Source organism: Dysidea avara, chromosome 2 (genome assembly GCF_963678975.1).
Source record: "Dysidea avara chromosome 2, odDysAvar1.4, whole genome shotgun sequence".
In the NCBI taxonomy this organism is placed as follows: domain Eukaryota; kingdom Metazoa; phylum Porifera; class Demospongiae; order Dictyoceratida; family Dysideidae; genus Dysidea; species Dysidea avara.
Window position 1 is genome coordinate 25,532,652 of NC_089273.1, and position 72,089 is coordinate 25,604,740.

General features: G+C 36.7%; 4 protein-coding genes and 1 long non-coding RNA gene across 5 annotated transcripts; all 5 read left to right on the forward strand.

The window, feature by feature from the left end:
* The first annotated feature begins 20,246 nt into the window (after positions 1-20,246).
* Positions 20,247-21,411, forward strand: LOC136247951 (probable outer membrane protein PmpF). Its single transcript, XM_066039770.1, has 2 exons — positions 20,247-20,521; positions 20,583-21,411. Exons 1-2 carry the CDS (start codon positions 20,247-20,249, stop codon positions 21,409-21,411), a joined length of 1,104 nt encoding a protein of 367 aa, XP_065895842.1.
* Positions 21,412-24,130, forward strand: LOC136247952 (uncharacterized). Its single transcript, XM_066039771.1, has 2 exons — positions 21,412-24,075; positions 24,119-24,130. Exons 1-2 carry the CDS (start codon positions 21,412-21,414, stop codon positions 24,128-24,130), a joined length of 2,676 nt encoding a protein of 891 aa, XP_065895843.1.
* Positions 24,131-36,853: 12,723 nt separating this feature from the next.
* On the forward strand, positions 36,854-37,744 carry LOC136247953 (putative carbonic anhydrase 3). Its single transcript, XM_066039772.1, has one exon. It carries the CDS (start codon positions 36,854-36,856, stop codon positions 37,742-37,744), a length of 891 nt encoding a protein of 296 aa, XP_065895844.1.
* Positions 37,745-56,422: 18,678 nt separating this feature from the next.
* Positions 56,423-62,839, forward strand: LOC136247954 (probable H/ACA ribonucleoprotein complex subunit 1-like protein). Its single transcript, XM_066039773.1, has 3 exons — positions 56,423-56,491; positions 59,557-59,910; positions 62,813-62,839. The coding sequence occupies exons 1-3, from the start codon at positions 56,423-56,425 to the stop codon at positions 62,837-62,839; spliced, it is 450 nt and encodes a 149-aa protein (XP_065895845.1).
* Positions 62,840-64,614: 1,775 nt separating this feature from the next.
* LOC136243944 (uncharacterized) lies at positions 64,615-64,965 on the forward strand. The gene is made up of 3 exons (XR_010695030.1): positions 64,615-64,676; positions 64,723-64,816; positions 64,867-64,965. It is a non-coding gene; the product is annotated as an uncharacterized lncRNA (long non-coding RNA).
* The last annotated feature ends 7,124 nt before the right edge of the window (positions 64,966-72,089 follow it).

The following is a 72,089-nucleotide window of genomic DNA, read 5'->3' on the forward strand; positions in this document are numbered from 1 at the left end:
GAAGCCTTGGACTTGGTGTTGATATGCTAGACATCCCATTACACAATTTTTGGCTTCCATCTCATCAAATATTGTACATTGTCACAATGTTACTGAAATGCATTGATAACTGTTTACAGTGTGACACAGTGAAGCTCCATTGTTAATGGAATGGTTTGTATAGTACACAATGCAAAATATATAATTAAATGTCTAATTATTTTGAAGGTAAAATAATAATAAAACTATTAAGATTTTAATACTGTTTCCCAAAAATTACAAATTTTTATAATATTATAGTGCTTTAGATTTTGTACATAGACTGGCTGCTAAGAGTGGCAAGGATTACATATAATGCATTTCATTTCATTTTCTATTCATATATATTTGAATGTATAGTTATATGTTAATAATTATGTGTATTATGAGCAATACATAATAAAATGATGGTTTAACTTTTGACTGTAAATTGTGCAATAAAGGCCTGGCAAGGAAATTTGATTAATTGATTCTAAATCACTTTTACCTCATTGCCTCAAATTTTATTATTACTAGTGTTGATGCCATGTGCCATAAGCGTTAATGGTAAGGGGATTGACTACATTTTTCTGTAGTACAAAATGTCTCTTACTGTTCATGGCTTTAGCTATAGCCTTTTAGTAAGATAGCCTATTCAGCTGTTTTCTAATAGCTACAGTATAGATTATTCAATAAATATCCTGTTGACAATGCAAAAGGAAGTGACAAGACAACCTGCAAGATGTGAAAAAGGTGTGGCCCTTTCAAAGAAGTTAGTGTTAACCATAGTTGAAATTAAATATGCAAGAAATGTGGCAGTATCTCCATGCCAATAATTATTACAGTTTATTGCTATTTCAGCCATTTCTTGGCTGCCACTTTTAAATTTTATATAACTCTGACATTGTGAAGGGTCTTCACCTCTTTTCATTGATGGTTTTGAATATTTGATATACCCAAGTACTGTGAAACCTCAGTTATCTGAAGGGACCAGGAGTGGTCTAGAAGTCTGAAAAGTTCATATCTCTGAAACTATGTATAAACAACTTTTAAATAGCACATTTGTAAAAATATTAGTATTTCAACTACCCTAATAAAACAGTCACTACTCTGATAGAACAGTCATTTCTGTAGTTCAGTTAACCAAGGATCCATATTAGTGGGTCCAGATAACTGACGTTCCACGGTAAATGCTAAAAACATGTACATGTCTTTATTGTCTAATGCTACAAACTGTAGTTTCTGTACATGATTTACCAGTGTTTCAAATTTTCTGTTACTTAGTCTACTGTAACATTTAGCATTCATTGTGTATAATGTTGTTATTGATACATTATAGTCCTTCAAACACCAGAGATGATGCTAGTCATGATTACTACCAGGAATCTTTCATGGAGGTGATGGATAGGATAGAAGACTGAAGTCAATAACAATATTATTATAGTAACTTTCATATAACATATGGAAACAATTTTGCGACATCAGTGAATGTTCTATTAGAGTATGTAAATACAGTCTTCATGGATTTCGTTGATATACATAACACATTCAGAATGTTTGTGTGTATAGACACTTTGTAAAGTGCTATATACATCATATGGACCAATGAATTTGCTTTAATCAAGACACACGGTAGTGTGTCGTGCGGCCCAAGAAGCCGGCGCGTAACACACGTGAGTATATTGACAGGAAGAAAGAAAACGCAATTTTCGCACCTCCGTAGCTCTGTGCTTTCTTGATGAAACAAGACAATTTTTCCTGTGGACATGCCCTCCAACCGCAGCGCTCCACATTCCAAATTTGAGGGAAATCGCTTTGCGCGTTCCCGAGATATGCGACTTCAAAAATTAGCTCAGTTTCTTCGGGTTTTTTTTCTTATTTTTCTTTTTCTTGTCGCACACTTACAAAAACTGTTATAAAACGCGAACGCCACATCCGATTGCCTTGAAATTTGGCAAACAGAAGGGGGATATAAAGGCGCATCTCGGTACCACCTTTGGCTGGAATACAATAAACAGGCAAAGAGTTATGAGCGATTATTCACGAAAAATAACACCAATATGTTGTCACGCCTACAGGGTAATCCGCGTATGGGTAGAAGCTGAAAATCGGTGGGTGAATAGGTTAACTATTGAACCTCAAACCTTTTGTAGTTTGAAAGAAATCGAGCTAAAAAACAGGAAGATACAACGAAAAAACCAACTGTGTAACAATTACGCAATCGAGATTAGCTAATAAAAAACGACTGCTTGCCACGCCTACCAGATAAATCGCTTGGGGTAATGCTTTGAAAATCGTTGTATAGATGGAGTAATCATCTTACTAGAAAGGCTCATCAATGGTGTAGAAGAATCAGACTTAAAGCCACGGAGTTATAACACGAAATCCAACTTGATGCAGCAGGTGCGAGATCGAGATACTCTAATAGAGCAGTCATCCTAATAGAGCAGTCACCCTGAAGAGAATTCAAGAGATCAGCTAGAAACAAGAAACCTGTATAGAGATCAGCTACACACAAGTCACCCTGTAGAGAGATCAGCTAGAAGAAGTTACTTTGTAGAGAGTTCATGCAACTATGGAAAGAGATAGTTCAGCTAGAAGAAATCACCTTGTAGAGTTCAGCTACAAAGAAACCACCATGTAGAGAGTTCAGCTACAAACAAATCGCCCTGTGGAGAGATCAATAGAAGAAGTTTACCTTGCAGAGAGTTCAGCTGCAAAGAAACCATCATGTAGAGAATTCAGCTACAAACAAATCTCCCTGTAGAGAGATCAGCTAGAAGAAGTTTCCTTGTAGAGAGTTCAGCTTCAAACAAATCAAACTGTAGAAAGATCAGCTAGAAGAGGTCACCTTGTAGAGAGTTCAGTTACAAAGAAACCACCATGTAGAGAGCTCAGCTACAAACTAGTGACCTTGTAGAGATATCAGCTAGAAGAAGTTACCTTGTAGAGAGTTCACCTACAAAGAAACCATTCTTTAAAGAGCTCAGCTGCAAACAAATCACCTGTACAGAATTCAGCTACAAACAAATCACCCTGTAGAAAGATCAGCTAGAAGAAGTTAACTTGTAGAGAGTTCAGCTACAAAGAAACCATCATTTAGAGAGTTCAGCTTCAAACAAATCACCTGTAGAGAGTTCAGCAACAAACAAATCTCCCTGTAGAGAGATCAGCTAGAAGAAGTTACCTTGTAGAGAGTTCAGCTACAAACAAATCACCCTGTAGAGAGGTCAGCTAGAAGAAATTACCTTGTAGATAGTTCAGCTACAAAGAAACCACCATGTAGAGAGTTCAGCTGCAAAGAAATCACCCTGTAGAAACTTCAGCCACAAAAAAATTGCCCTGCAGAAAGATCAGTTAGAAGAAGTTACCTTTTAGAGAGTTCAGCTACAAAGAAACCATTCTGTAAAGAGCTCAGCTGCAAACAAATCACCTGTACAGAATTCAGCTACAAACAAACCACCCTGTAGAGAGATCAGCTAGAAGAAGTTACCTTGTAGATCGTTCAGCTACAAACGAATCACCCTGTAGAGAGATCAGCTAGAAGAAGTTACCTTGTAGAGAGTTCAGTTACAAAGAAACCACCATGTAGAGAATTCAGCTACAAACTAGTGACCCTGTAAAGACATCAGCTAGAAGAAGTTACCTTGTAGAGAGTTCAGTTACAAAGAAACCACCATGTAGAGAATTCAGCTACAAACTAGTGACCCTGTAAAGACATCAGCTAGAAGAAGTTACCTTGTAGAGAGTTCAGCTACAAAGAAACCATTCTGTAAATAGCTCAGCTGCAAACAAATCACCGATACAGAATTCAGCTACAAACAAATCACCCTGTAGAGAGATCAGCTAGAAGAAGTTAACTTGTAGAGAGTGCAGCTACAAACAAATCACCCTATTGAAAGATCAGCTAGAAGAAGTCACCTTCTAGAAAGTTCAGTTACAAAGAAACCACCATGTAGAGAGTTCAGCTACAAACTAGTGACCTTGTAGAGACATCAGCTAGAAAAGTTACCTTGTAGAGAGTTCAGCTACAAAGAAACCATTTTGAAAAGAGCTCAGCTGCAAACAAATCACCTGTACAGAATTCAGCTACAAACAAATCACCCTGTAGAAAGATCAGCTAGAAGAAATTACCTTGTAGATAGTTCAGCTACAAACAAATCACCCTGTAGAAAGATCAGTTAGAAGAAGTTACTTTGTAGAGAGTTCAGCTACAAAGAAACCATTTTGTAAAGAGCTCAGCTGCAAACAAATCACCTGTACAGAATTCAGCTATGAACAAATCACCCTGTAGAGAGATGAGCTAGAAGAAATTACCTTGTAGATAGTTCAGCTACAAACAAATCTCCCTGTAGAGAGATCAGCTATATAGAAGAAATTACCTTGTAGAGAGTTCAGCTACAAAGAAACCATTATGTAAAGAGCTCAGCTGCAAACAAATCACCTGTACAGAATTCAGCTACAAACAAATCACCCTGTAGAGAGATCAGCTAGAAGATATTACCTTGTAGATAGTTCAGCTACAAACAAATCACCCTGTAGAAAGATCAGTTAGAAGAAGTTACCTTGTAGAGAGTTCAGCTACAAAGAAACCATTTTGAAAAGAGCTCAGCTGCAAACAAATCACCTGTACAGAATTCAGCTACGAACAAATCATCCAGTAGAGAGATCAGCTAGAAGAAATTACCTTGCAGAGAGTTCAGCTACAAAGAAACCACCATGAAGTTCAGCTGCAAAGAAATCACCCTGTAGAAAATTCTGCCAGAAACAAATTGCCGTGTAGAAAGATCAGTTAGAAGAAGTTACCTTTTAGAGAGTTCAGCTACAAAGAAACCATTCTGTAAAGAGCTCAGCTGCAAACAAATCACCTGTACAGAATTCAGCTACAAACACATCACCCTGTAGAGAGACCAGCTAGAAGAAGTTACCTTGTAGATCGCTTGGTCCTTTATCATTGACTTGTGCAGTCTGACTGTATTGCTAATTAATTCCCTGTAAATCTAATAGGCTAGTAAATTGGTACCTTTCTAAATAGTCCGGCATTGTAGAAGAGAAAAAAGGCAGCTAAATTACTAGCCAATTAGAGTTACAGGGAATTAACTAGGAATGCAGCAAGACTGTACGAGTCAATAATAAAGTACCAATTTTTATAAATTATAGTGCGTTATTTGCCAGTATTTCTTGGTCTCACCCAGATATTAGCTCCTTTAGTTGTCGTGTTGCTTTTAGTTTGATGGGGACGTCATTTTTGTACAGCCAAACTGTTTTTGCATGGGGTATATTGCTGTATTACAAATCAGATATCACTCTGACTTTTCTAGGCACGTGGTGCACAACTGATCAACAAGACCATTCTATGGGGATACACTCTAAGACAACAAGATAGCAGCAATTTAAACATTAAAGTAATACGGTCTTTATAAAGAGGTGGTCTTTATAAAGAGGTGACCACCAATTGAATTTACCAAAGTACTGTTCCATTCCACCATTCCATTCCAGTCCACCATTCCATTCCATTCCACCATCCCAGTCCACCATTCCATTCCACTGAATCCAGACGCCCTATATTGACACCTTGCATTTTTCATATTGACAGAATAGGTATTACTCTGAAGCAGCTTGTTAATATCTTGTGAGCATACCATTGTTATGTCACTTGATGTCAGCAGCTTGATATTATTACAATTTGATGACTAATATTATATTATTTCGTCCTTTTGTTACATCATTGTTAGTACAAATCATGGGTAGGCACCAGCCTATTATGCTTTTAATTTTAGTCTAATATGCTATGCTGCAGTGCTCAAAAATTTTGCCTATTATGCTCATAATTATGCTCAAAATTTTTGCCACAGTTCCAATGTTTTGTTACTTTCTACGGATAATGATAAACTTTGGCTTATTAGAAACTGACTAAATGTAAAAAGTACTTATTGTGCATTAAGAAATTGGCTGCATTGTAAACTATAATAACAGTGATGTCAGATAACTACTTAATGACATATCAGTGGCATCAACTGTTCTATTATTGTAAATCAACCTTTTTCTGTGGCATGCATTTTTACTTACAGTATGACAATTATTCTGCCTATCATGCTAGCATTATGCTTGATGCTTTCAGGCACCTATTATGCTCAAAATTATGCCAGCATAATAGGCTGGTGCCTAATCATGGGTACTTAATGTGTTTAGGCACCTGGACCAAGTGAATGAGTTGTGCACTGCAAGGGCTAAAAGTGGTCAATATTTTTCATGAAATAAGTCAGCCAGGTTTCTATAAAATTGTGTGTGGGTACATCAAACAAGGAAGATTTCCATTAAGGGAGATGTTATTTGTTCAAAGATTTGGATGCTCTCAACGAACACCACTAGCTACTGCAAGATTAGTCAACCAGCCACTACAAGACTCCTGAACTTTTTCTCTATAATTTTGCTTTGTAATTGATAGCAATTCTGTGCAGAAGCAGCTACAAACAAAACTAATAAGACTCATTGGCATAATTAAGAAGATAACAAGAACTTCTATACCTTATATTTACAAACTTATAAAAACTCATTAGTATATTTTTGAATATGTAAGTTTGAATTGGGGTCCATATAATATTCAAATATAGAAAGAATCCACCAAAATAGTTTCACAGACATCTGAAGACTATAACTCACTAACATTCATAATATGATAGCAGTGTACATGACAGTAGTGGAGCTACGTGGATTATTTAAGCTATAAAACCCAAAATATAGGGCACACACAGTTAAGTTGTTCAAATATTATTTTACAAACTGACACTAGGAAACAAACTTTTACAAAAAGAGTTGTCAACCCATGAAATAATGTACCCAAAGAATTAACTAGTTGAAAACTAGAAATGTTAGACTCTTTAATCACACATTTGTAAGGTAGAACTGATCAACAAGTACTAGGAAAAAATAGAAGTTTAAATAAAGGGATTATAGAAACAAAAGTAGGAAGGTCGCCTACAACTAAAGATATAGCTAGTGGCAGAGTAAGTAAAAGTGCTACTTATCTAGGCAAGTGCCTGAGGAGCTACACAGCCTACATTATGGAGTGGTCACATGATGATACTGAGGAGCATTTATGTATCATTATATAATTAATAACAACCTTGATGAATGGAGGGCCCACATGGTACAGTATAAGAATAAACAGTCAGTCTTGTAAATGCACATAATGCATCTAGGTGCTAAAGCAACCTTATCTAATGCTCTCTGTAATGAAATAGACTCCTTCAAACACTAGTTTAAATAAAAATTTGTGGGAGAGAGTTGCATCAAAGGTATGTAGAAAATTTACCAACGTGTTTTTGAGTTGGAGACATTGAGAAACTTTAGTTGGTGGAAATCCTAGATGGATGTCCTGGAAAGAGCACGAATGAAATCACTTGCATATAATTTACACAGTATTGATCCAAATTATTATTTTTGTGGAGTTTTTGGGTTGTAATTGATTAATTCTCCAGCTTAATGACTACAAAAATAAAATGTTCTTTTGAATGAAGAGGCTTGAGATGACTGGGAAAAAGTGATTTACCAAAAATTAAAGTTGACCAAACTGACCAAATTATGTTGGGTCTTGATAGGAATGTAGGATTCAAGGCAGTCAGACTCACAAGGTTTCCACTTAGTTGTCACCAGTGTCATTTGCTTTCTTTGTGGACACATTACACTGATTAATAATTTGCTGGAATTGAGATCCAATTGGATTGGTATCTAAATAACACATCAAAATCAGCAGAAACAATCAGCATAAAATATTAACAACCGATAGCTCCTGCAGTAACAAAATTGGCATTGTCATGTATTGTAAGAGAATCATCCTTACTTGATATATCAGGAGATGACATTACTGAGACAATCAGTAACTAAACTCACAATCGATCTGTTAATAATTTCCATCTACTTGTGTGACAAGTTTTATCACTTAGAGATGTCCCTAATAAATTGTAAGCAATAGTAAGCTGCAAAATTGTAAGCAATAGTAAGCTGCAAGCTTTGAGTTAAGAAAGTGTTCCATTTTATGGTTCCATGGTTTAGACCCTGACTCTTTTCTGTAGTTTACACCCCACCTATAAGTTACTCTATTAGAGCATTCAGTTACAACTAACAAGTTACTCTATTAAAGCATCCAGTTACACCTAACAAGTTACTCTATTAAAGCATTCAGTTACACCTAATAAGTTACTCTATTAAAGCATTCAGTTTCAAACAACTCGTCCTGTAGTGAGTTCAGCCATCAGAAAGTCACTCTGTAGAACATTCAACCATGTGATTTTTATTTAGTCACACTGTTGTATGCATAACACCCTGTACATTAAGTCACCCTAATAATAAGTATAATTATAAATACATGATAATTATTTTATTTTTTATTCAGTTTCAAATATACAATAAATGCATTGTTGTACACAAAAAGTAGTCTTTTCCTGTTCGACGATTTCTGTAGTAAAGAAAACATAACAAGTCAAAGCCAGCCGTAGGCCAGTTTTGAAATTATGAAAAGAAGTGGTATCTATACCAAAACAGCCAAGCTGTGAAATAAGGGTGCAGCCATCCAAAATGCTAAGGTGAAAAAAAGTGGTGAAATCAAAGGTGGCAGCTAAGAAATGGCTGCAATGATGTGGAAGATAATCATTTTAATGATGATGGTGATCAGGTACTGATCCAGAAATACAAGGCTGACCCAGATTTCAATTCAAGTTGAGTCTTGATTGTCTTGGCCAGCAGAAGTGTTTACATTGGGAAAAGAGCTGACAGTGTTATCGTCTAGCTCTTACGTACATGAAGTCACATTGCGCAAGTGAAGCGCACATTATATGAGTATAATACTAGATCTCTTGTGCTCCTATATCATATGCCTTTGTAATCCGACCCAGTACAGGGTGATCATGACTTAACCATAGTGGTTATATAAAACAAATACAGTACACTTGTAATACTTGTGCAAACACTACACATTCCTCTATTGTATGTAATATGTATGAGATGATAGTTTAGGTTTGCTCCATATAATGTAACTCCTACTGATCACATTTGCCCACAGGAATAGATGTAACAATTGTAGCGTAAAATTGGAAGCATAATTGGGAAGGAAAAAGCATAAAATTGAGCATAATGAGTAAATTTAAAAGCATAATAGACTGAAGCATACTTTTGATCTAATTTGAATTGGTATATAGCTAGCTGTAGTATGGTTGGCTAAGTAGAAATTAGCTGCTGTTAGGAATCAGTCTATATATTTTGCTATTTTTTCATGTTTATATTTTTCAACAATTCTTTTCACCTATGCTCATTGTTTTGCCATATTTTGCTTAGAATTGATTAACATTACACAAGTAGGTCTATAATGTGTTCAATATGCTTTTGTAGTGATGTTTTATCATGCAGTACAGTAGAACTGTGTATTAGGGATCATGGAGGTTTGCACATTCTCACAAAAGATATTTACCATAAACCAGCCTCACATTACTCCCACGGCACCTTGGCAGGCATAACCAAGCCCGCAAGGGTGCCTTTGATGCAATATAAAAACTAATGCTTTCAATATTGATATAATAATATTACTAGCTGAATTTTCTGCTGCTAGGGAAGTCGTAATGTGCTACCATGAATTGACACCTTGCACTGTCAAAAGCATGGGACACAAAGGAGGATATCATGATGTATGCACTGTACATACTGCTGTATGCCAAAAGCCATCATAATTTATTATATATATACTTATACTTATAAACTGGTGCACCCTCTTTCCAATCTCTGGATTTTCCCCTGCTGCAGGTGTAGACAACCTCCCTTGTTCCATTACTTTTTATTTATTAAATTCTTATAATTCTTCCTTGTTTTTTTGCTTGGATTCTGACTGGTAAACTCATGCTAGAGAAAAAATGGCACTATTATAGCACTATAACTTTAATACGCATGCACCACACATTAATTACTGAAAAGTGATTACTTTACAGTATGACCTCCACTGGTTTGTATCATATAAATATTATGGTATAGAACTGCAGCCAATATTTTACTTTCTACTTTAGAAGTGGTATAATAACTAACAGTTACGGCACCGTTCCATGGGTACATTTATCCTCCCAGATAACGTTTGTAAATGGGAAACACTTGGGGAGGATTTCATGAGATGACTGTTCTATTAGAGTATTTTGATCTTGCATGAAATATTTAACTGTCTATATAGGTGACCAGGCCTGCGAAAACAGGGCATGTGGGCACAAATTACATCCCATCACTCCACAGGTCATATCTCAGTGCTGGAAAAGTATATGTCCATTCTGTAACTTGCATCATGATGCCAATTAAATGCTTACTAAGAGCTGAAAAATGCAATACCATAGCATAATGGTACAAAACATTATGAATGATGAAACTGTGAAAAAGTAGGCAAAAATCATGTGCCCACATGCCCTATTATCACAGGCACGGTCACATATGGGAGTGAGAACACTTTTACTTCCTCTTCTCCCATTTTTGAGCCCATCACTGAATTTCTCTGGTTGAGAAACATTAAACCAATACTATCTATGTATGTGTGTTCAAGTACGTATTTGTGTACTATTATTATGTGTATGCATTATAGTATAGCTATAGGGCAGTGAGTATAGGGTTAAGAGTGAGAAGAGGGTGCACTTGCTGTCTGTGTAGTGTGCACCCTCCCCTGTGTTAATATACTACTCGACATTTAATCCCTAATTCATTTTGTAGCCATACATGCATGTAGGATTTAAATGTCCACTAGTGTATATCCGGCTGTAGATCATAATCTGCAGGGTGGGCGATTTCCCAATTTTTCTTTGTAATATTTATGCAATTTGCAACTGCATGCTCTATTACAGTATATAATGATGTTGCTTTGCAAAATTCTAAAGGAGGCACTCTGTTTTTACCTAAAATACATGGTCATGGGACATATGAAGAGACACTTTGAGAATATACTACAATCATATGGGATAAAAACTTTTAACATAACACTCCTGACAAGTATAGAGATCTTTTGTTTTACTATAGGGTAAAAGTTGTCTGCTGCATAGTAATTTTTGATGCATTGCAATAAAAATTACTTAATGTCAGTGCTGTTATTTGGTTTTTCTCAATTTTATAGGTTTTGCTTTTCTATGTATTTTACATTGGCATGACTTCGTGATTGCTCCTACACTGACGAAAGTAGTTAGCAGGTTTCTATACATATCAAACAAAGGAGAGCCATTTCAGCACTATAAAAGGAGAGCCATTTTTATACTCATTATAAACTACTAGTATAATAGTATTAGGTCTAGTATTAAATTATGGACATGTATAAAAAACAGACAAAAAAAGTTGTTAGCTAGTAGGTCAGAGGCCTTTTAGTCTTTCCATATCCTGATGTTGACCAGAAATGGTCTAAATTATTTGAGGAGGAGGACGGGAAACTGCACTCTCATTTGGAGTGGCCTTAGACTCACTCGGACTCACTGCTTGACTGCCTGATCACAGTCGCAAGGCTAGAAGCCAAACGAATTAGCACCATTTTACGCCACAATAACAAACTCAACAGTGGGATGTGCCTTTTAGAGTTAGTGTAGGCCCTCTGCGCCTTGTCTTTTCTTTTATCTTCAATCAGGCTGCTCGTATTCTTCTTCATCCAACGAAACCATATCAAGGCGTTAATTTTTCGCATCAACACTTACTTTCAGCAGCATAGCTATTTAGACGCCACAGAATTATTTCAGAGCTGAAGCGCTTCAGTCCTGGCGCCGGGCTACTATATGAGGTGCACTAGCTAGATATCTGCAACTTCACGATTCAGTGGGATCTCGTTCGCGATAGATTCGGACAATGCCCCTCAAATAAAGATGTAGGTGGACTAATAGCGATAGATTACGGAGACCCCACCCTTTAACAATCTTAGCTAACTTACCCCTTATTGGTCTAGCCAGCTGCAAACCCCTTGGCTGACCCGAGATATACTCTAATACAACAGTCATGCATGATAGGACAGTTACAAGTTACATTATTCTGGTAGACATATTTTTTATAAGAAAAAGAAGCAAGCACAATATAAAAGTATTATTGTTCTAAAGAAGACAGGTTCCCCTCAGCAACAGCAAGGTCGACAGCTGGAGGCACACAGGGATGCTTGGATCTGGAACGCGATCCCCTAATGCACATTATTCAGCAAGGAGAACTCCAAACTACAGCAAAGCCAGCCCATAACCACAGAATATGGGGAACTCCACTTCTCAATGAGAAAATGGGCAAGATTTTTATAAGTGATGGTATCTGCCTTCTCCATACCTACAGATATGGAAATACAAGTGGACTAATACAAGTTACATTGTAGCGAGCTGTGCCACAACAAAAAAACTAAACAAACTAGTATTTTAAAAAATTGTTAATTTAAAATTGAAGTAGGGATCTATGCAATAAAAAGTTGTAAAACAAGAGATAAATGATGGCATTACAGCATAGCTCAGTGGGAAAGTTCCTACTTTGGCACATTAGTTATTATTATTTTGTTCAATGCCAAAGTAGGGACTTCCCACCAAGTTATGCTGTAATACCATCAGTTTCACTACTTTTTATTGCATAGATCCCTACTTCATTTTTAACTAACAATTTAAAAAAAATACTGGTGTTTATGGATGTACAGACATAAGCTCTTAAAAATACAAATACAAATTCCACTGTCTCTGTACAAAAACATTAAATATGAAGGGCTTCAAGTTCACTTTAACTATTTAAAGTATTGATAGGCATTCAAAATTTTCAATGATTACCTGTGACCAGTGTTGGGGGTAAAGCGTTACTTAAGTAACGAGTTGCATAATATTGTGGTTATAATGAAATATGCTAGTGGCATAGCTCAAGTTATTTTACTTACAAATGCAACATGTTACCTAAGTGATGAAGTTACTGTAACAAATATAATATTATTTCTACAAGTAACGAAGTTACTAATCTCGTTATTAATTCACTGAGTATGATGTCTATCCACAATGAAGTAACGAAGCCCATCTCGAATAAATGAATGAAGCTTATTTACCAGTTTCTTTCTCTTGAATACAATATAACCAATTCCAACTATGCAATCATGTCACATGATAAGGTGGTAGTTGCACACGTGACAGTCAACGGTTGTGGACACAAAGTAAATAAATATGTAATACTTATTGTTTTTATGGGTAATATATGTAGGCTAATACTTTTAGTTGCAAGTAATAGTAATATTATGTAATGAGTTAATTTTAAAAAGTAATTGCCCCAACACTGCCTGTGACTATCCATAACGTTCACTTTTGTATACATACAAAGCTCTAATAATAATGATAATAATAGAGTGGTCAACTAATGAACTTCATCAGCTAGATGCTAAATTTAGGAAGCTATTGTCAATGAATGGTGCTCACCATATCAAGAGATGTTGATCATTTGACCTCTCAAGAAACCTGGGTGGCATGGGATTTGTCTGCTTATTTGATGTTGTTAAGTGTGAAAGACGATCTTTATTCTTTATCAAGTTATTTACATTGTATTACAGAGTCTCTTCTTCAATGTGCTAAGAACATTTTAAGGATCTCAATTTTGCACACAGTAGACAATTTTGTTGCTGAAATTCATCAACAAAGTCTTCTCCATTGCAGAGATAAAGCTTTACATGGTGAATTATTGGATAGTGGTGGTGAGTTTACTCTTGGTTTTTGATGGTTGATGTATGGTCGACTTAAGATACAGACTGAAGCCCAGCACAGGATCAGAATTTAGCAGTAAGAGTAGTACACAATTGTATTTATGGGATCTCTGTGCCTTTGAACTGTAGGATGTGTGGTATGGTACCTGAGTATGTGGACCATTTACTGAGCATAGCTGTACTCCACTGGCGGCTACTATGCACAAACGGAGGCACGACAGATTTGCAAGTATTGTCCATTGGAGCCTTTTAAAATATTTTTAGTCAATCTGTGCCGTGTAATTACTGGGATCACATTCCAACTGCTGTTGTGGAAAATCCTGATGTAAAAGTATCGTGGGACTTCAATATATTGATCACTTTTTAGCTGCTCGTCAACCAGATATTGTCATGGTAGACAAACATCAGAAGATGGTGCAGATCACTGATGTTGCAGTCCCTTCGGATTACAATGTTTCTATGAAGGAAAATTAAAAGATTGAGAAATATAAGACTTTTCCATTGAACTCTCATCTCTGTGGAAAATGAAGTGTGAAGTTATTCCACTAGTTATTGGAGGCTTAAGGGTTGTGTAACAGATATGTTGGAAGTGTACTTACAGAGACTCACTATTAATAAGTTTTGTAGTTTAGAATTATTACAGTGAACAGCTGTTTTAGGTTCTAGCTACATTTTTAAATTACATAGATACAGCTTACAAATCTTGTTGATTTGAGTTAGTGTTGATTTAAGCTATTTTTGTACCAGTACATGTACGTATGTTGCTTTTGTACCAGTACACATGTCACTGTGTTTTCCACCATAATTATAATAATAATAATATCATGCCTATACTGGGAGTCCTGAAACTGTTTTCTATAATATTGCCTTGTGCGATTGATAGTAATGCAATCTTCAATTCTGTGCACAAGACTCAGAAGCAGCAGCAAGCAAAGATAATAAGACTCATTGGCATAACTAAGAGGAACCTTCTACAGATAGCTGTGCATACACAGTCACTACATTTCCAATGCAGGAGTTTGGATTGGGGTCCACATTCAGTCCACAATGCTTGGCAGTACTATACATAATTATGGCTGCATCTTAGGCTGTATAGCTCTGCTCAATATAACCTTTGTCATATATATATATACAAGTACTTTAGTGGCATTAAGAGTTTATAATAATCATTATGAACTCTTGGTGGCATGCAATTATTGTTGGCTGGACGGTCATATGTGACTTTCAGCTATTATTTTGGTTATTGTTGCTGAACTGATATGCTAAGCTGTAGTTGTGATCTTAGCTTTGGTAGTGCTACTTGGGCCAGGAAATTTTGTCATTGTACATACTGGGGTTGCTTACTCTGTAAACATGTACAGTTAAACACCTTATAAAGTAAGGACTTAAACAGGTTCAATCTCAGCTGACATATTAATATCAATAGATATTCTTTGGTTTTATAATAAAGAGAGTGTATTGATCTTAGTGGCCTTTCAGCTCCACCCAGATTTTAAGCCATGTAGAAGTGAAGCTTGGCTCTACTCAAGTTAGCCAACTGAGAGTATCTTTCAGTGCCCTATATGATTCCTTAGCTAATCCTTTTGATGGCATACTGTTCCGTGATTCTATCTTCTGAAAAACACAGTCTTCTAATCACCAGGCATCTTTACCTGATCACACTTATTCTAACAAATTATAGATCCCATGTAAAATAGGCAGAGTCCTTCATGTGCTCTGCATGAAGTGATGCAAAACATATACCCACAGCACTGGCAACACATGGATGTTAAACTGATATAATTAGTGTTACATTTCACAATGTTTCTATTCCAGCTGTCAAGGTACAACAAGTTGTGGCCTTAATTATGATAGCTAGACGTCAAAACATAGTTTCATGTAGCCTTAGGTGCTTTCACCAACACGAAGCCTTTGGGTTGCTAAGTTCCATACAACTTTGTGTTTTGTAGTCTAATTATTATGGTGTAGACACTCATATGTATTCTCATTCACATGACTACACATGTATTAAAACAATAGATTAGTTCATGTCATAATTATAATATTATTTGTGACTGGATTTGCAAAAAGGGGGTCTTCCACACACATCCTATTTACAAACTTTGGCAACTCATAACTTCAGATTGGAAAAGGCTGTTTACTTGCAATAGTGAGCTTAGCGGATGGGGATATTTTCAGGTTACTATATTTCTTGATCAGCAAGTTATGGTCTTCCAAGTTCATAGAATTGGATGTGTGTGGAAGACCCCTTTTGTCACATTTTAGTTTAGCTCACTTAAAAGAGTTCAATGGTCAACATTACCATAAGAGATCCTTATAGTGTGTGAGTTCTATTTAGACACACTCAGCATCATAAAATTGTTATATACTTAAGAAGTATAATACTAGAATTCTTCAGTGGGTAAGCAACTATATAATACCAATAAGTACTCAAGAGTTGATTATTTCATCATTGTTCACTGATGAATCCTAGCAATGCATGTCTTAGTTGTTGGATTTGTGTGACTAAAATTTAATTAGGAATCCGCAAGATATGCAATTGTAGCTAGGTGTCTTTCCAGAACAGAAACCCTTGCAAATATCACAGAAGTCATGCGCAAGGTCAGAATTGATTTAGCTATACAGACAACTGTTTAGTATATACAGAACACTTACAACACTTCCAGAAGCACTTAGCTAACTGCTCTTTGTTAGCGAATTATTAAAGTTTGTACAACTGCTGTAGCAAAACTTTAATAAAGTCAGAGTTGAGTATGGAGCACAAGGGACTAATTATATATATATATATATATATATTACACACATCAAACTTCTGGTGACCAATACAGACTGAGTTTGTTGATAACAAAAATAAATCAACATGTTATTTACTACCTTGTACAGCTATAAAATTATAATAAAATCAAGTGAAATGTAGCTACCATAACTTTGTTTACCATTGCTTTCATAAAGCATTCCTTTCATCATACTGAAGAAGATAAACAACATTACATAAAAGTTTACAAATTTATCTTATAAAGTAGCCAAAGTAAACTGACTAAATGATTGATCGATTCATTGGTCAGTTGATATTGATTGATTGATTGATTGACTGACTGACTGACTGACTGATTGATTGATTGATTGATTGACTGATTGATTGATTGATTGAATGATTGAATGATTGATTGATTGATTGATTGATTGATTGATTGATTGATTGATTGATTGATTGAATGATTGATTGATTGATTGATTGATTGATTGATTGATTGATTGATTGAAACATAGACTTGTAGATGATAGATACTGTAGCTGAACAGAATAGGAATAGTTACTTAAAAGTAGCTAGTTACTCATTACTTTCATTTCAAGTGACTAGTTACATTATGTCAATTTCTCTTTACAAGATCGCAAAGCTCAATAGTTGCCTTTATTTGTTTATTCTACTGGCTTATCTATATAGATTATGATCTTTACAAAGTGCAAATGTTGCTTCTAAGCAACACGAGTTTTGAATTTTCTTTGCCGTCATTTGTTCAGCTGCTCAATGGAATGCAAACATAAAGCTTATCATGCATTGTTACGACCTGTTTTGGAGTGTGCCTGTCAAGTATGGAATCCTCACACCCAACAGAGCCGGTATTAAGCAGTTAGAATATGTTCAACTTCATGGGTTTGTGGTGCTCAGTTTAATTGTTCTACCTTTCATTGGACACCATCCTCAACTCAATGTTGCTCTGACTTACATTGTCCTTCCCTCCTATCTCGTTACCGTCCTATCTGTCTATGACATTTTGAGCCACCATCATTGCTTAGATTTTGGAGAATATTTTACTCTGTCTTCTGCCCCTACCAGATCACATTCACTTACTATCTGTTGTAAGTAAACATCACTTAATTGTTATAGATATTCTTTTTTTTTTGTAAATGGTGTGTTCTTTTGAAATTGTATAACTTATTCTGTAGCTTCTTTGTCTAACCGTAATGAATTTAAGTCTCAGCTGTGTTTGTACTTGCATAATTAATCTATGTGACTATTTAATTTTTGTACTTAACTATGTTTTGTGTATGTATAGATGTTACTTTTATAGGCCTAACCCTTTTGTATTCACCTTGGCATTGTTGTGACTAAACTAATAATAATAATTAATAATTCAATACTTAAGTCTAAATATTTCTCCACTTTCTCATTCTGTTTGGTCAATACGTTCCTATCCATAACACAGGTTACATGGAACACTAATGTGCAAGCCAAACCCCTTGGCTTTTTGGTCAATCTCTAATTCAATTTACACTTACCTTGCTGCTCTACAAGTTGCAGAAATTGGTGTCCACCAGCTTTCGAAGACTGTTGTTCTACGTACTGCTAATATCTTAAGAAGACACATTAGTCTCCCTAGTTCAAGTGGAACTCGAGAGCTAATATATATGCATTTTTGTAATTAATCCCCTTAATGTATGGTGCTAATGAATGAATAATAATAATAATAATAATCTATGTATTCATCGGGTGGCACATTTGAGCTCATCAATATACTCAACAATTTCCAGTTAGCCTGATGGTGTACCTATCATACTAATAGAGTTGTTACACTTAGACCATTAAGTTGAGTATCAAAACTATCTGGCAGCAGTGTAGCTATCATAATCAATTTGGGTGGGTCATCATCAGAATCTGCCTCAAGGGGATCAGAAAAAATGTATGGCAAACTGAATCACTATGTGATTAATAATAATGATAATAATAAAGAACTATCTGAGATCAGGAATGTACTAACCATGTTGAGAACACCTTGTGCTGATAAAATGTCTTACTGAAAATCAATACAATTTACCTATTCCATTGTTTGTGCACGCAGTAGCTGATCTAGGATTTTTAAAAGGGGGCTTCTGAACGTTGGTACATATAGCTGAATAAGGCATCTGATGACATTTCTCCAGAACATTTTGAGATTTTAGAAGCTCTGAGATCGGATTTTAGGCTACTTTTAGTTAGCAATTACAATAAATCCAATGCTTTAAACTGTATTGTGACTATAAACTCTAGCTTCGATCGCTCTATTAGAGTAGTTACTTGACTGCTCTATTAGAGTTTCTCGATCGTTTTTAATGCAGTGGGAGATGAAAAGTGAAGTGTTGGCGGCGGCCCATAGTTGGGGTAGTTACTTCCGAAAAGTAACTAGAGGAGAGAATAAACGTCTTAATGATTAAGACAAAATGTACATTACAAGCATATAGGGGCCTAGACACAGGGGTACCATGTGCTGATGTATCAGTACAGGAGCCCTGGCAAGACTTACATTAACTAATTAAATTACAATACACCAAAAAAAAAAAAATCTATATATCTATATGTAATACTTAAAGTTTACCTAAGGTGGTCTAAAAGATCCCAGTCTGGGGAGGCTCTAGAAGTTACTAGTTACACGTTACTTTTATTTCATGTAAATTAGTTACAGTTACAGTTACTTTTCAAAAGGTAACTAAGTACTCTAGTTACTAGTTACTTTCGTAGTATAAATTATGACTAGTTTTTTGCTTTTTAACATGAATTTTGCTCAGATATGCATCATAAGAGGTACAATACATATGTGCACTTAAAAGAACAATTCTGTGGCTATTTCTGGTCAGTTGTAATCATTGCTACATCTGTTACTCGAGCTGAATCATAGAGAGTAGTACACAGAATCTGTCTACTTAATGTGGCTGTAGCATATATGGCACAAAAATTGAAGTGCTCTTGCTTTTAATGCATAATTAGTTATAGTTACAATGTAACCATTGTAATTAGTTACTATTGTAACTTAGTTACTTTTCAGACAATTACTCCTAGTTACAAGTTACTAGTTACAAATAATTAAAGTACGTAACTAGTTATATTACTAGTTACTTTAAAAGTAATCCGTTATGTAACTTAGTTACAAAAGTAACTAGTTACCCCCAACTCTGAGTGTTGCTGAGGGTTTAATAGCTATAAGTGGTGTTAGTTAAGTGCAATTGCATACATGCTACTGGAATACAGTGGTACAGATTGTCAGTACAACAATAATGAAGCTAGTTTTTGTATTTAGACTGCCACTGAGCTAAATTTAAAAGGGAGTTTCTGTCGAAACGACAGAAACCCATCTAAATCCGCCACTGTTGTGTTTCTGTCTGTTAATTTCCAATAATATAGTTTATTGGGGGAGAGGTTCATACTAGAGACCTTTGTTATGGTACATGAGCAAATCAAACCATAGGGATGGTTTTCACTGGCTGAGTGCAGTTTCTGGTTATCACTGACTATAAATACATAGTGTATCCATTGTGTTGTAGCCTCACATTTGAGTTCACCATGTTGGTAACAAGGATTATAAGTGTTGGTATATTAATCCTGCTCATAAGCAATATTGAGGGGCTTACTAATATTTCAAGTAAAATTGCTAGTAGTTCAGGCAATCAAACTGACAAGAATCAAGTTCCCTGTTGCATACTTGGTAATCACCATTTCAATTCAATTGTTCAAGTACTCTCTAATGTTACTAGCAATGCTATTGTTACTTTGGTAAGTGATGCTGTGCTGTCTTCAATCATGATATTACAAAATCTTGAAAATATTACAATAACTGGACAAGGGAATCCCACGGTGAATTGCAATGGTGTCGGAGGAATAAAGTTTGACTCTTGTAGTCATGTAACTATTAAAGGTGTCAGTTTCAAGAGATGCGGTCGTAGGTCAGCCTATCCAGGAATTGAGTTTTACCATTCATCCAATGTTATATTTGACTCATGTTCTTTTTGTTACTCAATAAGACGAGCTGTTGTACTGTCAAAAGTGTCAGGAAAAGTGTACATCAACAATTGCCAGTTTGTACACATGCAACAAATACTACAACAAGCATGGAGCAGCTATTTACTATACATCTAGCCCTGAACAAGGTACTCAGGTACAGGTGGTCATTAACAATTGCAATTTTGCTCTGAATGGACCCACTAGAAGTGTTGTTCACATTGGTGACTCAAATAATGTAACTGATGGTCCAAGATGCATATCTTTACTGCAAAATTCTACATTTATCCAAAATCGTGGAGTACCCATTTACGTTTTACACACCAGTCTAATTCTCAATAACAGTGTATCATTCAAGGATAATAAAGCTACTGCTGGTGGAGGTATTTATAGCAATAACTCTATTATAAAATTTAATGACAAATGCAATGTGAGCTTCTATAATAATTCAGTTAGAACTAATGGTGGAGCCATCTATCAAATTATTTCCAAGATATTCTTCAAAATGAATGCAGCAGTAACATTTAGAATCAACTCAGCAGTCCAGTCAGGTGGTGCCATATTTTCTGCAGCAATTTCATCCATCTCATTTGAAGATGAGTCAATAGCAACATTTAATGGAAATAGTGCTGCTGAGAGTAGAGGAGGAGCAGTATACTCTAGACACAATAGTTGTACATCATTTGATGATTACTCAAGAGTAACATTTTATAATAACAGAGCCCTAGGAGGTTCGGGTGGTGCTGTAGGATGTACAATCAATTCATGTGTCTTGTTTGGCGGAAACTCAAAGGTTTCATTTAATAACAATAAGGCAAAATGGGGAGGAGCTGTAGTTGGAACTTTTAATTCAAATATTTCATTTGATGGATTTTCTAAAGCAGAATTTGGTGAGAACAAGGCAGCTCACACAGGAGGAGCTGTACAATGCAATGCTAATTCTAGTATTTTATTTGGTGGACATTAAATGGTAACATTTGATGGTAATGTAGCTAAACTAAGAGGAGGAGGTGTGGGATTTGGAGACAATTACAATGATGATGCTATTGCCGGTTCCTTCATGTCATGTTATGGGAACACAAGACTGACATTCAATAATAATACTGCTGAACTTGGTGGAGCTATAAGGACTAGTGCAAATGGTCTGGTCTCCTTTAATGAAAATTCATTAATAACTTTTAATGGCAACAATGCTATCAGTGGAGGAGCTTTACATGCATATAATTCAAGTATATTATTTCAAGGAAACATTACGGCTTCATTTAACAGTAACACTGCCAGTTATGGTGGAGTCGTATACTCTAGTGTGGGTACTAAAATCTCATTTGATGAAACTACAACAGTAAAATTTAATAGAAACATGGCAAAACAAGGAGGTGCTTTGTATACTCGTAATTCTACCATATCATTCAATGGTTTCTCACTGGTAACATTTGTTTATAATATTGCTGAAGTAACAGGTGGAGCTGTAGACTGTACTGAAAATTCTTACATCTTTTTTCAAGGAAATTCAATGGTATTATTTAACAACAACAGAGCGATATATTCTTCAGGGGGGGCTGTTACCTCTAAGTCTAAATCTCACATCTTTTTGCATAAAAACACAACAGCGGCATTCACTAACAATAGAGCTAAACATGGTGGAGCTGTTTCTATTGTCCAATCCAGTATAAGCTTTGCAACTCACTCCTTTTCAAATTTTGCAAACAATACAGCTAAAGGAAATGGTGGAGCCATACATCTCAGTGACAACTTCACAGCAACATTTTATGATGGTTCAGATATTAAATTTAGTAATAACACTGCCACTGGGCATGGTGGAGCTATTTATGGTGAACTTACAGATGGGTTTGATAAGCAAATAACACTAAATACAACTGGCATTTACTTTAATAGTAACACTGCTCTTGTAGGTGATTTAATTTATATCCATATTCCATCATCTTGTGACGAAGTTTGTTTAAATAAAAGCATTGTAAGTTATGTGAAATCTTCAGCATATGAGCAATATCGCAAATACATTAATACTCCTCCCAGTAAACTAGTATTGCATAATCCAGCTACATGTATAGACAATGACACTAGTTGTGGTACATATCTTGTGAACAACATAATGCTTGGTCAAGAAATCATGATTGATGCCTGTGTACTGGATTATTTTAATCAACCAGCTGATGCAACACAATTCTTGATAAACAGTAATGATCAGGGTCATCACATTAATGGATCATCAACTAAGGTGCTAATGTCCTGTGACATTCTACAAGGAATCAGTGTAATCGGAAATCAAGTTACAAGCACATCAAATTTTTCCATGACTCTTAATTCTCATAATGGTAATCAGTATGACTTGAAGACAATTTCAGTGCAACTAATAATTGAACTATCACCATGTCACCCTGGTTTCTATTATGATGACACAACACAAAGGTGTGTATGCTACGATAATAATGATTTTATAACTTGTTCTGATAGTAAATCATTTATCAGGAGAGGTTATTGGTTTGGAGAAGTTAATGACAAACCAACAATGACAGTTTGTCCCAACAATTACTGTAACTTTACCTGTTGTGAAACCACTAATGGATTTCATGAACTTTCACCTGCAAGAATGAATCAGTGTATTTCACAAAGATCTGGTACTGCTTGTGGTAGTTGTGAAGAAGGCTATACGCTCTCATTTGATTCTGTAGAATGTGTAAGTATTGAAATGTGTACAACTGAACAGACAGTACTGGTAGTCACATTATCAATGATATACTGGATAGTCATAGTTATACTAGTGTTTGTGATGACATACTACCATGTTGGGATTGGTTATTTGTATGCTATTACATACTATTACAGTATACTGGATATATTACTGAGCAAAAATTTATACCAATTGAAAGAATTATTTACAACTGTTATCAATATTTCAAGTCTTGTGAAAATCACTCCACAATTTCTAGGACAGCTTTGCTTAGTAAAGAACATGAGTGGAATTGACCAACAGTTCATTCATTATATGCACCCATTTGCTGTCTCAATCATTGTAGTAATAATTTGTCAGTTAGCAAGAATATCTCACAAGTTTTCGTCATTTATCAGTAGAGGTATTATCCGCACTGTGTGCTTTCTTTTGTTGTTATCATACACATCTGTGGCCACAACTTCATTGCTGCTCTTGAGATCACTGAGATTTGATAATGTAGATAAGGTTTACACTTACCTATCACCTGACATAGAATACTGTCATGGACGTCATCTACCATATTTTATTATAGCAGTGTTATGTACACTAGTGATTGTGATTGGTCTACCACTTTTACTCCTGCTTGAACCATTCCTTAATCAGAAAATCAACTTTGCCAAGATGAAGCCACTGTTAGATCAATTCCAAGGATGTTACAAAGACAACTATCGATGCTTTGCAGCTTATTACATGATTTGTCGACTGTTGATCATTGTGATAATCATTGCGAATCCATCCAATAGTTATCTCTCCCAACTTTTACTAATCTTTTCAAGTGTAGTTTTGGCTTTCATACCAATAACACTAAAACCTTATAAGCATAAAATATTGTATATCTTTGATGGGTTGATTTTACAATTAGTAGTGTTGGCTACACTGATACCACTTGCAGACAAAGTTAGCAAACAATTATCAACAGTTACTATTGTTACCATAATAGTCCTACCATTGATCTTCTTTGTTGCTCTGGAACTGATAGTACACAAAGAAACCATTAAGACTATTGCTAAAAAGTTAATTGCTATTTTTAAGACCAAGCCACTCGCTACTACAGATGATAACAATGGGACATCGCTGAGTGAAATTGGTATTATCATTGATGACAATACAAGGAAGAATGCCATTATCTGTGAAATGTAAGCATGTATATACTAATTGTCAGTGTTAACTATTCATATACATTTGAGTGTAGTTATAATGTTAACATAAATGTCATGAGCAATGCTAATAAAATGATGGTTTGACTTTTGACTGTAAATTGTGCAATTAAGGCCAAGGAAATTTTATTAATTGTTTCTCAACCCTGTGCATGCATATCACTTTTCACCCCACTGTAGGAATGCGGCGATTATGCCGGCATAACTTCTAGCATAATAGGTATGTGTGGGAATCAGGCATTATGCTAGTATTTTGAGGTGATTATAAAACTTTTACAGTAGGAAAATCTGCAGGTTGCACAATTCCGTTAAAAAATCGATATACTCTAATAGAGCAGTCACCGAATATTATTTACTCTACAGTCATATTGAATTGAAATACTGTAATACAGTAACCAGCTAAAAAATTCAAGACTATTTGGAGCTTAAACATCAAGGAAAATGGGCGTTATTAGGCATAATTTTGGGAATAATGGGCAATTCTCAAAAGCATAATAGGTGATTTTTTGAGCACTGCTCAAAAGCATAATGCTCAATTTTTGGAGCATAATAGCCTCGTGCCTACCCCACTGTCTCTAATGATTACTGCTGCTGGTGCCGTGTGCCATGTGTTTTAATGGTAAGAGGATTGACTATATCATTCTGTAGTACAAAAAGTCTCTTACTGCTTTAGCTTATAGAACGCTTTAGCTATAACAGTTTAGTGAGATAGCCTGTTTAGCTGTTTTGTCATAGCTACAGTGTAGATTGTACATCCTGTTGACAATACAAAAGGAAGTGACAAGACAAACTGCAAGGTATGAAAAAGGTGTGACCCTTTCAATGAAGTTAGCATTAAATAGTTAACATCAAAGGTGGTGCCTATACATGAAACATGACGGTATCTCCATGTCAATATTACAATTTATGACTATTGCTGCCATTTCTTTGCTGCCACCTTTGATTTCACAACTTTCATATAATTCTGACTGTTTGAAGGGTACTCACCTGTTTTCACAGTTTGGCTGTGTAATCTTATAGGCTGTATATATATATTCACTACACCAATAATATAAATCACTCATGCGATATTTTGAATAGTAATAATGGTAAAGTTATATAATAACTATAGTAATAATGCTATGAACAGTTATGTACTACTAATAGTTAAACATGTCTGTATTGTCTAATAGCACAAACAATAGTTACTGCATGTGATTCATCCATGTTACAAATTTTCTATTAATAATAGCAGTTAGCTTCCATCGTATATAATGTTGTTGTTGATACATTATAGTCCTTCAAGCACCAGCGATGATGCCAATCACTACCGAGAATCTTTCATGGAGGTGATGGATCAGATAGAAGACTGATGTCAAATCATAGTAATAAATAAGAAATCAAGACACACGGTAGTGTGTCGTGCGGCCCAAGAAGCCGGCGCGTAACACCCGTGAGTATATTGACAGGAAGAAAGAAAACGCAATTTTCGCACCTCCGTAGCTCTGTGCTTCCTTGATGAAACAAGACGATTTTTGCTGTGGACATTCCCCCCAACTGCAGCACTCTACATTCCAAATTTGAGCGAAATCGCTTCGCGCGTTCCCGAGATATGCGACTTCAAAAATTGGCTCAGTTTCTTCGTTTTTTTTTCTTCTTATTTTTCTTTTTCTTGTCGCACACTTACAAAAACTGCTATAAAACTCGAACGCCATATCCGATTGCCTTGAAATTTGGCACACAGAAGGGGGATATAAAGGCGCATCTCGGTACCAACCTTGGCTGGAATAAGATAAACAGGCAAAGAGTTATGAGCGATTATTCACGAAAAATAACACCAATATGTTGTCACGCCTACAGGGTAAACCGCGTATGGGAAGAAGCTGAAAATCGGTGGGTGAATAGGTTAACTATTGAACCTCAAACCTTTTGTGGTTTGAAAGAAATCGAGTTAAAAAACAGGAAGATATAACGAAAAAACCAACAGTGTGTAACAATTACGCAATCGAGATCAGCTAATAAAAAAACGACTGCTTGCCACGCCTACCAGATAAACCGCTTGGGGTAATGCTTTGAAAATCGTTATACAGATGGAGTAATCATCTTAGAAAGGCTCATCAATGGTGTAGAAGAATCAGACTTAAAGCAACGGAGTTATAACACGAAATCCAACTTGGTGCAGCAAGTGCGAGATCGAGATACTCTAATAGAGCAGTCATCCTAATAGAGCAGTCACCCTGAAGAGAATTCAAGAGATCAGCTAGAAATAAGAAACCTGTATAGAGATCAGCTACACACAAGTCACCCTGTAGTGAGATCAGCTAGAAGAAGTTACCTTGTAGGGAGTTCATGCAACTATGGAAAGAAATAGTTCAGCTAGAAAAAAATCACCTTGTAGAGTTCAGCTACAAAGAAACCACCATGTAGAGAGTTCAGCTACAAACAAATCGCCCTGTGGAGAGATCAATAGAAGAAGTTACCTTGCAGAGAGTTCAGCTACAAAGAAACCATCATGTAGAGAGTTCAGCTACAAAGAAATCTCCCTGTAGAGAGATTAGCTAGAAGAAGTTACCTTGTAGAGAGTTCAGCTACAAAGAAACCATCATGTAGAGAGTTCAGCTACAAACAAATCTCCCTGTAGAGAGATCAGCTAGAAGAAGTTACCTTGTAGAGAGTTCAGCTTCAAACAAATCACCCTGTAGAAAGATCAGCAAGAAGAGGTCATCTTGTAGAGAGTTCAGTTACAAAGAAACCACCATGTAGAGAGCTCAGCTACAATTATGGAACCAACTAGATTATCATATTATCCAAGCTCCATCTCTTGATTTATTTAACAATTATATAAATTTGTAAATAAGTAGCTAACTACATATGTACGAATATACTCATGATTGAGTTTGTACATTAACAAATATATATATATATATAAACTAGTGACCTTGTAGAGACATCAGCTAGAAGAAGTTACCTTGTAGAGAGTTCAGCTACAAAGAAACCATTCTTTAAAGAGCTCAGCTGCAAACAAATCACCTGTACAGAATTCAGATACAAATAAATCACCCTGTAGAAAGATGAGCTAGAAAAAGTTACCTTGTAGAGAGTTAAGTTACAAAGAAACCACCATGTAGAGAATTCAGCTACAAACTAGTGACCCTGTAAAGACATCAGCTAGAAGATATTACCTTGAGAGAGTTCAGCTACAAAGAAACCATTATTTAAAGAGCTCAGCTGCAAACAAATCACCTATACAGAATTCAGCTACAAACAAATCACCATGTAGAGAGATCAGCTAGAAGAAGTTATCTTGTAGATAGTTCAGCTACAAAGAAACCATCATTTAGAGAGTTCAGCTTCAAACAAATCACCTGTAGAGAGTTCAGCTACAAACAAATCTCCCTGTAGAGAGATCAGCTGGAAGAAGTCACCTTGTAGAGAGTTCAGCTACAAACAAATCACCCTGTAGAAAGATCAGCTAGAAGAAGTCACCTTGTAGAAAGTTCAGTTACAAAGAAACCACCATGTAGAGAGTTCAGCTACAAACTAGTGACCTTGTAGAGACATCAGCTAGAAAAGTTACCTTGTAGAGAGTTCAGCTACAAAGAAACCATTCTGTTTAGAGCTCAGCTGCAAACAAATCACCTGTACAGAATTCAGTTACAAACAAATCACCCTGTAGAGAGGTCAGCTAGAAGAAATTACCTTGTACATAGTTCAGCTACAAAGAAACCACCAAGAAGAGAGTTCAGCTGCAAAGAAATCACCCTGTAGAAAATTCAGCCACAAACAAATTGCCCTGTAGAAAGATCAGTTAGAAGAAGTTACCTTTTAGAGAGTTCAGCTACAAAGAAACCATTCTTTAAAGAGCTCAACTGCAAACAAATCATCTGTACAGAATTCAGCTACAAACAAATCACCCTGTAGAGAGATCAGCTAGAAGAAGTTAACTTGTAGAGAGTTCAGCTACAAAGAAACCATCATTTAGAAAGTTCAGCTTCAAACAAATCACCTGTAGAGAGTTCAGCTACAAACAAATCTCCCTGTAGAGAGATCAGTTAGAAGAAGTCACCTTGTAGAAAGTTCAGTTACAAAGAAACCACCATGTAGAGAGTTCAGCTACAAACTAGTCACCTTGTAGAGACATCAGCTAGAAAAGTTATCTTGTAGAGAGTTCAGCTACAAAGAAACCATTCTGTAAAGAGCTCAGCTGCAAACAAATCACCTGTACAGAATTCAGCTACAAACAAATCACCCTGTAGAGAGATCAGCTAGAAGAAATTACCTTGTAGATAGTTCAGCTACAAACAAATCACCCTGTAGAAAGATCAGTTAGAAGAAGTTACTTTGTAGAGAGTTCAGCTACAAAGAAACCATTTTGTAAAGAGCTCAGCTGCAAACAAATCACCTGTACAGAATTCAACTACAAACAAATCACCCTGTAGAGAGATCAGCTAGAAGAAATTACCTTGTAGATAGTTCAGCTACAAACAAATCACCCTGTAGAAAGATCAGTTAGAAGAAGTTACTTTGCAGAGAGTTCAGCTACAAAGAAACCATTTTGTAAAGAGCTCAGCTGCAAACAAATCACCTGTACAGAATTTAGCTACGAACAAATCAACCTGTAGAGAGATCAGCTAGAAGAAGTTACCTTGTAGATAGTTCAGCTACAAACAAATCTCCCTGTAGAGAGATCAGCTAGAAGAAATTACCTTGTAGAGAGTTCAGCTACAAAGAAACCATCATGTAGAGAGTTCAGCTGCAAAGAAATCACCACTGCCCAAATTTCAAGGCAATAGCTCTTTCCAATCTGAAGTTATCAATTGTCAAAGTTGGCAAATTGGATATGTGGAAGGCCCCTTTTCGCAAATCCGGTCACATATGTATTATATGTGACCGGATTTACGAAAAAGGGTCTTCCACACACATCCAATTCTATGAACTTGAATGACCATACCTTTATGCTCAAAGAAGATACTAACCTGAAATTTTGTTCATGTATTAACCTATGTTGTTACTCATCACTGTCCAAATTTCAAGGCAATACTATTTTCCTATCTGACATTATGAACTGCCAAAGTTCGCAAATTGGATGTGTGTGGAAGACCCTTTTTCGCAAATCCGGTCACATATATATAATTTGTACATTTCCTGATAAAATATTTAAAGTACATCTACTTCATCTTTTCTTCTTCCTGTAGTAAAGAAAAAAAACATAGGTTAAAAAAGTCCCAAAGCTGGCCATAGGCCGGCTTTGGGGTATACAAATACAAAAAGAAATGAAATCTAATCCAAAACAGCCAAGCTGTAAAAAAAGTGTGCAGCCCTTAGAAAGGCTATGGTGAAAAAAGATGTGAAATCCAAGGTGGCGGCCAAGAAATGTCTGTGATGGTAGGTTAATGGTAAAAATTTTAATAATGACAATTCAGGTAAATTTTGTGAAGCGGCACAAAAATTCACCTGAATTGTCGTTATTAAAATTTTTACCATTAACCTACCATCACAGCCATTTCTTGGCCGCCACCTTGGATTTCACATCTTTTTTCACCATAGCCTTTCTGAGGGCCGCACACTTTTTTTACAGCTTGGCTGTTTTGGATTAGATTATACCTTTCATATAATATTACACCTGTATGCAGAATTATATTTAGTAGTTATATTGAAATATTATGTTTTCTTGTATAGCATATCATGTACAAAGAGAATTAGGGATTGCTGCAAATTTGGCTGTTTTGACTCTGCACTTAAACATCTGTATTGACACCTTGCATTTTGCATATTGATGGAATAGGGGTTACTCTGAAGCAGCTTGTTACTATAGAATAAACTGCAATGAATTCTTGTGAGCATACCATTGAGATGTCACTTGATGTCAGAGGTTTGATTATATTATTAGGTATTACTATTAAAATTTTGATGACTAATAATTATATTATAATTCTTTATATCCCATTGGACCCATCCTTACATGTTACACATTGTTACATCATGGCGTTACACATTGTTACATCATGGTGTTACACACCATGGGTACTTATATTATGTGTTTCAGCACCTGAACCACGTGAATGAGTTATACACAACCAAGGCTAAAAGTGGTTAGTATTTTTCATAAAATGCTCTCAATGAATAAAAACATTTGCTGGTGAGAAGTCGATGTTCAAGTACAGGTTGAATGCAGAGAATATCTCAGATCCTGGCTGTTGTGGCTGCTTTGGCGCATGCCTAGACTGAATGTTGCGGGGGTCAAGTCACCACTGGGTCTGGGAATTTTTTCCACTTTCTTCATGTTTCAGCTACATGTTTCTGACTCACAGGCTTCTCACAGGTCCCTAGTGGGATAGCATTCACAGAATAATGAACACCATACACCATGCAGCTAGTTAACCTTAGTAGATATACCTATCAGGAGTCCTGAAATTGTTTTCTATAATGTTGCTTTTGGATTGATAACAAATCTGTACACAATGATCAGAAGCAGTAGCACTGTAGCAGCAAACAAAACTAATAAGACTTATTGGCATAATTATGAAGGTAAGAAGAACTGAACTAAAATGACATTTTCACACCTTTGTATCTCGGTGATACTTCATCCGATTGGAACCAAATTGCTGCAGAGTTGCCCGCCAGCTAGGGGAGTCCACATTCCAAATTTGAAGGAAATCGCTCAAGTCATTTTCGAGTTACGAGCAGTCAAAGTTTCGGGTTTTTTTCTTTTTTTTTCTTAGGCAAGTTATATAGTGCCGGTGTCACGGTGATATAGACCTATGTTTCCCCGGGTAACGTGTTTCCCGCACACATATCCCTAGGGATCCGTGTTTCCCCGCACACATATCACTAACTCGCTAGCGACCTACAAGTCACCGGCAGTGATATGTGTTTCCCCGGGTAATATGTTTCCCCTTTATAAAGTCATGTGCAACGTACGTAGTGTTATAGCATATAGGCGCGTATGCACTTTTAATAATCATAGCTAGCCATACCTATACAACTAATACTATAATTATACATGTTGACGGAGGAAATCAATCCATTCACTTGCATTCAACTATAACTGCTAAAGCCTAAACTGTGCTGTAATTTGGCTACGTAGCTATAGCATCAGTTTAATAAAACCTCGAATAAAACAGTAGCTACAAGTACATGTATAAAATACTATCTCTAGCTATATAGACGAGTTGCCTTTTTAAGGCGTGGTCGTTTTACCGTACATTTTCCACATACTTTCCGAGTTCGCTAAGTAAAAAATGTATTACGGCTAATGGAGAAAATGAACGTTTCGGTTAACTTTAGCAAGCAAGAGTTAGCCAACCTTCAGAACAGAAAGTATGTTATAGAGAAAGGTCCAGCGTGTAAGGTGAAGGCTGAACGAGAAGATGATTTTCTCTCAATCTCGGGTTTTTGGAAAGTGATAGCTAAAACTCGCTGAAAACATTCTTTGTAAGACTTTGTTACTACTTAGAATGATAGACTGGATGATTTTAACTCACCTTGTACCTTTTAAGAATCAAAAACGTTTGTCAAACTATTTTAAAAAATGGGTTTTTTTGTTGACTTCTTGACCAACATTGTAATCATGCTTAAAACGGAAAGTCGCGTTTTCTCGCGTTACACAAGGGACACGCCCTAAATAGGCAACCCTTCTATAGAGTAAATCATGTGATTGCAGCTATGTATAACTAATCAATGTAGCTACAGCTTTGGCATGCAGTCAGTCATTATCTACCCCCTTGCCAGTTCTATCTGGGGTTTCTCAAGGGAGTATTTTGGGACCCCTACTCTTCATTATTTACATGAATGATTTACCATCTTGTGTTACCATCAGTAAAACTTTACTATTCATTGACGACACCAAGATTTATAATACTGTTTGTAGTCCTGGAGATATTTCACTGTTTCAAAATGATTTAGACTCAGCAACTTTGTGGAGTACGAGATATAATATGTCCTTTAATTCAATAAAGAGTGTCCACTTATATTAATGCAAAAGTCATCACTAATTACAAAATAGCTGACACACAGGTTTTAACAAATAGTTCACATAAAAATCTCGGAATCAAGACACACGGTAGTGTGTCGTGCGGCCCAAGAAGCCGGCGTGCCACCCGTGAATATCATGTATTCAAAGATATACTATAGCCTATGGTATATTAACAGGAAGAAAGAAAACGCACTTTTCACACCTATGTAGCTCTGTGATCCCTTATCCGATTGGAACCAAATTTGCTAGAGAGGTGCCGGCGAGTAAGGGGAGTCTACACACCAAATTTGAAGAAAATTGCTCCAGCCATTTCCGAGATACGAGCGAACACAATTTCGTTTTAATTTCTTTGTTTTTTTCTTCTACTTCATTTCGCACTCTTCGCAAAATCCGCCATAAAACACGAATGCGTGCTCGGATCGGACTGAAATTTGGCACACTTAAAGGGCTCATTAAGTCGAATCTGTGTACCAACTTTGGTAGGAATCCGATGAACATTCACGGAGTTATGACCGATTATTTGCGTAAAATAAGGTCGAAGGTCTGTCACGCCTACAGGGTAAACTCCTTTGAGGAATCAGTTGAAAATTGCTATGTAGATGGAGAAACCATCGTAGGAGTGCCTTTTTGTGGTTTGAAAGGAATCAGGATAAAGACCATGGAGATATGACACAAAACCCAACCTGTGTCAAAATTACGCGATCAATTTTTATGAATAAAAAACTATTAGTTTTCGTGTCTATCAGGCAAACCGCTTAGAGCAATGAGCTGAAAATCAGTATGTAGCTGGAATAATCATCATAGAAAGTCCTTGCAGTAGTACAGAAGAATCGGAGTACAAACCACTGAGTTATGATTCGAAAGGCAACTACGTGTAGCAAATGCGAGATCGAGATACTCTAATAGAACAGTCACCCTAATAAAGCATTCAGCTGCATTTATAATTTACTCAATTATATTACATTGCAAATTATTCTGTAGGGAATTCAGTTACAAACAAGTCACCCTGTAGTCAGATTAGCCAGAAGAAAGTACCTAATAGAGAGTTCAGCTACAAAGAAACCATCATGTAGAGAGTTCAGCTCAGAATTGCCCTGTAGAGAGATCAGCTAGAAGAAGTTATCTTGTAGAGAGTTCAGTTACAAAGAAACAATCATGCAAAGTGTTCAACTACAAACAAATCACCCAGTAGAAAGTTCCGCTATGAACAGATCACACTGTAGAGAGTTCAGTTAGAAGCAAGTCATGTTGTAGAGAGATCAGCTAGAAGAAGTAACCTTGTAGAGAGTTCAGCTACAAAGAAACCACCATGTAAGAGAGTTCAGCTGCAAACAAATCACCTGTAGAGAGTTCAGCAGGAACAAGTCACCCTGTACAGAGATCAGCTAGAAACAAGTCACCCTGTAGAGAATTCAGCTACTAACAAATCACCCTGTAGAAAGATCAGGTAGAAGAAGTTACCTTGTAGATAGTTCAGCTGCTAACAAATCCCCTGTAGAGAGTTCAGCTAGAAACAGGTCACCCTGTAGAGAGATCAGCTAGAAACAAGTCACCCTGTAGAGAGTTCAGCTAGAAGAAGTCACATTGTAGAGAGTTCAGCTACAAAGAAACTACCATGTAGAGAGTTCAGCTGCAAACAAATCACCCTGTAGAGAACTCAGCTACAAACAAATATGCCCTGTAGAAAGATCAGCTAGAAGAAGTTACCTTGTAGGGAGTTCAGCTACGAACAGATCACCCTGTAGAGAGTTCAGCTACAAACAAATCACACTGTAGAGAGTTCAGTTACAAAGAAACCACAATGTAGTCTAAGAGAGTTCAGCTGCAAAAAAATCAATCACTCTGTAGAGAGTTCAGCTAGAAGAAGTCACCTTGTAGAGAGTTCAGCTGCAAATAAATCACCCTGTAGAGAATTCAGTTCTAACAAATCACCCTGTAGAAAGATCAGCTAGAAGAAGTTAACTTGTAGAGAGTTCAGCTACAAAGAAACCACCATGTAGAGAGTTCAGCTACAAACAAATCACCTGTAGAGAATTCAGCTAGAAACAAGTCACCCTGTAGAGAGATCAGCTAGAAACAAGTCACCCTGTAGAGAGTTCAGCTAGAAGAAATCACATTGTAGAGAGTTCAGCTACAAAGAAACTACCATGTAGAGAGTTCAGCTACAATGAAACTACCATGTAGAGAGTTCAGCTAGAAGAAGTCACATTGTAGAGAATTCAGCTACAAAGAAACTACCATGTAGAGAGTTCAGCTGCAAACAAATCACCCTGTAGAAAGTTCAGCTATGAACAGATCACCCTGCAGAGAGATCAGCTAGAAACAAGTCACCCTGTAGAGAGTTCAGCTAGAAGAAATACCTTGTAGAGGGTTCAGCTACAAAGAAACCACCATGTAGAGAGTTCAGCTGCAAACAAATCACCCAGTAGATAGTTCAGCTATGAACAGATCACCCTGTTGAAAGTTCAGTTAGAAACAAGTCATCCTATAGAGAGATCACCTAGAAGTATCACCTTGTAGAGAGTGCAGCTACAAGCAAATCACCTGTAGAGAGTTCAGCTACAAACAAATCACCCTGTAGAGAGATCAGCTAGAAGAAGTCACCTTGTAGAGAGTTCAGCTATAAAGAAACCACCACGTAGAGAATTCAGCTGCAAACAAACACCCTGTAGAGAACTCAGCTACAAACAAATCGCCCTGTAGAAAGATCAGCTAGAAGAAGTTACCTTGTAGGGATTTCAGCTACAAACAAATCACCTTGTAGAGAGTTCAGCTACAAAGAAATCATCATGTAGAGAGTTCAGCTGCAAACAAATCATCCTGTAGAGAATTCAACTACAAACAGATAACCCTGCAGAGAGTTCAGCTAGAGTCAAGTCACCCTGTAGAGAGAATCCTGTAAAGAGTTCATCTACATACAAGCAGATCACCCTGTAGAGAGTTCAGCTACATTTCAAGTCACCCAGTAGAGAGATCAGCTGTAAATTATCCTGTGGGGATTAATTGACACGTAATAAATATATGCTCTGTTTTTATATTATGAACTCTTGATATATGCATTATATATATAATTTGTACATTTACTGATAAAATCAGAATGAGTTAAAGTATTTATAAAATCTGCTTCATCTTTTTCTTTTTCCTGTGGTAAAGAAAAATATATAGGTTAAAAAGCCCCAAAGCTGGCCATAGGCCGGCTTTGGGGTATGCAAATACAAAAAGAAGTGAAATCTAATCAAAAACAGCCAAGCTGTAAAAAAAGGAGTGCGGCCCTTGAAAAGGCTATGGTGAAAAAAGATGTGACATCCAAGGTGGTGGCCAAGAAATGGCTGTGATGGTAGGTTAATGGTAAAAATGTTAATAACCACAATTCAGGTGAATTTTGTGCCAATTGACCAAGCGGCACCAAATTCACCTGAATTGTCGTTATTAAAATTTTTACCATTAACCTACCATCACAGCTATTTCTTGGCCACCACCTTGGATTTCACATTTTTTTTCACCATAGCCTTTTCAAGGGCCACACTCCTTTTTTTACAGCTTGGCTGTTTTTGATTAGATTATAATATCATCAGACGGGATCAACACTACAAAAACATAATCCCTAAGACCTACAGAATGCTAGGACTGTTCCATCGCAGCTTTAGCAAGCATCAAGAAACAGTGACAGCCAAGAGAACTTTGTTTATTTCCTTAGTGAGATCGCAAGTTATATATGGTTCAGTGATTTGGAAATCTAACCATATCAAGCAGGGGCGGATCCAGCTGCAGGGGGGGGGGGCTGAAGCCCCCCTTCATATTTAGGCTTTACTTGATCAATATGCTGAGAATTATCATGAAATTTTGTCTTAGCATAATTATATGATCACTAATAATACAAATACTCATAAACCACCTTATAAACATCTTTCCAAGGTATTATCAGTGGATTTATGCTAAAGTTTATGCAACAAGGACCTAGATCAGCATTAGAGGTGTACAAGATCGAGATACTCTAATAGAGCAGTCAGCTAACTACTCTAAAGAACATTCACTGGAAACATGTAGTTGGTTCTGTTATGAAATTTTTCCAAATCTGCCTACACCTATACATACAATGAAGTGTATTGGTCTGTTTAAAAGGCTTCATTCATCCACTTGTGTAGTTAATATGTTAGGACCTTGGAGTTACTGCACGATGGCTATATCTTAGTGGGAAACACGGATCCCTGGTGATATATGTGCGGGGAAACACGAATCCCTAGGGATATGTGTGTGCGGTGAAATATTTAAAAAATCGCTACGGGAAACACATATCACTGACAGCTTTTGGTGGGAAACACGGGTCTCTAGTGATATGTGTGCGGGGAAACACAGATCCTTAGGAATATGTGTGCGGGAAACACGTTACCCGGGGAAACATATATCACTGTGACACCGCCATTGATTTTCCACTCTTCCTTTGCTCCGCGGAAGTTGCGGTTACGCGTTTTACGTAATTAAAAGTTACGTATATTAGCTAGGTATATAAAGACAGTGCATAATGTGATTTGCCAGCTTGGTGATTATAGCTTGTGAAGCGGATATGAAGCTGTTAGAGGTGTCGCTGTGCATTCTGCTTTCCCTGGTAACAGCAAACGCGATTGGTGTAGCGTGGAACTACTCCGACCAAGACGCTTGGAAGACTGTAGACGGTTGGGATTGTGATGGTAGACGCCAATCACCTATCAATATTGTCACTTCTGCTTTGGTTAGAAGATCTAGTCTAATTGATTTAGTCTTGACGAATTTCGATCAAACCTACGACGGCAACTGGACAAACACTGGCCATGCCTTGCAGTTCAATCCCGATACCAGCTCACTTGTGCCAACATTCCAGAATCATTTGGGTACCTATCAGTTAGTGCAATTTCACTTCCATTGGGGAAGAACTAGTGCGGTGGGATCGGAGCACCAGGTTGACGGGAGCACTTACGGCGGTGAGCTGCACTTCGTCACTAGAAAGACCACCGGAAGTGCTACAGCTGGCGACGCGTTTGCTGTCTTGGGTGTACTGCTAAGAGGTGACAGCTCCTTATCATTGTCCGGGGTATGGAGTTCACTCGCTAGTGACATTCCAAGCGATGAAGGAGACTACGTGTCACTTAGTGGAATACGACCAATGGATATGATACCAGCAAACCTAAGCTACTACTATTATCAAGGATCACTGACCACACCAGCCTGCAGTGAAGTTGTCCAGTGGTTTCTACTCAGAAATGCCGTCTCTGTCCCAGAGCAATTCCTGCAAGCCATGCGTACCAGTGTTTTAGATGCTGACGGTGCAGTCCTACAACAGAATTACCGAGACACACAACCTCTTAATGGTCGAAAAGTCATGATACAAGGAACTGGCGGATCACCTGTCAGACAAAATAGTCTCAGCATAATTCTACTGGTGCTTTTGTCAGTTTTTATACTAGGACTCTGCCATTAGCTAATGTGTGTGATAGCTAAGTCACTGGCAACATTAAAGATAATTGTGTTATAGCTACAATTTGATGTAAAATTCATTGCAGACTCCATGCATGTATATATGTTCAGTATAGTTCAAGAATTTTTTGTAAAAGTTATTCAGTAAATGGAAATACAAGCAAGATAAGCTCACTGTATAGATTAAGTTTTTTGATGTTGTGTGACACTATATAAAGATAATAACTATACACTTTATTATGACTTCTTTATATATACACTTTTCACATGTTCTTATGATGTGCTAAATGGAACATGATAGCTATATGCATGCACTCATCACCTATACCTATTAACCTCATGGTAATCGGCAAAGCGTTCTTCCTTACTGGAGCGAGCACACATACATACACATTACATGAAACAACAAAGGAATAAGTATACAATACTATGGGATGATATACTGCAAATGGGCCTTGGGTGGTGTGGGCAGCTGCAGTGGTTACTCTAATTGAATTCAGTGCAGCTAAAAGTGGCACACACACAGAGGTCAGCAGGCATTGGTCACATGTTTGCATCATAAGCAATTTTTGTTAGTTACAATAAGTACTTACGCCACCCTGCATGATAATTTTGTTATTACGCCACCCCGCATGATAATTTTGTTAGCTATGAGACAGTACTGATAAATTAAGGCTAACTTGAGTTTGGAATGGAAGCCTGATAAAATTTAACTGGAGGAGAGTGACATCACACATGTGTGCTAAATGCATTTGGGATGATGTAATATTGACACCTACATTACAGTAAGCAAGTGTCTATATACTCATGTATACCTTGCTTTCCAAACATGACATGCCAACATAATTTTATAGCCACACACATGAGGTAGCTAAAACACTTGTTTAGTAAAGTGTAAAGTATATAAATCCTGTATGGAATGTGAATGTCATAAATGCCATATATAGTAAACAATATAGCAAAGATTCAAAGCTAGTTATCTTTGTGGCAAAAAATTTCTTCTTCTTTGATACATAAAATAATGTGGTCATAAACTTTGTGCATAAGAGACTTAGTTTTGTGGTGTTTGTGTAAGCCAACAATGTTATGTTATTGGCAACTGTACACAAAACTAAACAATATACACCTTGTGCCTGCATCCACTCTAAAAATGAAATCTGCTTTGCACACAAAAACAGTGCACACATTGAGACCAAAAGTGTGCACCATGACACCAACTTAATTTTTTGCAGACATATATGGACTTATATCTGTGCAATGATGAAGATTTTGAAGTTTATTTAGCTTCATAAATTATATATACGATCAACATGCACTTTTCAGCCAGCTTTTATTATAAACTGTTACCAGTGAATTTCATATAATAATATTATGTAGATATATGATGGCTCAGGAGCCCACTCATACTTGCCTGCATAATGGGTCTACATATCTGGCCAATGTGCTCAAATCTTCCCTATTGGCTGTTATACTGAAATAGTAACCATTCAAATAGTATCTACAAGTATTCATGGCTTTATGGTGCCATTTTTGGTAAGAAACACAATTCATACAATGCCATGCATCAGTAATTGCATATAATATAATTCATCAGTATAAGTTTTTATTACATACGTAGGTGTTAATATATTTAAAAGTAAGGCAGCTAAATGTTTGCAAAATCAGCCGGGATAATAATTTGAATCATGTTTCATCTCATAATGGAGGTTTAATGGTATGCACTTACTATGCATCTAATGATATTCCTGATAGTAAGGTCAGTTAGTATGCTTGGGGTAACCACATGTAATAATCTAACACTTATGTGTCCTCAAATCCCACAGATGCTTTTCATAGAGACCTCCCTAGACTAAATTAATATAGTGATAAGCACATCTCACACATGATAACGTGATAACGATGTGCTAGCATGTATTTTTTGATTGAATTTCCAGCATTGTTGACTATGCTATTGAATTACTTGATAATATATACAACTGATGTTATCAGTGCTAATCAAGGCTAAGATCAGCCAAAAGCCCTGGTATACAGCCCTGGTAATCATGAAAGACTGGCTATGCCTCTGAGTGTTATTGGCTTGATAAAATGGCTTGATACAATGTGTCACTTTCTGCATCTGTATAGTGGTCATTGATAGCAGGCTGGTAGCAAGCTGGTTCTCTATGCTTACAGGTGAATATCAAGCACATAATTATATTCATTTAGAAACTTAGAAACAACTGTTACAGTTAAATAAAAGTAGTACTTCTTCTTGTGATATGTAGATCTTGAGTGCATATGTATATATACATATATTACTGTGCCTCCCTCCCATCTCAGCTATACATGTATGAGTGTATATATATAGTAACATTAAACATTTTAACTATGTGGTTATTGTCTGTAGTTTATTATATTCACTGATGTGGGTATATTCTAAGTCTATGAGCTACTCATTACCTGTAGACTATTAACTAGAACTATAAAACTAACTGATAATTAAGCACAGCTTTCATCACAAATGTCAACAGAAAAATGTGGAACTTCAAGATATCTACACAGCTATGTAAGTTAGCTACACATGTATACTTTGAAATTTGATACAACACTTGTATACTTGTATAACCATATAGAGGTCTGTAAGTGATAGCTACAAGGAAGTCAGTCACTCATTAAATTTCTGCACCTTAAATTAAGATATTACTATGAAAATTATCACCAAACATTATTTTATTCCACATTAGTAGTCTATGTCATCATGTAGGTTTTTGTAACTAAGGAGACAATGAAGCCTTGGGCATGGTGTTGATATGCTACACATCCCACTACACAGCATTGACAACTATTTACAGTCTTGACACAGTAAAGCTCTGTTGTTAATGGAATGGTTTGAATAATTAAATGCCTGGAAATGAAAAAAAAACATGGACCTGGAGACAAAATAATAAAACGTTATGAAGATTTTGATACTGTATCCCAAAGATTACATAAAATTCATAGTGCTTTTAGATTTAGTACATAGACTGGTTATCAGCTAACTGGTTAGAGTGGCAAAGATTGCATTTAATGCATTTGCAAAATCAAGTCACCACTTGGTCTGGGATTCTTTCCTGCATTCTTCACATTTCAGCAACATGTTTCTGACTCCCTGTATTCACAGACTTTAAGCCTTCTCACAGGTCTCTAGTGGGATAGCATTCACGGAAAATAATTATTTCCCTAGCTATTGATCCAGAGTATAAATACGATCGGGCGGCCTGCAAAAATAGGGTTGCTTCTGATGCTCTATAAATAGAATTAGTAACCCATTTGCCAAATTAGCAGTCCAGCAATATTCCGTCATGATCCCAGCAATAGAGTGATACACTGATATTTATTACATATAAACTAGAATAACTGTACCTGCAGATAACATAGTTATTTCTAAAATGGTCAATGCAGGTGCGGCAGAAGCCCACAGTGCTTATGTATGTACAGTAAATGTATACGGCCTCAAGTGACTTATAACCAACAACTTATTAAATTTTCACGGTGATTAAAACAGCTCCCTGATCATGACTGGCATTCACTTCACACATGTACTATCAGCAGCACATTCAAGCTGTAGTTCTTATTTGAAGGAATGCTATAATTATAAAGGCTGTGATGTGTTAACTATGCAAGGGTAGTATAAACCACAATAGCCACATGCAGCTATAAAGGTCAGCAGTAATATAACATAAAGAAACAGCAAAAATTCTATAATCAAGTACCATAATATTATACTGTATTAAGAGATGTGGTTTTAGTATGTGGAACCAATAAATGAAAAAGGACATGTATGTATGGTGCACACTATACAGAGCCAGGAGCTAACAGAGCTAACAACTGTGGAACAACTTCTAACCACTTCAAACAGTTCTAAAACTATGTGATGCAGACATGTATAGGCTATGGTTAAACCCCCACACATTTAGCAGTAACAGTGATAATGCTAGTAGTAAGTAGTTTGATTAATCAAGTCATGTGATGAACACATGTGTATAGTTGGTGTGGTTTTAACATAGAATGTTTATGCTATAATGTTAACCTTGTTTCAGCACATGTGGGAGCAAGTTAGGGCATACATTAAGCCCACTTTCACAGTATGTGCTTCAAGTGACTCTTTTCAGGATTGTGAAAATGTTATTAGTCTGTGGGAATGACCTATCTACATGAATAAATTAATTGATTTAATCCCATTATCCATTTGTTAATTCTCAACAACTGTGTCACTAGTTACATGTATTATCGGTATAGTCACCAGTAGACAACCCTGGTCTAGCAGGTATGTCATACTGTGTTTAATGTGCATTGTTATGTAACATGATTATTGTACATTGCTAATACTCTGTTGTACATCTATTTCAGTTCCTTTATTTGTGTTTATATGTACTCGTATTAAACATTTCGTGCATTTGATTAAAACCATAAATACTTTGTTGCCCCACTATAGCCACCTATAAAGTTATTAGCAAAACTTTGAACAACATCAATTGTAATTATTAAAGTGTCTACTGTACCTTTTAAATTGCATCCATCACTGTGTTAAGCTCAGTCAATTATTATTTCTTCTGGTGATACAGAACTGTTGATAGGTGCTTATTAGTGTTAATAAGGTAAAGGCTTTATTCCGTGAACAGGCTTAATGTGTTACTTAACCTGTGATTTTCCAGTTAAATACTCTCTTGTATTACAAACTCTTGGTACCATGGCCTATAGCCAAACCAATAATAATGAGAGCATCTTAGTGACCAAGTAGCTGTTAACATCTCAGCAGGATAATTTTATCCTCCCTTGTAACAATATGCATGAAAGTGGTTGTTGTATCACCATGAACACTTACACGCAAGCTTTCAGTATAGTTGTTGTCACATGTTTGCCTATTAGGCCACACCAACTTTATTATTAGTTTCTCATCTATCCCTTAACACAATTTGCTAACCACATCAGTGGCTTAAGCAACTTTGTAACTTATTAACTAGGTATAGAGCAGAATAAGAAGTTGCATTCTGAGTTAGCTACGTATCAATGATATAATAAACAAAACAAAACATCCACAATTCCACACTGTTAGTTATTGGGTGGATGAGAATAAATTTATGCGGCCTTTTAGATATCTGTGCTTACAGATCAAACATGTAGATAAGTAGGTATGTGCCAACTACAGTACATGACATGTGTGATTAAATTTTTGGTATGCAATGTGTCCTGTTGCAATGCATTTATATTATTACTGGAGTATACATGGTATATTATCATGCTATGGTCAAGCAATTTCATTTGCTTCACAATACAAGTTACATAAAACAAATATTCTTTTCCAGCACTGAGATAGGACCTGTTGTGGTGTAACAGCAAGTATTTTTGGCCCACATACCCTGTTTTTGCAGGCACATAATTGTACAAATATCTCTGTAAGGCTTAAAATTATTCCCTTGTATAGGCATGTGGGTTATAAATGTAAAATAGGGATATAAAAGTATTATTGATATGCCGCAAAAAAATTTGATTTCAGAACATGACAATTACACAAGTCCTTTACCATCAGACAAGACCTCACAAAACAGAAACCTTTAAACATTTATTTTAAAAATGACCCCCAAGATTTGGGAAGGAACCAGTATTAGAATTTTATGAGGCATGTCAGAGTATGTTCCAATAATCTCTCAGTGATGAACTTACATTCAAAATTCATGTATACAAGAACTGTTACACAATTATACACAGTGATTGGCTATTTGCTATAATTTTTTAGCCAGGTACTAACTACTCTGTTGATACGTCATGTATGCTCAGCTCTTGACTTGTACCAACAATATCACGGTTTTGTATAGGCATCTAATCATGTCTGTAATTTTCTTCTCACAACTAAGTATAATTTTATTCTCACTATTGTGTTGTAGCCTACATGTGGGTGTACAAATGTACATCTTAAAGTAGTGGGTGTGTGACTAAATTTAGGAAAACATTGAAATTAACACTTGAATACATTGGAAGATACCATTGAAAATATGAACACATATTTCAATCCAGTATAGCCAACTTGGGATGGTCAACATATGGAAATTTTATATTTCACCGTGATGTAGCTCAGTAACTATACATGTGATCTTTAGTCCATTATAAGCTAGGCCATGCGCGGTGCAACCAGAGTTGTTACATGTGCATGTACTCATAACTGTAACCAGCTAGTATTGACAGACTCCATAAAAAGAACATTAACAGAAGCTGTGCAACACGATGCTGAGTTGTGTTATGTGGACTAATAGATGCACTACATTTGTGACCGGATTTCACATAACAAGGCTTCCACACACACAAAATCAAACTTACGTTTTTACCAGAAATGGATTGCTGGCCTAATACACTATCATATTCCACACTGTACTTCCTTCAGGACTGGCAAGTCTGGTTTCTGTGGCAGCTTTCTTCCGACCCTGTCAAAGCCACAAGTGGGAGATTGGTGCCATTGAATGGCCATGTCTTTGTGATAATGGTGTGTAGTGAGCTGGTACTTCACAGAGAGCTCGCCAATAGTGTTCTCAGTCAATTTGGAGTGATTTGAGGGCCATGGGGAGCCCAAACTTGGCTTCTGGATTCCAATCGTCTTCTTGCTTCATTTTATACCCCTATATTAAGCCCACCCACCCCCACCCTCCTACCCACCGCCCCCCACCCTCCCACCCACTGCCCCCCACCCTCCCACCCACTGCCCTCCCACCTGTAATAGTATTAGTTCTATCACTAACTAGATTCTCATAGATTAACTAGAGAGCACAAACTACACAACAACTCATAAAGCCTACTACAACAACTCTAAGGATGCATCATACATTATGTGGTTACATCACACCAATTACATAATTACCATAGAAACCTAATGTGTCTACTACATCTCCCTCCTTAAGTATGATGCATGCTACAAAATGTTTGTCATTGTTCACTCTCAACAAACCGTATAGGAGGTCTAGAAATTCTTCCACTTCTAGTCTGAACTACAGAAGGGTTTTCATCTGTAACAGTGATAAAAGTTTTGTCTGGAATTTCTATTGGTGTTGGTATTGGATTGTCAACACTTGAAGCTGTTTCTTGGTTGGCTAGAGGTATCAAATCTCTTCTGTTTCATCTGTAATAGTGGTAAGGTGTTTGGACCATATAGGATCTGTTGGATAGTTCTTCTGTGACTACACCTTCTGCTTCAATGTCAATTATCCAAACTGACTCTCCTTTTTGCAAGGGAATTAAATCCTTTGCACGATGTCGCTGATCAAAGTTGATTTTTTGTCTTTTTCTCATGGACTTCTCCTTTTTCCTCAGTTTGTTGGCATCTGGTAATTTTGGCTTTAACTGCTTTGGGAGTACTGGAATAGTAGTATGTAGCCGTCTCCCCATCAGTAGTTCAGCTGGACTATAACCATTCTCTAAAGGAGTAGAACAGTAAGCAAGCATTGCTAAATATGGGTCATCGCTTTTGTTTAACAGACCTTTTACTGTTCTGACAGCTCTTTCTGCTGCACCATTGGCTTGAGGGTATTTTGGGCTGCTTGTAACAAGTGTAAAACCGTATTGCTCAGAAAATGACTTGAACAATGCTGCTGAATATTGTGGACCATTATCTGAAACGACAGTTTCAGGAATGCCATGACGAGCAAATATTGACTTAAGATGTTGTACTATGTTTTGTGATGTCATGGAAGACAACTTGGCAACCTCAATGTAACGAGAATAGTAATCTATGACTAGTAAATAGCTAGAATTTCTCCATTCAAAAATGTCAGTCCCTACTTTCTCCCATGGTCTATTTGGAAATGGTGATGGCAACAATGGTTCCACATGGTTCAATCTGTGCTTAGAGCAAACAATACACTTTGAAACTTTTTCTTCAATGTCCTTCTTTATGCCTGGCCACCACACGGAATCTTTAGCTCGCTGTTGGCATTTTGTCAAGCCTTGATGACCAGAATGTAATTTTTCAATAATCTCAGGACGGAGAGAGGAAGGAATAATCAGTCGATTGCCTCTTAGGAGAATACCATTGTTAACACTCAGCTCATTTTTAACAGGAATGTAGTACTTCAGCATACCATTCAGGTGTTTTCTGGCTGGCCACCCATTTTGACAGTATACTTTAAGTTTCTTACAGGTTTCATCCTGTTCTTGGAGACATTTGATCTCCTGTAGCCGCTTTGTAGCAGCTGGAAGACGATACATAAGCATTTACCTCTTTATGAAAGGCTTCTGCAGTGTGGTCTTCAGTCAGAACTGGTGCTCTGGAAAGAGTGTCTGCTGTGCAAATATCTTTTCCAGGAACATGATAAATTGAGTAACTAAATCTCATCAGGCGTAGTCTAAAACGTTGTACTCTTATTGGCATTTCGTCAAGGCTCTTTGTAGATAGCAGTGGAACAAGAGGTTTGTGGTCCGTTTCCAATTTGAAGTGTATACCCAACAAATACTGTTGAAATCTTTCACAAGCCCAGGTTGCAGCAAGGGCTTCTTTTTCAATTTGGGCATAGTTCTGTTCAGCTGCACTTAATGCTCAAGAAATATATGCAACTGGACGAAGGCTGCAATTTTTCTGCTGCTGTCATAAAACGGCTCCCAGTCCATATGCTGAAGCATCGGCAGAAACAATGGTTTCTAGAGTTAGATCATACATTGCGAGAACTTCACTGGATGTGATAGCATTTTTGAGACTTGTAAAAGCTCTGTCTTGTGCTTCTCCCCATACCCACTGAGTTTTAGTACTAAGGAGTTCTTGCAAGGGCTGAGTCTTGTCAGTTATATGTGGAGAAAATTTGCTTAGTTGATTAAGCATACCAAGAAATCGACGAAGTTCAGTGAGGTTACTTGGTGGTTTCATGTCACAAATTACATGGATTTTGTTTTGATCAAGCTGAATTCCTTCACTGTTTACAGTTTGGCCTAGGAAACTGATGCTGGTAGCACCGAAAATGCATTTCTCTTTGCTAAGTGTAAGGCCTGCTTCACTTATTCTTCTGAGAGTTGCTTTGAGACACTGATCATGTTCCTGTTCTGTTTTGCCATAAACTAAAACGTCATCAATTAGACAGATAACTCCCTCAAGATCTGACAAAATACCACTCATCTTTCGTTGGAAATGTTCAGGTGCAGAGGTTATTCCAAATGGAAGACGATTAAAGGCATATCTCCCAAATGGAGTAATAAATGTTATCAGTTTTGAGGATTCAGGTGTTAATTCAATTTGCCAGAAACCAGAATTAGCGTCAAGTTTTGAAAAATACTTTGCATCTCCAACTTGAGCTAACGTCTGTTCTACAGATGGCAAGATGTGACGCTCACGGCAAACACTTGTGTTAAGTTTTGTCAGGTCAACACAGATTCGAACTTTGCCATTGGGTTTTGGAACAACAACAATCGGAGAACACCATTCTGTGGGCTCTTCAATCTTTGAAATCACCCCAAGTGCTTCCATTCTTTGGAGCTCTTCTTTAACTTTAGGTAGCAGTGGTATTGCTATTCAACGTGGGGCATTTAGGGCAAATGGCTTAGCATCATTTCTGAGTTTGATCTGGTAACTGTCTTGAAGCTTGCCTAGTCCTGTAAATAATTGTGGGAACTGAATGAAAATATCACTGGCTTGTACTGGCTCAACAAATGACAGAATCTGTAGGGCTTCAATGGCAGGACTTCCTAACAAAGCTTTGTGTAAGTCTTCTATCACATAGACTGTTTGCTGGATTGATCTGTGGTTTCTTTCAAGGTAGCCCTCAAACTTCCCTTTGACTTTCAGTACATGTTGGCCTGGACCACTGAGTGTTCTGTCTGCTGGTGACAATGGACCATCTCTGCTTCTAGAGTATTCTGTGTTGGGAATAACTGTCACATCTGCTCCTGTGTCAATTTTAAACTGAACTGCTTGATCATTCAATGTCAGCTCTATCACCCATGGGTTGCTTTTATTTTCATGAATCATTCCTAGAAAGGAATTATCATCTGATTCTTCAGCTGATTTTGATGTCACTAGAGAATCTACACCATCTTGAATTTCTGTTGTTTCAGCTAGTTGGTCAATGGCACTTTTACTTCTACAAAATGCTTTGAAGTGGCCTTTCTTTTTACAGTTGTGGCAAATGGCTTCACTTGCTGGGCAGTAAGCTCTACCATGTGATGGAGTTTGGCCACACCTGGAGCAATTGTTAGGCCTTCCTGGTGGATTTTGTGGTCTTGAAGAATCCTTACTGTGGTGGGAGTATGGTTGCTTCTTCACCAGTTCAATTTGTGCTTCTCTTAGCAAGTCATTTCTCACTGTTCTCTGTTGCAGTTTTATGGATTCGCTCTGTCAAGCCATCGCTGTGGCTTTTTCTAAGGTAAGCTTACTATCCATCTGCAGTTTTTCTGACAGCTGGCTGTCTCTGATACCAACAACTATTCTGTCTCTGACCATTTGATCATGTAACTATCCATAATCACAATGTTCTGCCAAGGAATAGAGATCATTTATGAAGTCATCAACGGGCTCGCCTTCTTGCTGCACTCTTCTGTTAAATTTGGCATGCTCAAAGATAACATTGCAGCGCTTAACAAAGTGAGAGTCAAACTTGACTTTTACTGTATCGTACACTTTTGCCTGCTCTTCACTGAGGTTAAATGACTGGAAAATATAATCAGCCTTTGCACCCATAGAGTACACAAGAGTATTTACTTGGTTTACCTCTGACTTTGAGGATAGGCCAGAAGCTACTCGAAATCTCTCAAATCTGCAAATCCACTGGGGCCATTCTTCAGGTCTCTTGAAGTTGAATGGTTTAATTGGCTTAATCTGGTAGGATGCCATAACTGGTAACAAGGTTCTCAATTTCTGACACCATGTAATCAAGACACACGATAGTGTGTCGTGCGGCCCAAGAAGCCGGCGCGCCACACCGTGAGTATATTGACAGGAAGAACGAAAACGTCATTTTCACACCTTTGTATCTCGGTGATCACTTATCTGATTGGAACCAAATTTACTACGCAGTTGCCCGCCAGCCAAGGGAGTCTACATTCCAAATTTGAAGGAAATCGCTCCAGCCATTTCCGAGATACGAGCTTCCAAAGTTTCGTTTTTTTTTCTTCGTTTTTTTTTTCTTCTTCTTCGTCTTTTCGCACACTTGCAAAAATTGCTGTAACAAGCAAACGCGTACTCCGATCGCCTTGAAATTTGACACACATAAAGGGAGTCCAAAGGCGAATCCTAGCATCAAATTTGGTACAAATCCGATGAATGGTTCAGGAGTTATGACCGATTATTCGCGTAAAACAAGATCGATTTGTTGTCACGCCTACAGGGTAAACCGCTTCATGGAATGAGTTGAAATTGCTATGTAGATGGAGTAACCATCGTAGGAGTGCCTTTCGGTGGTTTGAAAGGAATCGAGATAAAGACCACGGAGATATGACACAAAACCCAACCTGTGTCACAATTACGCGATTGATTTTTATGAATAAAAAGTATTAGTTTTCACGCCTACTAGGCAAACCGCTTAGAGCAATGAGCTGAAAATCGGTGTATAGCTGGAATAATCTTCATAGAAAGTCCTTGCAGTAGTACAGAAGAATCGAATTACAAATCACTGAGTTATGATTCGAAAGCCAACTCCGTGTAGCAAATGCGAGATCGAGATACTCTAGTAGAACAGTCACCCTAATAGAGCATTCGGCTAATTTATTTACTCCATTATAGAATTTTATTACATCACAAGTTATTCTGTAGGGAGTTCAGCTGCAAACAGTTAATCTTATAGACAGTTCGGCAAGAAGACAGTCACCATGTGGAGAGTTAAGCAAATATATCACTATAGAAATTCAGAACATTACAAGTCACCCTGAAGAAAGTTCAGCTATAAACAAGTCATGCTCTGTGTAGAGAATTCAGCTACAATTAAGTCACTCTCTAGAGAATTCAGTTACACAGAATTCAGCTACACACAGGTCACTGTGGAGAGAGTTCAGCTACAAACAAATTACCCTTTAGAGTGATCAGCTACAAACAAGCCACTTTGCAGGGTGTTCAGCTGCAACAAATCAACCTTTAGAGCAATCAGCAATGAACAAATCAACACAAATCTACCTGTAGAGAGATCAGCTAGAAACAAATCACCCTAAAGAGAGTTCAGCTACAAAAAATCACCCTGTAGAGACATCAGCTAGAAACTAGACACAATGTAAGGAGTTCAGCTACAAGCAATCACCCTGTAGAGAGTTCAGCTAAAACAAATCAACCTACAGAGAGATCAGCTACAAACAAATCACCTTATAGAGAGTTCAGCTACAAACAAATTACTCTATAGAGAGATCGGCTACAAACAAATCAACCTGCAGAGAGATCAGCTACACACAAATCAACATGTAGAGAGATCAACTACAAACAAATCACCCTGTAGAGAGATCAGCTAGAAACTACACACAATGTAAGGAGTTCAGCTACAAATAAATCACCGTGTAGAGAGTTCAGCTAAAACAAATCAACCTGCAGAGAGATCAGCTACACACAAATCAACTTGTAGAGAGATCAGCTACAAACAAATCACCCTGTAGAGAGATCAGCTAGAAACTACACACAATGTAAGGAGTTCAGCTACAAACAAATCACCCTGAAGAGAGGTCAGCTACAAAAAATCACCCTGTAGAGAGATCAGCTAGAAACAAATCACCCTGAAAAGAAGTCAGCTACAAAAAAATCACCCTGTAGAGAGATCAGCTACAAACAAATTGCCCTGTAGAGAGATCAGCTACAAGCAAAACACCCTGTAGAGAGTTCAGCAACAAAGAAACCACCAAGTAGAGAGTTCAGCTACAAACAAATTACCCTGTAGAGAGATCGGCTACAAACAAATCAGCCTGTAGAGAGTTCAGCTAAAACAAATCAACCTGCAGAGAGATCAACTACAAACAAATCACCTTATAGAGAGTTCAGCTACAAACAAATTACCCTATAGAGAGATCGGCTACAAACAATCAACCTGCAGAGAGATCAGCTACACACAAATCAACTTGTAGAGAGATCAACTACAAACAAATCACGCTGTAGAGAGATCAGCTAGAAACTACGCACAATGTAAGGAGTTCAGCTACAAATAAATCACCCTGTAGAGAGTTCAGCTAAAACAAATCAACCTGCAGAGAGATCAGCTACAAACAAATCACCTTTTAGACAGTTCAGCTACAAATAAATTACCTTGTAGAGAGATCGGCTACAAACAAATCAACCTGCAGAGAGATCAGCTACACACAATTCAACTTGTAGAGAGATCAGCTACAAACAAATCACCCTGTAGAGAGATCAGCTAGAAACTATACACAATGTAAGGAGTTCAGCTACAAGCAAATCACCGTGTAGAGAGTTCAGCTACAAACAAACCAACCTGTAGAGCGATCAGCTAGAAACAAATCACCCTGAAGAGAGGTCAACTACAAAAAAATCACCCTGTAGAGAGATCAGCTAGAAACAAATCACCCTGAAGAGAGGTCAGCTACAAACAAAACACTTTGCAGAGAATTCAGCTACAAACAAATCAGCTTGTAGAGAGATCAGTTACACACAAATCAACCTGTAGAGAGATAAGCTAGAAACAAATCACCCTGTAGAGAGTAGCTACAAGCAAAACACCCTGTAGAGAGTTCAGCAACAAGGAAACCACCATGTAGAGAGTTCAGCTGCAAACAAATCACCTTATAGAGTTCAGCTACAAACAAATCACCCTGTAGAGAGATCAGCTAGAAACTAGACACAATGTAAGGAGTTCAGCTATAAGCAAATCACCCTTTAGTGAGTTCAGCTACAAAACATCAACCTGCAGTGAGATCACCTACAAAAAAGCACGTGCACCTTGTACAGAGTTCAGCTACAAACAAATTACCCTGTAGAGAGATCGGCTACAAACAAATCAACCAGTAGAAAGATCAGCTACACACAAATCAACTTGTAGAGAGATCAGCTACAAACAAATCACCCTGTAGAGAGATCAGCTAGAAACTAGACACAATGTAAGGAGTTCAGCTACACAAGTAAATCACCCTGTAGAGAGTTCAGCTAAAACAAATCAACCTGCAGAGAGATCAGCTACAAATAAATCACTTTACAGACAGTTCAGCTACAAACAAATTACCTTGTAGAGAGATCGGCTGCAAATTAATCAACCTGCAGATAGATCAGCTACAGACAAATCAACTTGTAGAGAGATCAGCTACAAACAAATCACCCTGTAGAGAGATCAGCTAGAAACTAGATACAATGCAAGGAGTTCAGCTACAAGCAAAATCACCCTTTAGTGAGTTCAGCTACAAACAAATCAACCTGCAGTGAGATCACCCACAAAAACGCACTTGTACAGAGTTCAGTTACAAACAAATCACCCTGTAGAGAGATCAGGTAGAAGAATTCACCTTGTAGAGAGTTCAGCAACAAAGAAACCACCATGTAGAGAGTTCAGCTGCAAACAAATCACCCGGTAGAAAGATCAGCTAGAAGAAGTTACCTTGTAGAGAGTTCAGTTACAAAGGACCATCATATAGAGAGTTCAGCTACAAAGAAATTACCCCGTAGAGAGTTCAGCTAGAAGAAGTCACCTTGTAAAGAGTTCAGCTACAAAGAAACCATCATGTACAGAGTTCAGCTACAAAGAAACCACCTGCACAGAATTCAGCTACAAACAAATTACCCTGTATAGAGATCAGCTAGAAGAAGTTACCTTGTAGATAGTTCAGCTACAACAATTCACCCTGTAGAAAGATCAGCTAGAAGAAGTCACCTTGTAGAGTGTTCAGTTACAAAGAAACCATCATGTAGAGAGTTCAGCTGCAAACAAATCACTCTGTAGAGAGTTCAGCTACAAAGAAACCGCCATGTAGAGAGTTCAGCCTCATACAAACCACCTTGTAGAGAATTCAACTACAACAAATCACCCTGTAGAGAAGAAGTTACCTTGTAGAGAGTTCAGCTACAAAGAAACCTTCATGTAGGGAGTTCAGCTACAAAGAAACCACCATGTAGAGAGTTTAGCTGCAAACAAATCACCTGTAGAGAGTTCAGCTAGAAAAAAATCACCCCGTAGAGAGATCAGCTGGACGAAGTCACCTTGTAGAGAGTTCAGCTACAAAGAAACCATCATGTAGAGAGTTCAGCTGCAAACAAATCACCTTGCAGAGAGTTCAGCTACAAAAAAATCACCCTGTAGAGAGTTCAGCTAGACGAAGTCACCTTATAGAGAGTTCAGCTACAAAGAAACCATCATGTAGAGAGTTCGGCTACAAAGACACCACCATGTAGAGAGTTTAGCTGCAAACAAATCACCTGTAGAGAGTTCAGCTAGAAACAAAATACCCTGTAGAGAGACCAGCTAGAAGAGGTTACCTTGTAGAGAGTTCAGCTATAAAGAAACCATCCTGTATATAGTTCAGCTACATTTCAAGTCACCCAGTAGAGAGATCAGCTGCAAAAAAATATCCTGTGGGGAATAATCAGCATGTAATAAATATATGTATATAATTTGTATAATTACTAATAAAATCAAAAATAATTGAAGTACTAAAATTCTTCTTTAAGTTCTTTTCTTCATCCTGTAGTAAAGAAAAAAAACACATGGGTTAAAAAAGCCCCAAAGCCAGCCATAGGCCGGCTTTGCAGTATACAAATACAAAAAGAAGTGATATCTAATCAAAAACAGCCAAGCTGTAAAAAAAGGTGCGGCCCCCAAAAAAGGCCATGGTGAAAAAAGATGTGAAATCCAAGGTGGCGGCCAAGAAATGGCTGTGATGGTAGGTTAATGGTTACATTTTAATAACGACAATTCAGGTGAATTTTGTGCCGCTTGGTCTTGGCACCAAATTCACCTGAATTGTTGTTATTAAAATGTAACCATTAACCTACCATCACAGCCATTTCTTGGCCGCCACCTTGGATTTCACATCTTTTTTCACCATGGCCTTTTTGGGGGCCGCACCTTTTTTTACAGCTTGGCTGTTTTTGATTAGATAGTATTTGCTCTATCACTAACTAGATTCTCATAGATTAACTAGAGAGCACAAACTACACAACAACTCATAAAGCCTACTACAACAACTCTAAGGATGCATCATACATTATGTGGTTACATCACACCAATTACATAATTACCATAGAAACCTAATGTGTCTACTACACCACCCACCACCCCCCACCCTATTACTACCACCCTATTACTACCACCCTATTACTACCACCCTATTACTACCACCTGTGATATTATTACCCGCTCGAGAAAAGCTGCCCAAAACAGGGCTAATTTCAGGTATCAGAAATGTATACACCCACTCAATGATAGCTAGTAAATAGATGCATACTTGGTGCAAATTTTGTTTGCACAGCTGTAGGCACTGGGAAGTTATTACACAATGATTACTTAAAATTGCCATATCTCCTAACGAAGCTTTGTGCGTCGAAGCCGGGTTTTGTCAAATTCAGTCACATTTAATGAAAATATTGAACCACATGAATTGAAAAAGTGTCACTGTTATACACGCCACTTACAATCACATATACGCATAGGTGTGTGCAAACAGTATAATAACTATATAGTATATGCTTTGGTCTACTCATGTAAGTCTTTGATACACATCACACTTAGTGTAGTATAAAGATAAGCCTTGCTTCATATACGCACATGGAAGTAACCTACCTAAATCATTCCTCAGCCAATACATGTTCACAGAAACCATAATCCATGATGTATACATGTATCTGTCCATGCCTACATCATTGCACATGTCTCTTATCCATGAACAAGTTTGAAAAAGTAGGTAAATTTTATGTGCCCACGTGCCCTATTTTTGCAGGCCTGGTCACGTTTAGTAGTAGAGTGGCAAAGCAACAAAATTAAGTTTGATGAAATCATTCACTTTGTGATAAAGCAACAAATTTGCAGTGGAAGTTGAGGTATACTAAATTATTTGAGATACGGTGCCATGGCAAAATCATTGCCTTAGGTTATGTTTGGAAACTTTTAAACTAGGTTATAAACCCATGTCTAGCTGATCAGAAACCATACAAATTGATTCAAAATCTTTGTTTCAGCTTAAATAGCATGAATGAATTTCAAATTTACAACTGCAATCAGAAAATCTTTCAAAGTGCAGTAAAATAAATGTTCTTAAACACGTCTAATGGAGTCAAAGTTTCAGTATCAGCACTTTTATGGCTTCTGTAATGTATTTTTTTCTATTTGGTTTTATTTGTCTGGTTCTGTAAGTGTTTGTAATATCAATTGCATTGTATCTAATATGAAATAGTAAACATTGAATCAAAAAGTGAACGATTTTTCGCTTAGCCACTCTACTAATTACATATTAGTGATAATAAATTATGTGTGTATGCATTTAGCTACATTAGCTACTTCCTTGGAAACCTTATTATTGTGTTACCAAGTACACATCATGTTCAAGGCCATGGATGTGTAGTGCTTGTGGCTTTGTTGATGTAGGAGGTAATAAAGTTAACAAATTATATTGTAGGTGTAAAATATGTAAGCAGCTGTTAAGAAGACAACGGGTATGTAATGGTTGTAACGCTGTAGGGAGTGCATTGCCTGATATGTACGCACGGTGCCCTCAGGCGCACAGCGCCCGAGGGCGAGTGCGTACATATCAGGTAATGCACGACTTACAGTGTTGCAACTAATATGTTACACTTCAAAGTAGCTTTTTAAGCCTTTGAAGGTGCTTTTTAAAGTACTTCTAACCCTTTCAAGTTACTTTTACAGTAGTTTTAAGCTGCTAAATTCACTGTTAAGTTAAATTCCTTTGATGTGGTTGAGGGTGCCTTCAATATGGTCTGGCATTTGTCCAGGATCCTCTGTGGTGGTTGAATATATCATTGTGGTTACTATATAAAAGCTTCATATTAGCTCTTACTATAACACTAGTACTTACTATGTAAGGTTTTCAAAATGTATAAGAAACCTTATCACCACGAGACAGTTTTGATTGTGGGATTCGGTTGGTCTCAATTGAGAGCCACAGGAGGCTCAATTGTAGGCCACAGGAGATCACTGAAGCCCACAATGTAAAGTGGATCTTGCTTATATAGGTTTCATATACATTTTACTACAGTATTCAATAGTAAGAAGCATTAAAGCTGTACAGTTTGTGGAATGCAGTAATGAGTTGTCAGCACACTTTGCAGTGCGACATCTAGATGTTGCACTACTAAGTGTGCCACATCACATTTGTAGCATAAAGAATTCCTTTGATCTGAGGTGTGAAAGTGTTACATATATGTATAAACTATATACTGTGTCATAAAGTTGCAGTAATGTACATGCTAACTACTCTCCATGAACTATTACAGATGTGCATACTCAAGACAGGTGGCTGTTAAACATTGTATCACACATGCCAAAATCTTGTACAATTTGGGAACAACATACATTATTTGATTCTTGTAATTATATGTACCTGGGTGTACCTATATCATGTGTAGCATGTTTACATATAAAGCTTGATTTGGTTCAGATAGTTCTTTTTCTCTTACAGTAGCACATATTGAAACTATCATTATCATAGTGTAATGAAATCATTGTGCAGTGTATAAAGATGAGAGTCTTTGTATGATTTCCTGAAGATTTTAAAATCATCACATCATAGTTTCTTGGAACAAAAATAATAGCTATGTAATTGTCCACAGATGTTGAAAAGTGATAACCTTGATCCAAGTGTTGGTGATGATATTCATACACTACATGTAGTACTGATGGTACATCACTTATATAGTGAAACAGTGAAATCTGCTCATTGGCTACTTACAGGTATCTATCACTTGTTTATATCTCAATAGATTATTGTCACTTAAGTGATACAAAACACAGCAATTACACGTCTGTAACATTGGCAATTCATGAGCATTTAACTGTATAACAAGTTCCATACTAATTATTAGAGCAAGGTGTTTCTACTATTAAACACACTATAATATTATTTCTCATGCCACAAGCACCTGTGAAGGTAGAACAAGCATTGAAGGTACAACAACGAGCTGCGGTCTAATTAATAATATAAGTAGGACTTCAAGGTTCTATGGATGTGTTTTCGAAGTCTAACTATTATGTTAAACCAGTTTTATCAGTATCCTCTATAATTGAGCACTCATCAAAATGCACTGACCAACTACCCAATACAATTGATCACCTGATTAGAAATGTGTCACTTTAGCAATGTTGACAATCAACACCTGAAAAGAAACAAGTAGCCTATACAAAAAGGTAGATAAGATGATACTTTGTGACCCAAATTGAGTAATCCACATAAGCCAGGCGCAATGCATATGTTGTCAAGCAAATTGTCTTAATAGTAAATGAGCAAGGTACGTACATGAATGTTCACACTTGTGCATGAGAATAAAACACCTAAGCTTTTTTAGTAAAACCTAATCACTACTGTTGTATAAATACTGCTGGCTTCACTTAAATATTGTTTAACTAAAGGATATTGCACTGAAAGACAAATCACAATATGTGGTTATGATTTAAATAGTCTACCCAAAACATAAACACAGTAACTCAATATTGTTAATTCATATTATAGTGGGATGTGATCTAATGGCAATATTATGTGTAATTGTGCAATTGTGCAATCTTTGTAGAGAATCCAGCAAAATTTTGCATCAGAACAGTAATTGGGAACATGATAATGATAGTCATCATAAATTATATCACACCAAATTTAGTTTAGTGCAAATGAATTTGTTTATAAAACATGTACACATACAAGCTGAAAAAGTCTTTCAAAACTTTGATGAATATCGACTATGAACCTTTAATTCTTACAGTAGTTTCCACAACCTCCATAGTTACAATTTCACCTTGTGGAGACTGTTGTGTTAGATCATGATCTTATAATTAGATGCTTTTCCCAAAGGACAATAATACATTCTTTTCTAAGACTGTTCCATCAAATTACAAGATCCAGAAGTGATTATAAGAGTTGGCCATCAGTCATCATGTCAAGTTTGGGTGTAGACTGTAGTTCTCAACTGCATAGTTACTTTAGTTGACATACCGGTAATGAGATTGATTACCAGGTGTGGCCACTGTACACCATAGTATTATTAGGCAAATAGTGTTGTTGGCTGAGTGGCTGATCATCCAAAAAGTTTATCTGATATTTGTGTGGTAATTGCTGAAAAAATAATAATTATCATATCTGGAGTAGCGCTATATCTTGATCTAAAAATATCCAAAAAATATGTACTCCAGTATCCACTTTACGAAAACTGTACTGTACACTATGTATGTACATATGTGAAGTGCTAAATGTAGACATGTGTATTGAAGTTGTCTTTTGACAAAGGTTTGAGCACATAATTATAAAAGTGTTTGATCAGGCTTCATGTGCTCACATGCATACAAGTGTGATGCAATGGAATTGATCAACAACATGTTACCGTGACAGCAAACATAAAAAATGGTATCAATTTCTTAACATTAGCTAGGGAATTACCACCAATATTCACAGAGGTTTATGGTGAATATAGCGTGGTAACCAAGAGACAATCTATCCAAAAATCTACAGCAGGATTCCATTATGTAGTCTAAAATGTAGAAGTATTGTTCTTTATCAAAACAACTATTGATTGTAGCTATTGCAATTCTTAGTACAGCCTATACTCCTAATAACAGGTACAATTAATGTGCGATTGAAGCGCACACTTGTATGCTAGCACTTAAAACACATAGCTACATTTGTAAAGATTCACGTACAATTATATTAATATGTACATTATGTCACTTCAAGACTACACATACCTGTATGTATGGATAACATTGGGTTTATGGGTGGGTGCATGGGTGAGCATTGAAACATTTAATCAGTACTAATAGCACCATACCATCAGCACAGACTATGGGAATCCCTATAGCTACACCAATGGTAGTAGCTTAGAACATGCATTCTGTCAATTCTTGTACTATGGTGACATTATCATACAGTACGATAGTAACTGTATATTAGGGATCCACAAGGTTTGGGATTTCTTGCCCAATAAATATCACCTTAAAACCAGCTAATATTAACTTTCTGACAGATTAGCAGTATTGGTTAGGCATAGCCAAGCTCAAAAATGTCTTCAGATCAACGCTAGAACGTTCCGCCAAGTTGCTATGAAATTTTAAAAAATTCGTATTTAACAGAATTTTCTACTGACTGACTGACTGACTTACTAACTAACTAATGCCTTCAGACAAGCGTAACTCGATAACGGCTAAGGCTACAGGCCTGATTTCTTCACTGTTCAACGTCGCTTCGACCCGAGACGTGCCTTTTCGCCAACCGCAGCAGCTACAATGCATGTGTCATGGTGCTACCTTTGTCCTCCTAAAAGATCCTTTGTACCCATTTCCTTACTCCAGTACTACGTGGGTGACGATTTGCGGTACGCGTAATGGCTTCAGTGCGAGCGTTATGGCTTCAGTGCAAGACTTAAAATTACTCAGGCGTTTCTTGCACTACTCTTTGCTTGAAATGTTATGTAGGTGTTTAACATACCATTAGCCTCGTTGGTAGCTAAAAACAGAGTGCATTCGCCTTACACTAATCATAGATATCAGAGGCGCGTACAATGTACTTAAGCGCCTCTAAAAATATTTTGGATTAATCGACTGCTGAGGCGCGCGTTTTGACAAGCTTTTCCACTATTGAACTAAAATGTTAGAATACACGAGTAACACGTGCAATCTATAAGCACGCGCGTCTAGATCTAGAGTGGAGTGTCAGGCTGACTCTTGACATTATTAGTCGCGTGAGTGATATATATATATATCGTAGCAAGTATTTGATTATAAAGGCTTGAAAAGAAAACACAAAGAAGCAGACAGTGATGATGTAGGAAGAGTAGATATTGGAAGAGGCAGTGGAGGTGGTGGCAGAGGAAGAGGAAGAATAGATACTGGCAGAGGAAGACGAGGTGGTGGCAGAGGCAGGGGAAGTGACAGATTTAGAGGCAAGGGAGGTGGCGCTAGAGGAAGAGGAGCATACAAACCAATTAATGATATGCAGGATGGCTATAGAGGAGGAGGTAGAGGCTACAGAGGAGGGACTAGAGGGAGAACAGACAGAAGAGAGCATGCTGAAACAATGATGAAATATGATGATGAATTTTATAGAAAAGATCAATCATTTGTAATTAATTATTATTGTACTAAGGCCACTCCAAGTCATACCTTAGTTTCTGGTCACTCCCAAGCCTACAAATGGATGCGGGCGGGCGGATGATCAGGACTTCAGGACTATAGACTCTACTGTGACAATATACTGTATGGTATTATTATTTGCTCAATTTAGCAAATTCATCAGTAGTGTTGATTTTATACTTAACCAACAACATAAGTAGTTGTGCTTCGGCAAAAAATGCACTAGGAAAGTTGTTGATGGATCATGGCTAGTTATACACTGATGTATAGCATTTAAGTATATATTTATTTATTTATTTAGAATATACTATAGGAAATGTTTTGCTCATGTAGCTACTTATGCTTTCCAAGTGAAATAAATGTCTCATTAGCTATGTCAGGAAAGTATTACTATGACTTATAGCTAAGTTGTTCAAATGATCATGATACACAATGAAATTTAACTTCTATTTTCACATCAGAAATTCTTCATTCAAATGTAAAGTCTTAGCCCACTAGCTATGTGTTTCCAGCCTTCTATTCAGTAACCTTGAGAAAGGTAACTGTCAAAGTTTTGAGTCATTGAGTGCTCCATGCAGACTACTGTTTTTTAGTGATCATCTGGGAATGTTTAAACTATAAGGGTTTCTGCTTGCCAATCTAATTTTAGTTATGGAAAAGTTTAAGTTTAAGCTCACCGAATGTTGCCGGCTTTCCATACCCCTGTAGTGTTCAGTGATAAGGAATTAGACTAATCATTAGAGGACTACATTTGAATTATAAAGTTAAAGCTATGGCCCATCTGCATGGACTAGTAGTTAATGCTACTGAAATTACTTTGGTTACAGAAGCTTTAGTAACAGTTATAATCTGAACAGCTATATAATCAAGGACAAAACTAGCTATAGTTAGAAACATTTTATTAGTGTGGCATATATACCTAATATATACCTAATATTAGAGTTAAGAGTAGTGTGACTGCTCTATTGGAATCCCTGAATGCTCTATTAGAGTATATCGATCTTTTGCAGTAAAAAATAAGTGTCTTGCTGGGTCACGTGCACTTAAGCACCTGTAATATTAATAATAGTCCTCATAAACTAGGGTTTCAGGTTTACCATGCGGGCGGGTGACCAGAAACTAAGGTTTGACTTGGTGTGGCCTAAATAACTTTTGCTGAGTTCACATGCTTTTGTCCTTTTAACACTTATCAGATAAAATATGCATAATGACTGATATATATGATTGAAGCCAAACTATAGCTATTATAAATGTCACTATCAACACTTTCTTATAGCTTTAATTACTTAAAGCCTCCATTTGCTGAGTTCACATGCTTTTGCCCTTTTAACACTTATCAAAGAAAATATGCATAATGACTGATATATATGATTGAAGCCAAACTATAGCTATTATAATTGCATATAATGTCACTATCAACACTTTCTTATAGCTTTAATTACTTAAGCCTCCACTATAAAACTACTGCATGCATGTGGTTATTTTATGCTGCATTTCACTGCTACTATAATATCACAACACATGCACGTGCATGTTCTGACTTGATGATCTCTACATATGTAATATGCACAGCATCGCAGGGTAACATTCCATAATCTGTATGCCTGTATAGCTCGATCCCCCTGCAGAGATAAAATTTATGTTACAAAAAAGTTTTCAAACAAATATGTTAAGAAAATTAGAAATTTTAAACTGGAGTAAGGAGCATATAGTACATAAATAAGTGCATGGTGCAGGCATGATATTAAATTTCAGTAAAACAATATAACAAGTGTTATATCCCTCAGGGGCGTACCGAGGGGGTTTCCAGGGGTTTCAGGAAACCCCTTCGAATTTTACACACTACTTGAAACAGTAAGAAATTGAAACTTCAGGTTTCCAGAATCTGGAATCTATCATGGAACAGGACACATTGCAAACTTTTATCTTAGTTAAATAATAGTTTCTCACACGATAACAACACTTATAGCTTATGATTTTGGTGAAAAGATCGAGATACTCTAATAAAGCAGTCAGGCAATATAAACTACTCTAATATAACAGTCACTTGGCTGTAGTGGAAACCCCTTTTCAAAATTCCTGCGTACGCCCCTGTCCCTATACTCTGCAATTTCAAATTATAGCTAATTATGGTTTTTTTTTTAAAGTAAACAAACAAGTAGAAGCAAAAATTTGTAATTTTACATTCGATTAGGGATCTACATTCGATTAGGGATCATAGTAATAAAAAGTAAAGAAACAAGGTGGTTGCCTATATATGCCTGCAAATGTACTAGTGGACATTTAATCCCTAATTCAGTCTATAGCTGTACAACAGAGGTTCTGAAGACTGAATTACGGATTAAATGTCCACTAGTACATTTGCAGGCATATATAGGCAACCACCTTGTTTCTTTACTTTTTATTACTATGATCCCTAATCGAATGTAAAATTACAAATTTTTGCTTCTACTTGTACATTAACTACCGTATACTGTATGTATGCATGGCTGTACATACTAGCATAGGCGGTGGAGACGGGGGGGGGGGGGGGGGGGGGGGGCACTTTTATGGGACACTGTTTGCAAGAAAAGATCGAGATACTCGAATAGAACAGTCAGGATCTGGATACTCTAATAGAGCAGTCACAGTATTCAGAGAAGCAGTGTAGCAAGTTACTTAGCTACGTATGTGTAGTTATAAATAAGGAGATGGAGATATAATTGGTGGAGAGCAGCTATTGTCAGCAGGCCGTGACCTTATTATTATTATTATTATTATTATTATTATTATTTTTGGTTTTCAACTTACAGCTGGCCTGCCCCCCCTCTTTGGTCTGCCCCTGCATACTAGGACTCTGAGTATATAGCTACATAGCTTGTACATGTGTATGTACATTCATATCTACTTAGAGAGCCACATTCTCTGAGTCACTTTAATACAATGGCACACATCTCATCATTCTGCTCATCATCCAACTCTATTTCATTTTCTTCATATTGTGCCAACTACCTAATTTTAATTGTCATGAACCATTGTAAGTAAACACGTATATAAATATTAAAGGGCTATAGACTATATGCCTTTGGAGGCACTGTAAGTTTCTCTTATATGCAAGCGGGTTTTGTTAAGCGTAATAGGTCTACCAACACCAATTCAAAATTTAAAATACGTAATATTTACATAGCTAGCTAATGCGTACACAGTGCGCCTCGCGTGTGACAAGTGCCGAACCACGCACCATGTTAGCACCACCCAGCCACGTAGCTACGCAGCACTTTTGCGCGCAATATACCGCGTGATCTTGCTTTACCATGTCAGATAACTTGAAATAAAGAGAATGTAGCTATCATTTAAAGTTTAGTTAAATAGCAAAAAAAGTGATTCAGTCAAATGAATTGATCCTACCCCTTTTGCCATATAGTAGGGAATATAATTATAATCTATACCTTTGCACACGCAAGGTCAATAGCTGCAGACTCTTGGCCAAAGCGGCCGGAACTAGGTCTAGGATGACCTAGAGCCTCTCCAACAGGTAATCTGATTTGTCACGTGATCTGATCTACCATGCACGTAATCCGTAGTATGCCACGCCTGGCTGACGCCTCTAAAAACAGATTTGTGCACCCACGTGTGATATAGTCACGCGTGGATTCATAGCTTTTTCATACCCACGCGTAGCATATTATGCTTTGGCCCCGGCGGAACAATGTGTGGCACCACGCAATGCAGTTATAAGTATGACTTGACTTATTAATTGCGGCAATCTATCTCACCTACCCACTAGTTAGCTATATCTCAAGTAGGAAAGGAATGCATAGCTATGTACTGATATAACTACAACAATAGAAATAACTAATAATGACCTTTTCTTTTCAACACCTATACTTTTACAACTGTGCACATGAGCCGGCCATGTCCTGGGGGGTTTATTATTCCGGTATTGTAACGTACATCAACTGCATTTCAACACATAATTAGTATAATAATATACATCAACACAACTAGTACTCTCTACAAATATGACTGACACGATACTCGTTTAATTGTTAAGTCAGGCAGTATACTCCTTATCAGAATAAAATTCTGTTGCTTACAATGAGAATTACACTGATACAATATTTCAATAAAGTCACAATACAATGTGAAAACGCTATGAAGAACAATGTATGACAGTGATTAGCGATCTTTTAAATACGTAGGCACTGTATCTAAGAAAAGAATGGCCAGTCACCCGAGACTGACACAATATAGTCTATAAAATGCAAAGCTTCAAAATAGTTGACAAAGCAAAAAGCAAAGAACCACACTACTATACTCAATCTTATAAGGTACGTATATTCTAACTGTTACACAGACATGCATGCATACAGAAAAGACTATGGGTGTCCAATCACTTTGGCTTTAGCAAGCATGGTGACAAATTATACAGATCTAGCTACAGATGAATGTTTTTTTTTCTTGATAGAAATACACATTGATGTACTACCCATGAATAATTTGTCGTTAGTACTAGAAGTATAAGAAATTAAATACCAATTAATGATTATGTTTAACATTAGATTGAAGCACTACACAAATTCATACGATAGTTTCTCATGATGGCTTCATACTTGTAATGACTGATCATGATGTAACTGATAAGGTAACATATTCAGGGGCAGATCTAGAAATTTTCAGAGGGAGTTCTGTTCTGGTTCTCTGGAATTGCAACTTATTTGAATAATATGGTTCAGCGGCATCAACTCTACCTGATTAAATGGTTACAGACCCAAGGTATATTCAGTATCCTTGGAGAATGACTGTCGAGATTTCAGTTTAGATGGTGTCTTTGTGATCACATCGGTGAACTCATCCAGGAGACTGGAGGCATACAAGTCCTCGTAGTTTCTACTTATGGAAATAAAATATCAAAAGTTAGTTTATATGCAAATAAACTTGTTTATATTATATTATATTGGTACAGAGAGTAAATTGAAGACAAAAGAGGAACTCTAGATCTGTAAAGACAGTTAGAATTCTGGTAGACTCTGACAATGGTATTGTCAATAGTCAGGTAACTAAGAACTATTATTGAAGACATGGATAGTAGTCTCCTGGATGTGTCTGCAGATATCATCGGTGAGACCCCCAAGGCCTATGTCCCCGAAGTCATTTGCCAAGGACGTTGTTGAATGCCTGACAATAGTAACACCATCAGGTAGAGTCGATGCCGCCGAATTCTTAAGTTCCAATACTTGTAATGATCATGACTGATCATGATGTAACTGATAAGGTGACATATTGATTGTGTTTTATCACATACAATGTAACCAATTATATCATTAACATGACGTAAAGAAGAAGCTTTAAAGTGAAAATTACATGGTAAGATCAAGTCAGGCACTAACACTCCATAGTTTTCATAGGTATACACTTGCTGTAAAATTCTTGTCACAATTTGAATATGTAGCTATTTATATGATATATATTCTGATTACAGCATTCGTCAAAGTAAAAAATAGCTGTCAGTGGCGGATCTAGAAATTTTCAGAGGGGGTTTCAGGTTCAGGAAGTTTTCAATGACTGTGATGCCAGACAGAGAAGTGTATATAGTCCAGCTGGGGTAAATGTAAGTTAACTTAGCTCGGTGGCCTGTAGTTAGCTACATAGACCTAAAGCTTGCAATTAATCAGTAACAATCATTGTTTCACAGTAGAATCTTACTAATCCAGGCCTTTACAAGTAAAACAGCACTTGCACTAATTGAAACAATAATTATTTTAGAGGCATTTAACAAGCTTAAACGCCAACGGCCATAATGGCATTTTCAGTGATTTCACAGGTAAAAGTATGGAGTTGGCCAGTAGAAAATTCCCAATATAATGCACTTCGGGTGATTTTATCACCTACACGAATCATAAATAAATTTGGAGCACGCTCACTATACAGAGGGGTTTAGCTGTATCCACCATTCCCTGTGGCAGTAGTATTATAAAAGTAATTGTGCATTCGTACATGCACCAATTATGATAACTATCAATTACTGAGTCATAATTGTATTCTGTTTTCAGCTGTATGTTCTACAGTTACAAATGAAACATGTACAGTATGAAAAGTGCCACTGCAATCAATCCACTTACTCTCAAATATAAGAAGTGTAATACATCCATTATAAGTGTGATATAGTTTCTGCAGAGATTGTTAGCTATGAAGCAGCAAAGGGAAAAAGGGTATCAATGGCTTTGTTAGAACAATTTGACAGCTAGTGTGATTGAAATAGAACATAAAGCAAGCCAGCACAAGAAGCCATTGATGCATGGACCTCGGCAGAATTAGGCAATGCAGAAATCACTCCTGTAGTGTTTGGTATAGAAAGAACCAGTCCATCAGTTAGTTAGTTAGTCTGGTACACTAAACCACAATATGCACAGTACCCTTCTATATTACAGTGGAACCTCAGTTATCCAGACCACACTTATTCGGATTCTTGGTTAACCTAACTACGGAAATGACTGCTCAATTAGAGTAGTGACTGTTCTATTAGAGTAGTTGATAATGATAAAAAAATTAAAATATTTTTATGCTATTTTAAGGTTATTTATACACTATTAATACTTCTGTTTAATCTCGTGATTATACCTGTGTACTATGCCTCCAACTGTATACACAGTTTCAGAGGTACAGACTTTTCAGACTTATGGACCACACCTGGTCCCGAGGGGTTTGGATAACTGAGGTTCCACTGTATTGTATAGTTGCTTGCTGTTAATGTTCTTGTAGGTAGCTACGTATGATTGATTGATTGATTGATTGATTGATTTTTAAATTAGCCTCAAGTCAGTCGGCAATGCCGTTCTTCCCTGACTGAGAGGACACACAAAAATAGCATACATATACACATATAAATTACAACAGCACACACACAATAACTGAACAAAAAATTACAACACACACATAGCACATATAAAACAATTAAGCAAAAAATTTACAAACACAAAAATCATCAACAAATTTTACACAAATAAGAAAATAAATTGTCCTGAAAAGTTGGAGATGTTAACATGTCGTTAGGAACTGCATTCCACCAGTGGGCAGCTTGAGATCTAAAATGCTTTTGAGTAAAAGAAAGTCTACATCTTAGTGGCTGTGCAAATAACTGTGTAGTACGAGTAGCATACTGATGTTGACGTCCAAATGATATTGGTGGAACTAATGGTATATGTTTTGGTTGAAAGTACTGATGGTGCATTGCACAGAGTGTGCGATATTGTATCATACTACCTATTGGCAGCCAGTGTAAAGTGTGAAAATGATGGGATATATGGTCATACTTACGAAGACCCAAACATAGACGAATGGCTCGATGTTGTAGACATTTCAAGCGATTGACATTAGCATTTGTGAGGGATGGACCCCAAACTGGTAAACAGTACAAAACATGAGAAAATACCAAAATTTCAATAAGCATCTTAAACAAATCTGTCTTAAAGATCAACCTCTGTTTGTACAACAGTACTCTGCGTTCCACTATGAAACTTACAACTAGTTCACGAAATGCTTTAACTTCAACAATGAATTTTACATAAATGTATTTAATAGTTTTTATTATTATGTTTGTTATGAAGTCTCTCTCAGGCCCGTAGCCAGGGAGGGTTCGGGGGGTTCTGAAGAACCGCCCTCTTGGAAAAAAGGTCCATAATTGATCCATAATTTAACCAAAAAGTCCACAATTTTAGTATACAAGTCCAAATTTTCAGGAGCAAAAGTCCGTTAGCTACAATTTACTAGATACCACTAATAAGAAGCTAAATTAAGTGCTCCGAGTAACTCATTTAGTGCTGTAGTAAATGCAATTCAAGATCGAGATACTCTAATAGAGCAGTCAATCACTCTAATAGAACAGTCACAATTACATTTTCTTTTAAAAGTTACTTAATTTGCATGTAGATTGTCTAAACCAAGCTTTCATTAAAATATAATATTTTGGTGGACAAGCCCCTCCATGCAGAGCTCATGAATAGCATCCATGTTTCAACTCCATGCAATGCGTAAATTTCATTGTTTAAGACACTCTTTGTTCTGCTCCACTGCCAATGTTGATCATGGCAGAGTGCTCATTCTTATTCATTGTGACATTCCGATATATTATATTTAGACACATGCATGTGCAGATGGTATAATTACATTAGCAGTAGAGATATTTTTCCAGATATCATCCATACAGCTGGTCTTCAGCTTACCTAAAAAATTGTTATTTTTATTGACTGAAATGCCACTAAATTCAACCTTTTAGTATCTATTTTCAAAAAATTTCCTGGGGGGGGGATGCCACCAGATCCCCCTAGTTTCAGCATGCGAACCATAATATAATCTGAAACATGTCATATAAAAAGGTCCACTTTTCTTCTAAAAGAACCTACCAAGATAAAAGTCTGGCTACGGCCCTGTCTCTGTATACATTGCTGGTACACAAAAAAGGTAATGTTAATTACATGTAGCCATTATAATATTGCTAACGTACTAAATGCAAATATTAAAACGTGCTAAAATCACAAAAGAGGTATATACATGTCAAGTTCTTTAATAAGTACTTAGCTTAATCATCACTGCGGAACAATATTTCTGTAATGAAACATTGTACACAGCATCCTATAGGGCATTATATACACTTTAACTAATCTAAAACAGTCAAGCTGTGTAAAATGGATGCGGTCTTCCAAAACTAGCTAGGATAGCATGAAGAAGATGTGTCTGATGTGATACAGTATCAGAGATGGTTACCAAGTAATGGCTACAATAATGCACGTTACAAATTAATTGACATTTAGGTGGCATTTTTTACTGTTTGAAATTCATTTCTGTATTATTCATATATGATTGTATATATGACTGCTCTTCAGAGATATCTCAAAATATACTATTGTGACACCTCAGATCAAAGGAAACCACAGGGTTATATTATTTCACATATCATGTTGCTTAATGGGACTTATATTATGTAAAAGTAATAGAGATTTTCTAGGATATTACACTTGAATGCTTAAGGAATGGCTATAGATCATGTACCATTTGATGACAATCAGCTTACACACATGAAGTTTGTATGAATTGATTATAACTATTTCACAGAAGTGTCTATATATGTAGCTCTCATAAGTAAGGTGTCAGATGTACCAAAGATATAGTCTCTCTTCAGACTACCTTGAATGGTGAAGCCATTTGGGTTGCTGCAGAGCAAACTAGAAATAAAAGGTAGCTAGCTAGCCTTAGGTTCTTGCTGGCAGTAAATTATGAAATATGATCAGTTTTGTGCTTACAGAATACAACAGCACTAATAACTGAATCATTAATAATTTAACTGCAAGCAACCAAATGTGTGTATGATATATACACACACAAGTAAACATGGCTGCTCAATTAGAAAAGTTTATATGCAATTAATTGTGGTCTCAATTACAAGGGCAGATCCAAGGTTTGACAAGGGGTACACCATGAACTGGGTAGCAGGTAGCTACGTATAGCAGGGATGCAGCCCCATTGTTAGAATTGTCAGAGTATGTTCCTATAATATCGGTGATGACACATTTCAAACATTTTTTAAAATTCGTGTATACTAAAACAGTATAAGCAATTGGCTATTCCATATTAATTTTACCTTAGCTATTGCATGACCACTACCCTGCTGACACCCACTACTTCATGAGTACACCCACATGCACGCCACATCATGGTTGTGAAAATGAAAATTATGCTTAGCTGTGAACAGAACATGACTAGATGTAGCCTATACAGGACAGAAACATTGCATGCTGGTCCAAAAAGAGCTGAACAATCATGATTTGTATGACTAAATTAACAGCCACATGGTCAATATACGTAGCAATACAATTCAGAATTGTTTCAACTGTAAAAATAGACAACCAACACTAATAGGAAACAATTAAAGTAAAAATATGACAAATGGTATTTTGTGAGTACTCCGTGGTACGGTACATAGTGAACAGTACTCACGAAGACAGTTATTATTAAGTGTTCACTATGTATGAGAAGCCTATATAGCCCCTATTGTATAAATACTGCTGGCTTCACATCAACATCATTACATACAGGATGTTATATTGAAAGACAACTTGGTGTCTGTATATTAATTGAAAGACTACAAACACAGTAACTGATACTGTTACCTCAAATTAAGGATGTAATCCAGTTTCAAAATGACAATATTATGTACATATGATTGTGCAATCTTGATCTTGTGTAACTGTATAGAATCTAGCAAGAGAAATTTACAGCAAGTGTGAACATAATAAAATGCTTAATATTTTACTATTAAAATATATCAAACTAAATGTTTTAGTGTGTATGGATTTATAAAAGTAATATGTGTGCAGCATACAATAAAAAATAAGTTTAAACTCAATTTTTCCTGAATATCATCAACCATGATTCTAAACCATTTCCAATAACATAGTTATAATTCCATCATGTGGAGACTGTTCTGAGTATATTGATCATACAATTAGATACTTTTTTCTAAAGCACAATAAATTATCTTGTACAACAGTTACCAGAGTACCAGTAGCTATCTTGATGTAAAGAGTATACTCCAGTGTCCATTTTACAAAAACTGCATCTATCTGCCGGAATTTTATTACCAGTGACAATTAAATTGACTTGTCCTAGCTTATCTGACCATTTGTAAAAGTTACAAAACAACAATAATTATATGTGACCGGATTTGACAAAACCAGGCTTCCACACACATCCAGATTTGTGACTTCAAAGAACTAGTTATCACCTTCTAATTTGCCCTGTTATTGTGCAATGCAATGAGAGAATTGTGTGAAAATTGTAGGTCAATAGCACGCAGACTGGGCAAGTTACAAGTGGTCAAAGTCGAAGAATTGGATGTGTGTGGAAGCCTGGTTTTGTCAAATCTGGTCACATAATTATTTTCAATTTCAAATACAGAGTGGATACTAAATCATCAAGCTAGCAAAAAATATAACTAGCTATCTGCATAAAACCTTTGACCAGTGCATCTTTAATATGGATGGCTTTTGTATGTACAAAGCAAAGAGCACAAAAAAGTATGCAAAGTATAGCTACGGCCATATCAAACACTTTTATAATTGTTTGTTCAAAACTTTGTCAAAAGATCACCTTGCTGTATATAGTGACTTCATGCATGCTTAGGTCTACATTTTTCACTTCACATAGTGTACTCTAACTGTACATGTGGTTGCTTAGTGTGCAATACATACAAGTGTGTTGCAATGGAAATGATAAACATCACATTACAGCAGACATAAAAAGACGAAGCAATCCACCACCATATAATTATGTATATTGATCAAATTTCATTGAGGAATATCACCCAGTACATTGTTAGAATTTTAACTTGGTAGCATAGGAGACAAACTGTCTTATCTAACACATCAGACAGGCTGCATTCCATTATGTACACTAAAGTGTCACCAAAACAAGACCATTAGTGTAATATAGAACCATTTTTCCTTCCTCGCCAAACACAACTGTTGTATTGCAAGTCTTAATACAATGGTGCCAGCTTATCCTCTTAATTACAAGTACAGTTAATATCTGTAATTGAGGCACACAGTGTGTTTGCTAGCACTTAAAAACATGCATTTGTTAAGATTCACTAGTATGTTGTCCTGTGTGTACATAAACATACTTACATCATGTCATTTCAAAAATACAACAGCATTAGTAATGGGTTACTATTAATATGTGTGGATGTATGTGAGTATTGAAGCATTTAATTAATACCACATAATCCATATTGGTACAGTGCACTAGTACTATGCAACATTTTGTAGCATTGTACAGCATAGCATTGTGACATTAGACTATATACATAGCAACTGTATAACAACTACGTATACATACTATGGCTACAGTATTACCTCAGATCATGCCCAGTCTCATCACCAAGGTATTAGTCACCAGGGTAGATAACATCATAGCCACAGTAAATTGCTCTTTCAAGTATTCATAGTTTTAATAGACATCAGCCTTCGGTGTGACAATGCATGTGCCACACAACCACACACCATCAATTTTACGTGGACTTTACTGTAGTTTCTGATATCACAAATGCACAGCTTAGCTATTCATCATTAATTGTAATTCTATGAACTCCCTGAGTGGTGTATTATTGTACATATCTAAACCTTATGATTGAGT

Coding starts and splice junctions, on each gene's coding strand:
- LOC136247951 (XM_066039770.1), top strand. CDS start 20,247: ATGATATTACAAAATCTTGAAAATATTACAATAACTGGACAAGGGAAT. Junction 20,522..20,582: donor GTGTACATCAACAATTGCCA/GTTTGTACACAT, acceptor CTATACATCTAG/CCCTGAACAAGGTACTCAGG.
- LOC136247952 (XM_066039771.1), top strand. CDS start 21,412: ATGGTAACATTTGATGGTAATGTAGCTAAACTAAGAGGAGGAGGTGTG.
- LOC136247953 (XM_066039772.1), top strand. CDS start 36,854: ATGAAGCTGTTAGAGGTGTCGCTGTGCATTCTGCTTTCCCTGGTAACA.
- LOC136247954 (XM_066039773.1), top strand. CDS start 56,423: ATGTTGAAAAGTGATAACCTTGATCCAAGTGTTGGTGATGATATTCAT. Junction 56,492..59,556: donor CACTACATGTAGTACTGATG/GTACATCACTTA, acceptor TATATATCGTAG/CAAGTATTTGATTATAAAGG. Junction 59,911..62,812: donor ATAGAAAAGATCAATCATTT/GTAATTAATTAT, acceptor ATATCTACTTAG/AGAGCCACATTCTCTGAGTC.